Source organism: Canis lupus, chromosome 5 (assembly GCF_048164855.1).
Source record: "Canis lupus baileyi chromosome 5, mCanLup2.hap1, whole genome shotgun sequence".
Classification (NCBI taxonomy): Eukaryota; Metazoa; Chordata; class Mammalia; order Carnivora; family Canidae; genus Canis; species Canis lupus.
This window is the reverse complement of record NC_132842.1, coordinates 30,885,247-30,955,222: the sequence shown is the minus strand read 5'-3', so window position 1 is coordinate 30,955,222 and position 69,976 is coordinate 30,885,247. Positions and strand designations below refer to the sequence as shown.

The 69,976-nt window shown below is 51.2% G+C and overlaps 1 protein-coding gene, 2 long non-coding RNA genes and 1 pseudogene across 5 annotated transcripts; 3 read left to right on the top strand and 1 right to left on the bottom strand.

Annotated features, from left to right (window-relative positions):
* The first annotated feature begins 869 nt into the window (after positions 1–869).
* On the top strand, positions 870–3,072 carry LOC140632918 (uncharacterized). The gene is made up of 3 exons (XR_012030565.1): positions 870–1,617; positions 2,380–2,674; positions 2,816–3,072. It is a non-coding gene; the product is annotated as an uncharacterized lncRNA (long non-coding RNA).
* Positions 2,014–2,110, top strand: LOC140634525 (U6 spliceosomal RNA; annotated as a pseudogene).
* Positions 3,073–24,327: 21,255 nt separating the features above from the next.
* LOC140633428 (uncharacterized) lies at positions 24,328–34,936 on the top strand. 2 transcript variants are annotated; one of them, XR_012031041.1, is made up of 3 exons: positions 24,328–24,531; positions 24,734–25,023; positions 34,406–34,936. It is a non-coding gene; the product is annotated as an uncharacterized lncRNA (long non-coding RNA). The 2 variants fall into 2 exon arrangements; XR_012031040.1 differs by lacking the exon at positions 24,328–24,531 and having other exon boundaries at positions 24,561–25,023.
* Positions 34,937–37,894: 2,958 nt separating this feature from the next.
* On the bottom strand, positions 37,895–58,953 carry ASB13 (ankyrin repeat and SOCS box containing 13). Of its 2 annotated transcripts, none has more exons than XM_072825927.1 (6): positions 58,801–58,953; positions 50,856–51,043; positions 49,999–50,149; positions 47,581–47,751; positions 41,886–42,077; positions 37,895–40,651 (listed from the first exon to the last, which is right to left on the bottom strand). In XM_072825927.1, the coding sequence occupies exons 1-6, from the start codon at positions 58,841–58,843 to the stop codon at positions 40,524–40,526; spliced, it is 873 nt and encodes a 290-aa protein (XP_072682028.1). In that variant the 5' UTR covers positions 58,844–58,953; the 3' UTR covers positions 37,895–40,523. The 2 variants fall into 2 exon arrangements, with proteins under 2 accessions (XP_072682028.1, XP_072682030.1); XM_072825929.1 differs by having other exon boundaries at positions 47,617–47,751.
* Positions 58,954–69,976: the final 11,023 nt, after the last annotated feature.

Here is a 69,976-nt window from a genome sequence, read left to right as displayed (position 1 = left end):
CAGACTGGAAAATTAATGCGGGGACGCTAGCTAATTGCCCTCACACATGACTTAAGCAGCCTAATTAAATGGCATCTTCTTAAGCAGCTCCATGAGGCGTGAGGCTGAGGCCAGGGATTTCAGACCCTGCTGGCGCGGAGATCGGGGGTAAATCGTGCCCTCTCGCTCCTCTCCTTCTGCGCCTGTGACTGGGCCCCGGATAGTGCCATCTGGACCGACGGGGCCAAGGAGAAAAGGAGAAAACCCTCGGGGATGGAAGAAGAAAGCCTCCTGGGTCAGCCACTGGCCGGCCCAGCCCCCCCATCCACCCCACCCCCCCACCCCCTGGCCCCCCCATTCTCGACATCGGGGAGCAGGGGCTGCACCCTCCTGCCTGGAAGGGCCCCGCTCACTCTCCTTGCAGCCCACGCCAGGCCTTTCTGCTCCGTTTGGTGTGATGCCCGCTTGTCCCTATGACTTCTCACATGCTTCTCCGGATCCGGTGACCCAGCCCCCTGCTGAACTGCCCCCCCCCAACTCCACAGTTTATTCCCAGTCTCCCGGGTCCCCGCGATTCTGTGTCTCTTCATGCTCACTGCCTGCCTGCCTGCCCACCCCCCACCAAAACACCACCAAAAAAGGAGGTGGGGGGGAAGCAACAGGCCCCACGGACCAGGGGTGAAGGTCTGAGCCAGGAGAGCAGAGGGAGGAGGGAGGTGGCCCTCCGCCCGCCCCCACCCCGGGAGGAGTGAGACCACACTGCCGGCCCAGGCTGCAGGCCTTCTCGCCCCCATCCCTCCCCATCTCCCTCCCGCCTGCTGCTCGGGCCTTTTCCTGCCATATTTGGGAAGCTTCATTCAGGACGCCTTAAAGATCTCATCTCACAGTTTCTGAGGTTTGGGAGGATGCTATCAGTGGGGCTCGAACACAATTGCCTTTTGCATCTCTTCCCCGGTGCTTTACACAGATATATAAAGTACCCAACTAAGCCGTTAGAAATAACTCAAGAGGACCGTGACAGTTACCAACCTCGAGTGGCCCGCCTGAAGTCTGGGGGGGCGAGCTGCCCTGCGGGGTGATGTGGGGCTAGGCCTGGAATGTACTCTCTGACCCGCAGCCATCAGGGGCTGCTGGCACCTGCGCCTGCATTTCACACACCTCCCAAGGGGCCCCAAGGCCCAGACGTGAGGAACTTGCAAGGGCTGGGTCTGGGCCGAGGCCTTTCCGGGTCACGGTGGCTGGGAGAACGGGCCTCCCGGCATGAAACGCGCTAAGCTGGAGGTCTGTGCGGCCGCGGAGGGGGTGGCGGCGGGGTGGCAGGCGTAGCTAAAGGCTTCCTGGGAACAACGAGCCGGCCTGCTTTCACCTGTTGTCCTCTGGCCTGACAGCTGCGGGAGATGAATGAGCGGGGCCAGCGGCGAAGGGGAGGCCGGCTCCAGCCCCTGTGTGGCCTGAGCAGGCCCACGCCGTTGCAGACAGATCCTCGGAGGTGGCCAAGCCTCGGGCTGCTGCGTCCTGGTGCAGGACTCACAGCCTCCAAACCCCTGATGCCCCCAAGGCCTGGCAGCGTCTGCTGACTCGCCCCCGAGCTCCCTCTGGTCATACCTCGAGGAAGACGCCTCCCATTCTCATCCTCATGTAAGTGGATCTCTAGGGGCCAGGTCTGCCCCAGGAGCCCCTCCCGGGCACACGGGTGACAACTGCCACTGGGCCACCCAGGAGTTGCCCAGCTGACCCGTGGCAAACAAGCCTCTTTGGCCTTTGCCTGCATATCTTAAGCCGCTCACACTCACGGGGTCTCACCCCTGATGTTGGGAGCTCTTCTTCTTTGTCACAATTGCCCAACTTCAGCTGGGACATCTTGTCTCATAGAGTCTCAGAACTCAGGTAGGATGATCTTGATGCAGCTCCAAAGTGACGGCACTCTGCCTTTATTTCTTGATGCTTGAAGATATATATATATACTCTTGTATTATTATTATTATTAATTGTATTATTATATTATATTGCTATATAGCCAAGCTAGGCCATTAGAAATTATTTAAGTGCTAAAATCCTAACAGTCCAGACAAGATTAGCTTGGCCCCTACATGAGGATGACACACAAATTCATGAAGGGTTCCATAGTTTTGGATGTGCTAACTAATCTTATTGTGGTAATCATTTTGCAATAGATACACATATTTTGCAATATATATATATATACATTGCAATATAATATAATAATACAATTATATTGCTATATATACATATATATACACATCTATAAATCTCTACTTTGTGCACCTTAAATTTACACAATATTATTCGACAGTTATGTCTCCAGAAAGCTGGGGGTGGAGGGGAAAACAGAGAAAGAGAAAGGACTCAAGAGGTAAATGACAAAATTGCCCCTTTCAGGTGGCTTGCTTGAGGCTTTGGAGAGGCGAGCTGGTGAACGGAGCTGACCTGTGGCAGGGCAGCACCAGGACAAGGTAGCGTGCAGTGGCCACAGAGCTGCAGAAGTGAGGAGCAAGGAGGGAGAAGTCACCCAGCCCGGGCTCAGGGCAGTCAGAGTGTCACATGGATGCGATCACATCATTCCAGGGTAGGTGCTGATATCAGGGCCAGAAACCAAGAGGTAGGAGTCTTGCTTTGGAAGAGGAGCGAGTTGGCCTGCCCAAATCCCCACAGGAGGGAGGAAGAACCAGCACAGGTCTGTCTCTGGGGGCGATGGGAAGCCCCTCTTGAGAAACTCCCGTCTGGCTCTATCTCGCATAAATTATCCATTAAATGGGATTACGATTTTTTTCTCATTCCCAAAATAATTTGTGTGTATCTGTGGTTGAAAATTTAGCATCTACAGGGCAGCCCTGGTGGCTCAGTGGTTTAGCGCCGCCTACAGCCCAGGATGTGATCCTGGAGACCCGGGATGGAGTCCCACGTTGGGCTCCCTGCATGGAGCCTGCTTCTCCCCCTGCCTGTGTCTCTGCCTCTCTCTCTCTCTCTCTCCTCTCTGTGTATTCTAATGAATAAATAAATAAAATCTTTAAAAAAAGAAAAGAAAATTTAGCATCTACAAACAAGTGAAAGAAAATGTAAATCACGTATATTCTCACCCACCCACTGCAACACTTAGCCCTGCCAGTGTTTTTTCTCTGCAAAAGCATAGTCTTGCCAAATGACCATTTGTTAAATAGAGCACTGATTTAGGGTATGCTTATCTTAGATTACGCTATCGTTGCATGCGTTCCAAGGCGGCTCAGTGACAGGGGAGACCCCTAGAAAGAGCCACCCTTTGGGAGGGATGACGGTCGGTCACTTGTCACACCATCCCTTGGATTTACCATCAACCTGGACGTCTTTGCACAAAGTAAAGGCAAGTCCCTCTGCCTCCCATTTCCCCGCCCCCATACAGGTCACCCACGTTCCCGTCCCATCTCCCCTTCGCTTTCCCTGGTGCACATCTGTGCGGAGGGTGAGGCATATTCAAACTACACCAAGTTCACCTCCCTGGCTCTCCTCTAACCTCTTTGGCCCAAGAATAGTGACCCCAGAGGGGCAGGAAGATGTAGAGAAATAGCCATGTGTACCCAGATGTGGCCCCGACCTTAAGGAAACGCCTGCCATGGGAGGGCCGGGGCGCAGATTAAACACAGACCCAGGTCATGTGATTGAGTGCGCTCCTGGCCTTGCGTAATGGAAGCTGGAGAGGGATTGAGAAAGACTCTGGTCCTTGTCCCCCGGCCACTTCCAAGCCACAGATGAGGAACCTGGTTCCAGAAAGGGACTTAGTCAAAGGCCTCTTGCAAAGCCCCGAGATGTCTGTTTCCGAGCCTCGTAGGATTTCTTGGTGGCCTTTGTGCCTCTGGTTGAGTACAGACGCATCAGGCACGTTCTTGGTGAGTTCGTGGTAAATCACAGTGACTCACAGCACCTTCCTCCAAAAGGCGACATCGCCCGGAGCCTGTTAGAGGAGCCAGGACCTTCTCTCACCCCAAAGGGTTAAGTGGGGGCCAGTGATGTAAGTGCCAATCCCACCGGCTTTGGACAGGAAAAGAACGCTGGGGCTGTTTTTCTTCTCTGAAAGCCAATCCCAGTGGAGTCGCTGGGGTTTTTAAAACCAAATGTCTTTACAGCTTGAAATGAATAACCATGACCTCAGCCGTCACACACGCAGTCCCCTGCTGCTATACATTTAGCATCGCCTCGCTCCGGGCGTCCTGCAAATAACCCACGTCTGTGGAGCACATGTGGGCAGGACGAGCCGCCGTCAGGAACGGTTTGGGTTGGGAGGCCCGAGACGTAGCCCTGGGAACGTTACCGTCATCTGCTAGCCATTTCCCACTCCCATTAAAGCCAGACGCTAGATCCGCCAGCGCTGTTGCAGACTGTCACGAGGGATTCCTTTTTATTGCTTCGACGCGGGGCTCTGAACCACATCAATTACAACCCTTGTGTTACCCGTGGGGGGGTGTGAAATGAAATGATGACAGTCTCGTTGTGGTGCAACGGTCCCCAGATCGGATGGAGACTGAGTCCCACGTTCCCTGAGAACAGAGGAGGGAGAGATCTGGATTCTGGGCTCCGGAGACACATCGAGCCCCCCCAGGCACGCAGGACTGAGCTGCACCAGCAGCTCCCCGCATCAGGAGGCTGCGGTCACACATGACTCAATGGGGACGGGCTTGGCACTCCGCGTCCCGAACCTAACGCAGCATTCCCACAGTCACAGAAGCAACATGCTGTTGTTTATTATTATTCTTCATGGCGTATGAAAAGCGTAGCTGTATTAACTTAGCCTCGTGGAGACTGGGAGACACCCAGTGGGCCAACCACAGAGGTTCCTCCCTGAATTTGCTCTGTGACCTTGGTGGTGGCTCCATGACCTTGGTGTTGCAGGCATTGAATCTCAGTTTCCTCGGTTGTCGGTTGTCGGATTAAGGGTTTAGATGATCCGGATGTCCTCCCCCCACCCCACGCCCATCTCTAACTCTGTAGGACTCTAAGCACCTTTATGAGAGGCGGGAATAAAATTATCAGGCTGTAAAGTCGCTGGTGACTTGAGAGATTGTCATAGGGTCAGCAGCAGCAAGCAGGGTGGACCACACGCCACCCAGAGCGTCTGGGACAGTCCACCCAGACCGCTGCAGCTGCAGGGACAAGAATCCAGACGCAGGGTGGAAATTAGATCCCAAACCACAGATTCTTCCAAACGAAGGCCTCCAAAGAGCTGCCTTAGGGTGCAATATGGTCTCTAGCCTTTGCGGGAACGCCTCCTCCCACCCCCACACCCCTCCAGGACAAGAGGAGAGGTTGGGCCTTGGAAGAGGAACCTTGAACAGTGCACGGACAAAAGCTTTGTCCGCAGGGAACTTCTCCAGCTCACAGTAGGGGCCTGACTCAGGGAGGTGGGTGGGGCGTTGACACTCTCCACCCCACCCCCCGGGAGGCTCACCAGCCCTGACAGTCCCATCAAATCCCGGGGAAAAAAAGGAAGTGTGTAGCCAGGAGCTTGCAAACTGTCTTCTGTCTTGCTCTCTTTTGTTTTCTGAGCACAAGTGATGGATGCCCTGCGAGGAAGGTCAGTCCGATAAGTCATTTCCTCCTCTGGAGGCACTTGACTCACCTCTGATTCACCTCACACGAGTCTGCTCAGAACCAGACAGCGCGGGCTTTTTCCTGAGCTGTAATCTGGCGAGTGCTTGACTGGAGCCCCCACACATCGCATAGCGTGTGCAGGAGGCCTGGGGCTGGGGGCTGGGGGCTGGGGGCTCCGTCCTCATCCTGCTTCTCTGCTCCCACTTTGGGGCAGTGGGCGGGGGGCAGGGGCTGAGAGGGTACACCCGGAATGAATCCCCCTCATCTTCAGTTTCCACTCCAAGGGACAGGAGGGTGAGGCAGCCCAGCTGCCCAGGAGTGTGGTGTCAGCCACAGGGTCCAGTGGAGACCAGACCCCACAGCCTGGCACTATAAGTTCAACAGCGGCTCTCATCGGGGCTTGCCACGCACCCAGCCATGAACAGCACAGCCTGAGAAAAATGCAAAGGGGGGCACCTGGGTGGCTCAGCAGTTGAGCATCTGCGATTGGCTCAGGTCATGACCCCAGGGTCCTGGGATCGAGTCCCGCATCGGGCTCCCTGCATGGAGCCTGGTTCTCCCTCTGCCTCTCTGTGTGTGTGTGTGTGTGTGTGTGTGTGTGTGTGTGTGTGTGTCTAATGAATAAATAAATAAAAATAAAATAAAATAAAGAAAGAAAGAAAGAAAGAAAGAAAGAAAGAAAGAAAGAAAGAAAAGAAAAGAAAAGAAAGAAAGATGGATGCAAAAGGCATCCCACTTAAAAATATATGAATTGTCCACCAACCACATTTCTTCCAGACTTACCTCCGAGGCTTGGTGGAGGGAATTGCAGCTGCAGCCTAGAAGAGACAAAGAAGACTCTCGATCCCGTGCCTTTTTCCTCTGCTGTCCGGTTGTGGACACGCGTGTCTCTCTCCCACACGGGCAACGAGCAGTGACCGTGCTGAGCAGCCCATCAGGCTGGGCCACTGGCGTGAGGACTCAGCTAGGGGAGCAGGTGGTGACTCCACCAGCATCCCACAGGGGACGCTGTCCTTCCACACGGATGCCAACGACAGCTCTATCCATTCCCACGGCGGGGGGGGGGGGGGCGTGAATAATGACTGAGGGTCTACAGAATGGACCCGCGGCGGCGGGGGTTGGGGGGGCCTGCCCACAGCATGGCCTGAACGGGCCCACAGCTCCATCCCACTGCCAGGGGGCTGCTTTCCTGGACACGCTGAACTCACGGCTAATGCCACGGGGAAGTCTTGGCAGATGGGTACCTGGAGGACTGAAGTGCCGGAGAGGAACCGTTGGGGAGGGCGGGGGTCTCTGCAGATTTGCCCATCTCTGATGGGCCCCGGCAGGGCTGTGTTGGGGGGACCCAGGGACCGCGCAGAAGCACCTGGGCACTGAGGACAACCCAGGAGCAGACTTCTCTGTACGTATATCTGTGGCGTGATCCAAGGGGAAGGAGTGGCTGGGGGCGCGGTGGGAAGGGGACCTGGGGGCGCCTCTCAGCCTTCCACTTTGCATCGAGAGACCCCTGAGGCAGCTGGGGAAGAGGGGCCGTGTGCATGTGTAAACTCTAGAGGGCTTCCCTTCCTGAATTTTCCCCTTTCCCCATTCGAACTTTGTGCCTCAGTATCCCTGGGGGAGAGTAGCACGACTATGACTAGCTCCCTAAGTCTATCACATCAGGATGTCGCACACCGTAGCGTACACAATGTTACGTAGCAATTAGACCTCAATAAAGCCGGAAAAAAATTTTCAAAGAATATTAATAGCAACATTTATTGGGCACTTAGGGTGTGCAGGCACATTTATTGTTAACCTACTTAACCCAAGGGAGAGGCACAAATCAGAAATACCCTGCACGATGCTCTGGCTTTTGTTGGGAGTTTCAGAGAACATCTTGAGAAACGTGCAGGAAGGATTTGCCCTCGACAGAGGGCTCATCTGGCCTGGAAGGAAGGAAGCAAGGGGGAGAGAGTGAGAATGAGGAAGAAGAGCTGTGGTTTTGGGGCGGGAGAGGGGGGTACTACGCCCAAGGTCTTGGCTCTTCTGAGGGAGAGAGGTAGATGGAAACAGGCAAGAATCCTCCTGCCCCTGGGGGCGCCTGGGGGGCTTCATGGTTGAGCATCTGCCTTTGGCTCAGGGCGTGATCCTGGGGTCCTGGGATCGAGTCCCGCATCGGGCTTCCTGCAGGGAGCCTGCTTCTCCCTCTGCCTGTGTCTCTGCCTCTCTCTGTGTGTCTCTCATGAATAAGTAAATAAAATCATTTAAAAAAAAAAGAAAAAGAAAAAGAATCCCCCTGCCCCGAGCCTGCCATGGAAGCCCGGAGCTAGAGCAGTTATTGGGTTGGACAGTGCGTGTCTAAGCTGCATCCATGTAGACTGAGCCTCAAGGGCCCCCGCACGGCCCCCCAAAGCTTTGTGCGCTGCACGAGACCCCAAGAACATGCCACAGTCTTTGGACGGGGGAGGCCCAGGAAGGGCTGAGGTTGTTTCCCAGCATTCTGGCAGAGGGTGGGACTGAACTCAGATAATAGGCTGGTAAGAAAAATAAAAATTGATTCTGTTTCGTTTGTAACCAAGTGTTTGGACGGAGATCACAGGTGATGCATTTGTCTTTAAATTCCCAGCTGCACACCTGCTAGTTCTTCAGGGGATGTTCTTGGAATGAGTGAACGAGCCACGTTAAAACCAAGTGTTATAGATGAGGCAAATACACTATGGCATAGATTGCTGGTTCTCGGTCGTGTACACAGACCCCTGTGGGTGTCCCGGATATTTTCATAATAATCCAAAGACATGAATGAAGTTGCCCTTTTCAGTCTCATCCTCTCATAGTGGGGGATTCTGGACGCAGCGTGATAGGTGATATGGCAACTGATCAAATGTAGAAGCAGATCCAACAATCTCACTGTCCTGCTAAGCCAGACATTAAAAACCATTTGCAAAAAAGGGCATAACACCAGCCTTTTTTTTTTTTAAGATTTTTATTTATTTATTCATGAGAGATACAGAGAGAGAGGCAGAGACACAGGCAGAGGGAGAAGCAGGCTCCATGCAGGGAGCCCGACATGGGACTCGATCCCGGGACTCCAAGATCAGGCCCTGAGCCAAAGGCAGGCGCTAAACTGCTGAGCCACCCAGGGACCCCCTAATGCCAGCCTTTTTGTTTAATTTTCTAGTTTTGGAAAATATAGCCATTCATCATTATTTTATGTTAACACACAACGGGTTCATTAACGTACTTTTAATGAATAAATCCTATTTTTACGATTACTCAGCTTTCATTTTTACCACGGGATATGTATCAGACACAACACATCTAAACAAAAGCTCCCGGGGATCCCCAATAATTTCTGAGAGCACAACGGGTCTGGAGAACAAATTGTTTGGGAACCGCCGTAACAGACGAAGAGCAGGAGGCAGGTCGGCGGGGAAGGAGGGCACACGTTCAGCCTCTGCAGACCCTTCTACCGAATGAAGACGCGGGACTAACGGGCGCCAGGGCTCCGTCCCTAACCATCTGTAACATCGCAAGCAGGGGTAGAGATGGAAACTCGATAAATTCAAGAGGGCCCTCGCTGAAATTCCGGCTCCTTTGAGTGCACCATGAGAATGCCACAGGAAGGGTTTTCTGGCTAAAAATAGTTGCCCTAAGCCCTGGGGGGTCAGAGGGTTCCTCCCAGAGCCAGGCCGGGGATGATGTCAGGGCCCGGGGTCCGCGGATGACTGTTCAGGAATCCACCATCCTTTTGTTCCTCCAGAAATGTCGCCTCTAATCTCTGCCCGAGCCCAGAGCTCGGGGGCGTGTGTGTGTGCCCAAACTCCATCAAAAGTTACAAGTAATCCGATTTAGGCTCTGACGTCCTTTCAGGGGAGCCTCCGAGGAGAAACAAAGTCCAGGCAACAACCCCCGCCCCCCCACCTGCGTCCCCCACTCCAGGCTGTGGCCTCAGCAAGCAGGAGGCGGGCGGTGGTTCTGCATCCTTCCCTCTCCCCCACCCCCCACCCCCGCACCCCACACCCCGCCAGGGCTGGAGTCCACGCTTCTTTGTGGGGTTATTGGAAACCTGTTCTGAAGCTCTGTTATAAATACCCAATAATAAATAAACATGAGTTATTTCTGAAACGTACCCAGGAATAGCCAACCACCCAAATAGCCAAGGGTGTCCTTCGGATCCTGGGAAAAACAGAAACGTGGGTATGGTTTATTTTTCCATTGCCCAAAGCAGAACCATTGGTCGCATATGCCTAATTTTAGTTTTCTCCTTCCATTTTTTCAAAATCTTATCTTGTAGCCCGAGGGAAGAGGGAAGGTGGGGGGGGTGGGACAGCGCAAGTGCAGGGCCCCTGCAGAGTGGGGGGGGGGACCTGTTCTTCCTCTACAGCAATCTGCATGGCACGCAGACAGGCCACCCGGTCTAGGCTTTCCTGGCCCCTTGGCGCCGGTAGAGCCAAATGAGAAATAGCCAAGATACTGGGTGAGCCACAGAGGAACGTTGTGAACTCCCAAATCCCAAAAGAACCAGGGAAACAAAACAAAAACCAAGAGAAAGCTGGAAAGAAAGAAAGGAACCACTGAAGTCTGGAGAAACTCGAGACACCAGGGAAGGAGTTTGGGGCGAGCAAGGGGCCTGGGGTTACAAGAGCCTGGGGCCCTTGGAAATGGTCCTCGGCTGCACGGGCGAGCTGAACCCCACAAATATTGCTCGCATGCCCCTGTGTTCTCCCCACAAGGAGCAGCCAGCCAGCACCTTCTCTCCCTTGGCTGCAAGACTCAGTAACTCAGCTGGCTCACGAGTCATCTCTGGGATGCCAGGCAGCGTCTGCGCGCAGTGAGCGAGCTCTCCATCGCCTCCAGAAAAGTCTAGCAGAACAGGACGACGCCCCACGCAGCTGCAGCTCCTCCTGGGCCACGGCCTGGGCTGCCGGTACAAGGACCCCGAGTCCGGCCCAGCCACCTGCTCAGGAAGTGGAGCCTCAGAGCTGCCACGGGGCCATCCGAAGGCCACCTCTCTCCTCATCTGTGCTCGCTCCAGACCCCGTCCGACCTCGCCCAGCGTGGAGCACCTGGGCCTGTCTTCCTAACTTCAGCTGGGCTTTGGCTTCCCGGTGTCAGTGTTCCCCGAAGGACCTCACTGGGCTGGATCTTCATTTCTCTGCACACTGCGGATCCCACCTGAAGCGAAGCAGCTCCCAAACCACCCCCGCCTCTGAAGGAAAGGAGTTCTCGTACGTCAGTTCTGTGCTCTAAGCTCCCACCGTGCTACCACTGCCTCACCCACTGCACAGGTCAAGCATCTAGGGGTTGACACATGAGTCGCTCACAGGAAGTCCCCTCCCCGCCCAGCTGCTCCTAGCACTGGGGCTTAGACATAGAGACTTTGAGTCTTCCGGAAAAGAAATGAGACTCAAAGAGAGAAAGCATTCTATGTCTCGCCGAACACCTTTCTCCAGAGCTGCTGTCACGAATGACTCAATCCTGCACGGCAGCTAACCCGAAGGCCGCAGCAACAGCGTCCTCCCCACGGGCTTGGAGTGTGGGGTCAGGCAGGCTAAGCCTTGCAATAGATTATAATGATGATGAGATTGGATTCCCAAAAAAGGCACTGAAGCTGGGTGGAAAAGACAGAGGCTCCAGCTCAGGGTGTGACCCCAGGGTCCCAGGATCGAGTCCCACATCGGGCTCCCTGCATGGAGCCTGCTTCTCCCTCTGCCTGTGTCTCTGCCTCTCTCTGTGTGTCTCTCATGAATAAATCAATAAAAATCTTTAAAAAAAAAAAAAAAAAGAAAGATTCTTTGGGGATCCCTGGGTGGCTCAGCGGTTTAGCGCCTGCCTTTGGCCCAGGCCACGATCCTGGAGTTCCAGGATCGATTTCTGCGTCGGGCCCCCAGCATAGAGCCTGCTTCTCTCTCCTCCTGTGTCTCTGCCTCTCTCTCTCTCTCTCTCTCTCTCTCTCTCTATGTCTATCATAAATAAATAAATAAATAAATAAATAAATAAATAAATAAATAAATAAATCTATCTTTAAAAAAAATAAAATAAATAAAAATAAAAGATTCTTTGATTCTTTGATGTGTCCAAGCTACAGGAATGGCCCTGGCTGACATTAGTGTGGACATCAAGATGCTATTTTAATCACAGCGACAGGTCTGTTTTAAGGGTATCACATTCCCGTCTCATTAATCTTAAACCGAGGACACATTTGCTAGGACTGTATGCTCGTGCCCCCCCAGAATTCACATGTTGGAACCCTGCTCCCGATATAAGGGTATTTGAAGGTGAGCCCTCCTCTGGGAGGTGATTGATTAGTAATAGGTGAGGTCATGAGGGCGAAGCCTCGCGAGTGGGACCAGTGCCCCTATGAGCCTCCCGAGAGGGCGGGCCTCCTCTCTCTGCTCTCAGGCATGAGAAGGTGGCAGCCTGCAGACCCGGGCGCACCCTGCCGCGCCAGCACCCTGATGCAGGACTTCCAGCACCCGGAACTGTGAGAGATTCAGGTCTGCCGTTAGTAAGTCTACGGTACTTTGTGAAAGCAGGACGAACGGATGGATGGAAATCAAATGTACAAAAAGTCTGAGAGTTTTGGGCACAGTCAGTGGTTAATGAGCACAATTAAACCAGCAGACCACAAAGAGTATCCAAGCCATGATGTTTGCTTACGAGCCCTCGGGCACCATATTCCTGCCCCCCTGGTCCCTCAGCGAGCCACACAGAGGAGCTGGGTGTGTGCTACGTGCACCTTCTCCTGCTTCTAAGCTCCAATGAGTTTGATGAGAAGAAACATCCCACCACTTGTTAACACGGCTTCTGCCTGTTTGATTTAAAAACATTATCTACACGTTATAGCTCAGGTTTCTCTGCCAGTCATTGTAGGGCAGCTATCCAAGGGAGGTGAGACAGAACGATTTTAACACAGATACAACCTCAAGACCTTAGAGGGAGACATTTTGGAGGAGCTCAGAGAAAAGGCTCGAACACTGACATTTGAAAACCCTTCCCACAATGACATGAGGCGGTTTTCTCCCTTCATTGGGCTGGGGTTTTTTGTTTTGTTTTGTTTTGTTTTTTTACATTTTTTAAAATTTAAATTCAATTTGCCAACATATAGTATAACCCCCAGTGCTCATCTCCTCAAGTGCCCTCCTCAGGGCCCATCACCCAGTCACCCCATCCTCCCACCCACCTCCCCTTACACAGCCCTTTGTGTTTCCCAGAGTTAGGAGTGTCTCGTGGTTTGTCTCTCTCTCTTTCTCTCTCTCTAATTTTTCCCACTCAGTTCCCCTCCTTTCACTATTACTATTCCTTCATTGGGTTTTATTTTGTACAGATCACCTTTCAAGGACCCAAGCTTGCAGGAGAGCTGCTTCTATTGCTGATACCTAGAATTTAAAAGCAAAGGCACCGGTGGATGGATGGGGAAAATGCACCCATGGCTGCCCCCTGGCCACCCCCCAGACGCCCACAACTGCCTTACACTTCTCATGGCCCGAGTGAGTTCTCATCTTCTGCCCAACACAAGCCTCCCCAGCCCCCGGACTCTGAAAATGGTGGCAATTCTCATGCATTTCCCCGAGTCCCCTCCCCACACCCAGGAGTCATGGTCGACATCTGCTGTTCCCTCGTCCTTGGTTGACTTTAGCTCCTAATTTACTCCAGATCTGGTCTTCCTCCCCATCCACACGGCCACTGCCATGTTTCCGCCCTACAGCTAGGTCAGTTGCAGTAACAAACAATCCCAAAGTCCCATTGACTTAAACGACAAAGATCTGTTTTTTGCTTGTGATACAAGTCCAGTATGGGCTTGAGGGAGGACTGTGCTCACGGAAGGCCCCAGACGCACTGAGATTCCTCCATATTATGTTGCCAACACCTCAATCAGGACTTGGAGGTTTGTCATGGCCGGGGGTAGGGGTGTTGAGTACTAATAATTCAGTGCTTTAGTCTGGAGGTAACACATTGTGATGGTTAGTTGTATGTGCCCAGATACTTGAGCAGGAGGGATTTCTTTTTTTTTTTTTTTTTTAAGATTTTATTTATTTATTCATGAGAGACACAGAGAGAGAGAGAGGCAGAGACACAGGCAGAGGGAGAAGCAGGCTCCATGCAGGGAGCCTGATGTGGGACTCGATCCCGGGACTCCAGGATCATGCCCTGGGCCGAAGGCAGGCGCTAAACCGCTGAGCCACCCAGGGATCCCCCCAGGAGGGAATTCTACAGCAGAAGCGCTTTGCACTAGAACAGCAGCATCGTCTTTTCCCTGGGTCTCCAATCTGCTAGCACAGCCTGCAGTCTGGACTTGCTGGACTCCATAATCACGGGAGCCAATTCCTTCAAACACATTTCGCTCTATGTATATACACATCCCACTGGCTCTGTTTCTCTGGAGAACATGACTAAGACCCACATGGAGCTTCCACTCTTGTGTCATGGCCAGAACCGAGTTGCCCAGGCCAGCCTGCCTTCAAGCAGTCAGATCCACCTCAGTGCGCCAGGAAGTGGAAGTTTCTCCATCTGCTCCCAGGTCTGCTTCTTCCAACCCAAACCTACTGCCCTCAGAACGATTTATTTTTAAAATGTGAATTTAGGGGCATTTGGGTAGCTCCGTTGGTTGAGTGTCTGTCTGCCTTTGGCTCAAGTCCTGATCCCAGGGCCCTGGGATCAAGCCCCATGTCGGGCTCCCTGCTCAGCAGGGAATCTGCTTCTCCCCCTGTTCATGCTTTCTTTCTCACTATCTCTTTCTCTCTCAAATAAATAAATAAAACCTTTTAAAAAATGAAAATGCGAATCTATGTCATTTGTCTATGTACACCTATTCCCAATCACCACTGGGGTAAAATTCTAAATCTTTAGACTCTGCTGGTTTGGCCCATGGGGACCTTTCCTACTGCCTTTCCTGTACTTGTAGATCTAACCATCAGTGGGAGGCTAGCCCCAGAGACGCCAGGCCCCGACTCCCTTGATGCGCGTCTTGCAGGGAAGGCCCCTGGTCTGTTTGTTGGTTGACCAGCTCCTGCTCGGTTGTCACAGGTGGCCCCTCCTCAACAGGGTGTCTCATGAGGACGAGAGGGCACGAGGTGGTGTCCCTGCTCATGCGCCCATTGAGCCTTGCACGTTTCCCTGTCCTAACACACCACTTTTTAGGTATCAGTCCCAGTCATAATCAGAATTCAAAACAATACAAATAAGAGTATCAGATCTCACATTATAATACTTTAGGTAATATATCTATATTTTTACATATTTAACGTAATATAACATAATCAGTGCTTGTGATCAAACTGGACTCTTACACGCACTGTCTCATTCAATCACCGAAAAGCTTTTTCTCATTTTGCAGATGAAAACACCAAGGCTCAGAGCAGTGAAACCCTGAGCTGATGGCCCCTCTGCGTTCACGTAGCCTGGGTGATGTCTCTCTCCACGGCTTGGCCGCGTAGCCCACGCCTCAGTTGCCTGCCCTTCCAGTCTGTCACCCCCTGGACAGCAGGGCCTGGAGGTCAGGGGCCAGGTGTCCATCCTCGTCCAGGCCCCAGCCTTTCACCCACTGCCAACTCACCAACCACCAGCACCCAGCACACTCCAGCCAATTAGGCCCCGGGGTGAGCACAAATCACTGTTGCCTAGGAGGAGGTGTAGACGAGAGGAACAGAGGCTTGAACCGGGTTGTGAGTTATCATTGTAAGCTGGGCGGACTACAGCTTCGTGGCCGTGAGTGTTCAGGCAGCGGTGAATCTGTTCCTGCTCTCACTGGGGGAGAGGCAGGGGACTGGGGAGTCGGAGGACGCTGCCGTCAGACAACACACACACTTGTACACATTCCCACTGGACGAGGCTTCTGATACGTGGTTCCAGCTGTCTGGGGAAGCCCGGAGGAGATCCTTGGAGCCTCTGGTGGGTCGAGGTGTTTCCAGCAGGAGGAGGGACCGGCTTGGCCCCAGGAGGAAATAGGCCCCGACACACTGGGCACCAAGTGACAGAAGGATGGGCTGTCACTTGTCCCCTGTCCATGGGGCCTGCACTCATGCCTCCAAAGGGAAGCCCAGTGTTCTGCCCAACCCGACCTCGTTCTCTGTTCCACGTGTCAAGTAGGGTGAAAGGTACAAATCTCCCTTTTGGGGGCTCCTGGGCAGCTCAGTCAGTGTGGCGTCCTGCTCTTGATCTCAGGGTCGTGAGTTCAAGCCCTGCATTGGGGGCACAGACCCGGGTAAGCCCCCTGGCCAAGACCCTCCCTGCCTGTCTCAGAAGGAGGCTCAGATCCTTGTCCTCAAGGATCTCCATGTGCTTCATCATGAGATTCTTCCAAGGAAGACCTGGATTATGAGGTGCAAACTGAGGCACGAGGGGGCCTGCCGGAACCCGTGTGGCGTCCCAGCAGCATTCCTCCGGCAGCTTGATGCCCAGAATGCGGGCGACCAGACCACATTAATTCCCAGCACAAGCATCAGCCAAGCTGAGTCCCATTCCTCATAAAACCTATTATGTAATATCCATCTCTGCCTGAAACTGCATAGACTCTGGCTTCAAAGCAAGTGCACGGGGTTACATAGGCAGAGGGAGCAGGGACTGTGAAGGACAAAGCCCTCGCTCCCAAAAACACGAGTCATGCCGACGAGCCAGAGCGGATCTTGTCCGGAGTTCCCTGTAAAGATCTCCTTGCTCTCCGCCGGGGCCTCGGTGTCCACCGCGTCCCCAGGCTCGATGCTCAGGACTCCAGGATGCCTCCGGCAATGGCTCATCGAGTCTCGCTAAAGCCTTCATCATGCTTTCTCGAAGCATCTTAGGGCAAGATTCCCCCCAAGACACAGGCTGGGCAGTGGCTCCCAAGCCTGTGAGCTGCCTCCCTGAAGGCCGGCGTGACCCCCGCCTGCCCGTGTGAGCTGAGCATCCGTCCTGAGTTGGGAGGGGAGGCCCAGGGACAGCCAAGTGACCACATTCTCCGGGCTGCCTTTGCCTCTGCCTTTAGGTCCTCCAAAGAGTCGAGAGCTTCTGATATCCGAGCCATAAATTCTTTAAAACAGGGGATCTCTGGGTGGCTCAGTGGTTTCACGCCTGCCTTTGGCCCAGGGCGTGATCCTGGAGTCCTGGGATCGAGTCCCACGTCGGGCTCCCAGCATGAAGCCTGCTTCTCCCTCTGCCTGTGTCTCTGCCCCCTCCCTCTCTCTCTATGTCTATCATAAATAAATTAAATCTTTTTTTAAAAAAATTCTTTAAAACATTACATGTATCCAGGTACATGATGCCTTTGTGATCACAAGCCCGGGGATGGAGATCAGGAGGCAATGGGTCCAGGTTCAAGTTCTAAATCCATCCCTTTCTAGCCTTTAATTTGGGGGTAAATCTTGTCCGCTCCCTAGGCCTCAATATCCTTCTATATTAGCTCAAAGGAGGGAATCCGATGACCTCGAGGGTCCCTCCTAGGTCACCAGGGTCTCATCAGGTCCTCCTGGATTATCCTGTTTTGGCTTCCAGCCCCCCTTTAGCAAGGTGTCCTCAGGGGTCCGATAGCCAGCCCCAAGCCCGGGGTCAGCCGGGTCCCACCAGCAGGTGTAACGGGTGGGAGACTTGAGGCCCACAGAACCAGTGCCTTGCAGGGGCCGCTCTGTGACCCCCAGGTCACCCACTGAAAGCAGCCACCAGTGCGCAGCCCCGGGGCTCGGCGAGAACCGGGGGCACCTTCCCCTCACTGCACGGATTAATGTGTTTTCCAGCAGAGGAAACGGTGTGCGCCTGCACGCGGAGCAAAGCAAAGTGCCGCCTGTGGTTTCCTGCCTCCAGGAAGCAGAGAATGGAGAGGTCACATGTCATCACCAACTGGGTGGGCAGGGGCCTTTCCGGACTTTCTGCCATAAAAGAAACAGAAAGCGTGATACCCAGTTCTGAGGAAATATGCAATCAGCTGGGTCTGCGAGGGGAGGGCTCGTAACCAGCAGCCTCTCTCACGGCTTCCTGCTGACTCACCTCTGCTTCTTGCCTGGGGAAACCGAGGCACACAGGAGTTTTTCACCGCCCCTGTGGCTGCAGAGAACGGGGTCTCCAGTGTTATGCAAAAGGCTAATTTTAAACTGCCATCGAGCCAAGAAGGAGGTAGAGGTGTGTGCAAGGTGGAGATGAATGATCCCAATCCTGCAGGCCAGACACGCCGGACCTCGCTAGGCAGGCTCTCCCAGGACAGGTGTGTGTGCAGAAGGGGACCTGCTTCCTGTATCCCTCTCCTTTTTTTTCCCTCCATACACAAGACATAATCTCAGGAACTCAAGCCAAACTCCAGGAGGAGATCCTTCTAGAACCACCATTTCCCCTTTGCAAACAAAGAGTAAGTGGTTTTTTGTTTTTTGTTTTTTGTTTTTCAGAGAAGGGCCCCCTGCCTGCTATTTCTCAAATGCCAGCCCTCTTGCTAGAGCCAATGCTTTCATGCCCAGAAGCCCAGCATCTGGAGGCTAGGCAGGAGGTGGGGCTTCAGCATCCCCACGCTCACACGGCATCCCCATCCACGCTCCCCACACAAGCCACTCCTTGGCCTTGTTGATCTTCCACGCAGTTTTCTGTCTTACACCAACGTGGACACAGGACCATCCTGCCCGCGTCCAGCGTGTGCATAGGCCGGACACAGCCCCAAGCTCCGGCCGATCTCTCTGGTCACGATGGCTCGGGGGTGGACACAGAGCTCAGTCCGTGTGTCCAGAGTCTCGGTTTTCTTCTGGGCAGCTGTGCGTGCAGCTCTGTGGACGGGCTGAGAAGGGAACATGGCCAGGCTGGCAGGTCCTGTCTAAAGAGGGCAAAATCCAGGGCCCCGAGCAGAAACCCAGTCCAACTTCTTGCCCACGTCCATCCTGGGCGGCGGCAGAGCCTGGCCATAGTCCGTCCATCTGGGTACTGTCTGGATGACCGCGGACCCCAGGTCCAGGCCACTCACAGTTCTGGAGAGCCTCCCAATGGCAGGATGCACCCCTGCTCTGCATTTCGAGCCTGGCTCGGTCTCCTCCTCTGTCCACACAGACCCCTGGGCCCGAGACCCCTGCCAGGGCGGAGTGAGGGCTCTACCGGCAAAGGGGCGCCCCATCCTCTGAGTGGTGACCCAGATTCACCCCGAAGTGCTTGCACGTGATCGGAAAGGAGCAGGAAAGAACAAGGCTGCTTGAGCCCCTGGGTCCTCGGGCTGTGCTCGGTCTCCACAGGGCACACGCCTGATGCAAAGGTCCGTGGACTCACGTGTTCTCCATGTGTGCTCTGCAGGGGCGCCTGGGGGCTCAGCGGTGGAGCGTCTGCCTTCGGCTCAGGGCGTGACCCTGGAGACCCGGGATCGAGTCCTGCATCGAGCTCCCTGCGTGGAGCCTGCTTCTCCCTCTGCCTGGGTCTCTGCCTCTCTCTCTGTGTGTCTCATGAATAAATAAAAAACAAACAAACAAACAAAACCCAATCCATGTGTGCTCCACAGAGAAGGAGCCACCAAGTGGCCAGAGTCTTGGCGCCCCAGTCCCCTGGGCCCCACAAAGACTGGAGGCGTCTCGGCAGGCCCGGCCCCCCATCTGGCTCTGCTGCGCCAGGGAGCAAAAGGAGCAGTGGACAGGCATGGCCTGTGGTAGCCGCTGTCTTGCTGGCACGCCCAGTCCACACGCGTGTGTGACGTGTACGCACCGTGTACGTGTCTCTGGGTGCGTGTCCGATGACACTTCCTAGAAGGAGGCAGCGAAGGTGTGAGGCACGAGCGACTCCGTGTCCCCAGCCGCCCCCCGAGCGCATGGGCCCGTCTGGACCTGCTCGGCGCTACCTTTTGTGCTTTGGGCCCACAGACACCAGGACAGATAAGGCCACACCCTTGCTCCTAAGGGACAAACTGAGGCCAGCCAGCAGTAAGGCCTGTGTCAGGTCGCCTCAAGTGTCCGTCAAGGCAAAAAGGAAAAGCCGAATCCTTGACGACTTTGTGCAGGTGAACGGTTCCACGAGGAAAGTCTTCTGTGCTTCGGGTCTTGCCCGGAAACCTGACGGCAAGGCTGCGCACGAGGCGTCGGCAATGCCCAACAGACGTGCCCTGTGACCGTCGGGTCTGTGGCTCCTTTCCCCGACCCCATACCACCCGTCCTCGGAGGCCTAAGAGCCTCTGTGTGGTTGGTCCTACACAACCAGACCTCAAGGTGGGGAAACTGAGCCAGGGTTAGCCTGGAAAGATCCGCCGCCTTCGTGTAGAAAATGTAGAAGCAATGAGGTGACGCCTGGAGGAGCTTCTGAACCCAGGCCTACTTAGTCCTGGCATTTCTGTCAGCTCCTCATCGAAGCTCACCAGCCCAACCACGCCGTGGGATGACAGGTATAATCGGGAAGCAGAGAGAAGACCCTTGAATCCGGTGGCTTCTCCGTTCCTCCAGACAGACTTTCCCCAAGCAGGAAGGTCTGGGCAGTTGGAAGGGTTTTTGTTTGCTTTGTTTGATGGGAGGGGATGGTGGGGACATCTTAGAAGTGACAGGGAATGTCTGTTGACCCTTTGCCCACTTAGGGTCCTAAAGGCCCACAGCTCAACCTGTGTGACCAGGTGATTAGGGGGCCTGGTCAGCCAAGCACGGGGAAGGTGCTTCTTTAGGACTGGGACGCGGCCTGACACCTGCAGCCACCCTGTCACCTCCCTGCAGGCAGAAGGACACAAGAGGCACGTTTCCAAGGACGGGTTGACAGCACCAGCCCAGGAGAGTGCGACCTCGGGTTCTCTCCGCCCTCAGACCAGCTGAGCTCCAGGCTCCGGGAGGCTTTGCAGCCAGATGATGGCTGCGCAGCTCCAGCCGATCAGATCAGATCGGAGAGCTCGGTGGGGTCCCCCCGGGGCTGGAGCTGGGGTCACCGGGTGCTTGGGCTCACAAGCCCGGGAGCCCAAGTGGGGCTGGCGAGGCAGATGGAAACCTCCCGTGGCCTCGTTGACCGCGTGCCAATCCACCAGCCTCCAAGCTGCTGCTTGTGCTTATGGGGGAGGGCGGGGACACCTGATGAGGGCCCTTTAGCTAAAGCTGTGGGATCGTTTTGTGGAATAATTCTCAGGAAATCCTTGTCTGCCAGGAACTAGGAATCCGGGTGTGTTCAGTTCTGCACACGACCCCTGACGGGCCTGGAACGGTCCCGAGTCCACCATGCCCGGCCCACCCCCAGCTCAGTATTCTGGGCAGGCTCGTTTTGCAGCCTCTCCTCACTAAGCCTGTGGTTTTCAGATGCCTCCCCCACGCCACCCCCCTACCCCCTCCCCACCCCCGGCCTCGCTCCGTGAGGTTCCTCTCTCCCCAGGAGGGCCTGCTGCCCGGAGCCAAAATAAACCCTGGGCTTGGAAAAGGGGGCTGAGAGCCCCGGCCCCTCCTCTCCATGGGGTACGCGCCACCTCCACCTGCACTGCAGCCGCAGGCCCTGGGCAGCTGAAGGGGTCCCCATGGCCCCCACTGCTCATAGGGCTCCTTGAGTGCCTTTAGGTCAGCAGCAAAGGGAAACGGGAGGCCGCCACACTGGAAAAGATCAACGGTCCCAAATGTGGGTATCCCTGCCCTCTCGCTCGTGGCCTGCCCGGGGAGCAAGGACAGGCCACTACGGACACTCTGCGTGGGACGTGGTCCACCCAGCAGGGCTCCAGGACGGCCTCTGGTTGCCTCGGGTCAGCCTTCCGCTTTCCTCACACCCTATAGGATGAACTGCTGGGATCTCACAGCCAGGGCTCAGATTCTATCTGTCCTCTCCTACAATAACCCAACATAAGATGCAGGATCTTTTCTTTTTTCTTTTTTTCACAGATTTTATTTATTTATTCATGAGAAACACAGAGAGAGAGGCAGAGACACAGGCAGAGGGAGAAGCAGGTTCCCTGTAGGAAGCCTGATGCGGGGCCCGATGCGGGATTCGATCCCAGGACCCCAGGGTCATGCCTCAACCACTGAGCCCCCCAGGTGCCCCAAGATGCAGAATCTTAATGAAGCTGACAATTTTTTTTAGACTTTAGCCCTAATATCCTTATTATTTTTCCAACTGTTTCGATAAGTTGAGTCCCTAAAAGTCTGTGCTCACTTATCCCAGTGCGGTTCAGGGAGGCACACGCAGCGCGTCTGTCTACCCAGGCTCCAGTGTAAACCCCGTCGGCAACCTAAATAGGCCTGACTTCTCTCAAAAACATGAATGTCTTCGCTAAAAAGCCTTAGGTAGGATCCCTTCTGGACCTGAGGAGACTTTGTAACCTACACTCAGGTTGTAGGAAGAGGAAGCATCAGAGAAAGGGGCATGAGCAGTATCCCAGGAGATGAAGCAAGAGTTGAAGCCTCTCCCGGACCCAGCATTGAATAATTCATGATCTTTTTTTTAATTCATATGATTTAATTCGAGTGATTTCTCCAGGCCAGTCCTGTGCTAAGCACGTGTATATATATATTTCTTCATTTCCTCCTCCCAGAAGCCTCCGTCACATCTATTGTTATCTCAATCCTGGAGTCAGTACCTGCAGAGTCCGAGGTGACACCAAGGTAGCCAGGTCCAGGCTGGGCCGTCCTTCCAGGCTCCTAACCCCCGGGGCCCTGGGGCCTAGCTCTGATCCCTATGTTCCTACACTCAGCAAACAGCAATAAATTGCTTTTCTTCGATGGCTTCGATCTCAACTGACCTTTTTACAATGAACATCACTGTCAACCATTCAATTCAAGAACCTCGTGGAAAGTGCTCAGTAATGCGGGACTCAAAGGCAAAAGAAAAAAATTAAATGTCCTTACTCCTTACAGCGCACTCACGTGTCCTTGCAGGGTGACCTTCCTGTAGGGACTCAGCTGCCTGGATGTCCATCCTTTGCTGAGGACAACAGGCAATCCTCATTTAACATTATCCTGACCTCCGGGACCCTGTGAGTCTTCTTTAACTTATGAAAATCCCTTTGGGAACTTCCTGGATCTCTACCCCCCAAGGTATATGTTAGCAATTATCTCCCAAGCACATGGCCCGCTGATCACATCTGAAGGTCTCATGACTCAGGTCTTACTCGACGGTAATAAATGGCTTTTCCTAACAGCAGCTGGAAACCTTGCTTCCAAATCCCTCAGAGACTTACGCTCTCCTGACCCCCCCTCAAACCTCAAAGTCTCTAATGGGCCCCTCCTCGTGGCCCCGGTGCTGCTCTCTCTGCCCGCGTGGGTCCTGTCCTCGTGCTTTAATAAAACCAGCTCTTTAGCACTGCAGACGTCTCTAAGATTCTTTCTGGACTGTTCGCTCTGAACCCCAACATTTCCTCCATCCCCTGGCCCTGTGCTAAGTGTTGGGAATGGGGTGGGCTTCCAAGCTCCCCGACAGAGGGCCCCTCGAGGCCTTGCTGGAGCGCCCACCACCAAACATCTCTCCTTGACACACCGTGTGACGCTCGTTTAGCACTCCCCACGGTGCAGGTCTGCTCCCCACCACGACGCAGCATCTGCACCCCCCCCTCCCCCCCGCCTGGAAGGCCTGGCTCTGGCTCACCCTTGTATCCCCCAGCATCTAGCAAAGCGCTCACGGCCCCAGAACGTTCTCTACCCACAGCACAGGGCTGCGCATCTCCCTCCACACTGCTGGCGATGGTGGATTTTGGGCCAACTCAACTGGACTGAGGGAGCTGGGGAAAGGTTCTTTTTTGGTGTGTCTGTGAGGGCAGCTCTGGAAGAGATTAGCTTCTGAGTGGATACCCAGGAGAGGAGCCCTCCCCAGTGTGAGGCGTCGGGGGGCATCGTCCGACCTTGAGGGTATGAATGGAGCAAAAGGTCCTCAGGGAGAATGTCTCAGGGAGACATCCTCAGGAATGTCTCTGAGCTGAGACATCCACCTAGTCCTGCCTTCAGACGTTGCTTCCCTACTTCTCCAGCCTTTGGACTTGAACTGGAACGGAACCATCTGCTCTCCTGGGCCTCTGGCTTGCAGCCGGCAGATACTGGGATTTCTCAGCTTCCATAGTGGCAAGAGCCAGTTCTTCATAATCTCTCTCTTTTTTTTTTTTTTTATTTTAAAGATTTTATTTATTTATTTATTTATTTATTTATTTATTTATTTATTTATTCATGAGAGAGAGAGAGAGAGAGGCAGAGACACAGACAGAGGGAGAAGCAGGCTCCATGCAAAGAGCCCAATGTGGGATTCGATCCAGGGACTCCAGGATCATGCCCCAGGCCGAAGGCAGGTGCTAAACCTCTGAGCCACCCAGGGATCCCCATAATCTCTTTCTGTAAATCCCTGTACATCCTAGTGGCTCTGTCTCTGCTGAGAACCCCCACCTAATGTGCTGGGTCCTGTTCTCTCTTCTCCCTCCAAAGCAGGTTGAGACGGTCTACCCCCCTTGGCACAGAATCAGACAATTCTCTTCTTTAAATAACTGCTTCCCCCCCCACCCCAGATTTTTTTTTTTTTTTTGTCCTGAGAGATTTCCAGGGTTTTCAAGGACTCGTGAAGCTTGAGGAGACTTCTGCTATATCAGCGGCCTGGGGAATTCTGTGGTCCCTCTGCTGTGGGTGAGCAAATCTTGGATCCAGGCCTCTTTTGGGAAGTGGGTGGTTTGAGTTTTCTTTGGACTTGGAACTGGGCAGAGACCCCCAGGTACCCCCGGAGGCCGGGGCAGGAGGGTGCAATGAGATCATGTCTGCAGAGGCCCGCAGCCCCTTGGAAGGAGATCCCTCTGTAATTTCTTGGAAAAGGCTTCTCCTTCCAACGATGTCTGCTCACACCCTCTCGGCTTTCCTTGTCTGGCTGCCGCCACAAATAGCAGGCTGCGTACTCTTGCCAAGTTTCCATTTGCTTGCCCTCTGCTCTTCTCATGGTTGGGTTTCTCCCCTCGGGACCAGGTGTGTGTCTGAACACATGAGCCAGGGGTTAAAATTGTGTGGTCTCCCCCGGTTACTTAATCCTTCAGATAACTCGAGTAAAGGGTGTCTGGGGATTTGGGGGACTTGTTTCTTTTTTTTTTTTTTTTCATTTTTATGCATTCCCTCACTCGATCTGGATATAGGATCCTGGGGAGGCGGGGAAAAGGTAGGTTTTTTTGGTAGGAGATGCTTGCCTGCTGGGAGTACGGCCATTTGGGATCTGGGGACCCTTGGTCAGCTGTCTGTGGGCTCCTTCCCGGTGCACTGGTGTGGACACAGGGAAAGAGGCCCTCCCACCCCCTAAACAGCTCCACCCAGGACACCATGGGACTGGGCTCCAGTCTGTATTCTTGTGTCGATTTTCTTAGGGTTTGATGGAAAATCCCTTTGCATCTTTCACGTTGGATCCTCTCGCCTGCAAGACGGTTGGTGCTGTCGGCTTTCCAATTTCCCACGCACACGTGAAGATGCTCAAGTGCAAGTTGCCACCCGAAGGAGGCTCCTGGGGCAGAGGGAGTGCGAGCTCTCAAGCGGGTGGAGGGCCAGGCCCTGCCACTGAAGAGCTGGGCTGGCTGGGGACACAGCCAGGGAAGATTCCTAGTGCTGGCTTTGCCGGGCAGGATGGCAGCGGATGGCCGGGAAGGGAAAGCCTGGACAGGTAGGTAAGTCGGGGCAGGTGGCAGGACCTTGAATACCATGCTAAGGAGATTGGGCTTTGCTCTCAGGACCAAGGGTTCTGATTCCTGGCAGAGTGTCAAGGGAGCCTCAGAAGGTGCAGCCAACTCATGGGGGCCAGAGTGGCCCTCAGATACATGTCGTAAGAAGACCCAGTGACTCTGAGACCTTAAGGCAAGAAGGAGCCTTGACATCTCAGGACAGGGCTGGAGCCAAAAGGAACACTTATGAAAGTAGCAAGTGTGCCATTGCCATGCTCCAGTGCAAGATCCTCATCCCACTGCGGGGCAGTTGCCAGCAGTCCTTCTGCAACTGTAGCAGCACAGTGACCTCACCTCACCACCCAAAGGCTGGGGCAGGACTCAGCATTCTGCTTGGAGGGTGAAGCCAAGGTGCTCTAAAAGCAGGGGGCTCGGAGGTTCTTGCGCACTGGAAGCAATGGTCACAGTGTGGGTTCTTGGGTCGTACCGCCGTGTACGGTATTAGATTTCAAGTACATGTCAGTAAGGCTGGGGGGGGGATGGAGAGTCTGAGTTCTGCTGTCCAACATCCAGGTTGGAATCCCAAATCTACCTGCAGCAGGTAACATGAGTTTGCGTGCTCGATCCTTAATTTCTCTGGGCCCCTGTTCCCTCATTAGCAAGCAAGGAGTCATAGTAACACCTCCCCCATAAAGATAGTCTAAGGATTTCGCAAGAAAGGACCTGGAACCCACCCCTGGTATATTCTAAGACGACAAGAAAATGAAAATTGATTAATAGTGAGCCTTACGGGAACCATGGGGGTAAGAACGACAATTACACTCATGTTCCCAATGAGGACCGGGTCCTGGGAGGTTCAGGTGCAGCAGGGCAGGGCTGCCCCAGGGGCAACGCTCAGTGAGGCTGGTCCCCCTTCTCATCTCAGAGGCAGGGAGCAGCGAGGTGCTGGCCTGAGCCTCCCCGAGTGTCTAGTGCTCAAAAGCGGGCGGGAGATAAAAACCGTGGGTGGCAGTGTCCTGCAGGCTGAGTTCCCAGGGGGCCGGGGAGCAGAATTAGAGGACTCAGGGCTGGCTCCAGCAGACACGCACAGCTGCTCTTCTCCGCAGCTTGCGGGAGGCATTCACGCTTCCCCTCGGGAGCAAGGCCACAGCTGACAGCGATGGTCACAGCTGCAGGCTGGCTAAGGCCACAGCTGCGGGCTGGCTCGGGGTCTTGCGGCCCCAGAGGTGGAGCTTGGAGCTGATGCCAGCGCTGGAGCACCGAGCCCGTGTCTTTCCAGCCCTTTGTCTGCACCTGCCAATGTAAGAAAGAGCCTAGAACAGAGGAGGTGCTCCTGAAATGCTCAAACGCTGAATGCGTGAGTGAATGAACCCTTCCCGCTCTTCCGTGCAAAGGTCCTGCAGCACGCAGCCAGGGCCCCGTCTGCTAGGCTCCAGCTCCGGCGGAAGAAGGGGCCTGCAGCGTCTGGGTCCCACTGCCCAGGGCTCCGAGCCTGTGGTCGGCTGGTGGCCCAGCTCCCTTCTCCCACCAGGACCACTCAGCCCCATGTGCGCGCGAGCCAGCCACTCTGCCTCCTGGAAAGGTGGGCGACAGCAGGGGTGCTCGGGTCAGAAGGAGGGGAGACTGAGGGGCTGGACCGGGCCGGGGTGCCACAGCTCCCGCACCTGGGGAGGCAGCCCCGCGGACCCCCGGCTCATCATCCCCCTGGGAACCGTCCCTCCAAGGCGTGCATCCCGGTGGGGTCCCCTCTCACCCTGGCCCTGCGGGACCCCGGCCCGTGCAGCACTGCTGCAAGAGTGCTGCAAGAGTGAACCCCATTCTGGGCTTTGAGGCCGAGGTATGTTTTTTTACCTTTCCCCCCTTTGTTCTGTGATGTTGTTAGGGCTGGTGCAGGTCCCGGCGTCAGGCGAGCAGGTGCACCTGCAGGGGTGGGGGCGGCGGGCCAGAGGGGTGCAGCATCCCAGTGCCCCGAGAGCGGTGTGGGCTCGGCCAGGTGAGCGGGTCGATGCACGGGCCAGGGTGTCCCTCCCCGCGCGTACTCAGGCCTGTGTTCTGGAGCATCCCCGGCCGGAGGTAGCTGACAGGCAGGACGCAGGCCTCCCCATCCGATGGGGTGGCGCGGGGTCGCCACCAGCACCCCAGGCCCCAACCCGGCCCCAGACTAAACAGGAGACAGCAAAGGCTGGCTCTGAAAAAGGCCATTTTTACATCCTCCTTGCCAGGATTCCAAGGCGCTGAGACACGATTTAAAAACAAAAACAGGGATCCCTGGGTGGCGCAGCGGTTTGGCGCCTGCCTTTGGCCCGGGGCGCGATCCTGGAGACCCGGGATCGAATCCCACATCAGGCTCCCGGTGCATGGAGCCTGCTTCTCCCTCTGCCTGTGTCTCTGCCCCTCTCTCTCTGTGTGTGACTATCATAAATAAAAATTAAAAAAAAAAAAAAAAGTCACCTGACTTCTCAGAGCCCCAGTTTCTTTATCTGTAAAATGGGAATAATGAGGACAATCGAGCTTTCCTGTCTGCTGAGAGAAGTCTCAGGAGAGAGTGTTAAAACAAAACAAAACAAAACAAAACAAAACAAAAAAAAGAAAGGGTAGAAGAAAAGTGCCCCCGCAGATGAAAATTGCTCTTCCTACATTTCTGTGGCGTTATCCCCCCCAGCCAGCGGTGAGGAGCTGGGTGGTTTCCAGGTGCCCCCCCTTCGGCCCTGTGACGTCAGGCTCAGCAGCAGGGCCTGGGACTCGGGATTCTTAACGAGCACCCCGGCTGATTCTTCTGCACCACTCACTGCAGCAGCGGGGAGGGAGGTGCCGGAGACACGGGGATGTTAGGACACAAGAGAGTTGCCAGCGCAGCAGGGGCACTTCAGTTAGAAAGCCATGCCCGGTCTTACTCATCAGGATGGGCTCCGAGCAAAGCTAAGAGAGAGCTCTTGCTGGAAGATGGGTCGTCGGATGGGACCGTGGAATTTGTCACCAGGGCTTGGCTCTGGACCCCCAAACCCGGGCAGCAGGAAGGTGGAAGGTTCTAGTTTCCAGCCTCACATGGCCTGCATCCAGCCAGCCCCGTTCCTCTGAGCCGCACCAGCCAGCCCTGTCTTAGCCACCCTCTGGGCAGGAGGCAGGAGAAGGCCAAGGCCGCGTGGGCTCCAGGACACACCACTGAAAGGCCTCTCTCTTACAGAGGAGGCGAGTGAGAAGCACAGAGGAAAAGTGACTTGCCTAAGGTCGCCCTTCTAAGATAACGGCCAAGTAGCAACAGGAAACCCACTCGCTGGCTCCCTGTGGTGTGCGAAGCAGCCGCTCCGGCCCTGCTGTGCTTCCGGGAGAATCACAATCTGAGAGCAGAAGTGGCCTCGGATCCTTCTAGTCCACTCTGAGGGTTTCAGTAAGGAGCCCGAGGAGCCAGGGAGGTGACATCCCTTCCCCAGACCCCAACAGTGACAGGGGAGGTGGCCATCCACTCTACCTCTCTATCAGTGTTTTCCTGGAACTGAGTCGCCTTCAGTGTCTCCAGAGTCCTGGAGGTTACTGAGGGTGACAGGGGGAGGGCCCTGCTGTGGGCCAGGCCTCGGGCAGCTGGGCAAACCCCCCCAAGGCCTCTGGGGCCAGACAGACTCCCTGAGACTCAGATTCCCCGGGCACCACTCTGCCTGGGCAAAGGGGGCAGCAGGCCAGCTCATTGGTGCCCCCATGTGGCCAAATGCTAAGACGCCAGGCTGGGGACCCAGGCTGCAAGTGCCACTTGGCTGTCACCATCCAGCAACCCTTCACCCCGTGGGGCACTGGCCAGTGAAGCTAGTGGACGAGGATGAGCCTCAAGAGATAAACGTGTGCCCTACCAGTGGCTGACCAGTATTTTGGGGTGAACCCTTGGCTCATTTATGAAAGCTGAAGTCATGTGTAGGACCCCAAGCTTACAGGAGCATATTGGTGACGTTAGATCTCCAGGACCTCCCCTTTGATTCTGTCCTCAGCACTTACTGAACCCCAGAACTGCCACCTCCCCCAGAGCAGCTCCTCAGCCACCCATCCCAGTGATTAAATTCCTGCTCGTTATCAAGGGTGAAGACGTTCAGGGCCACCTTGTCTCTAGGCACAGTGGGGACAGTGCCTCAGGGCCCACAATACATTTAATTTAAGATCTTTAGAAATGAGAAGGAAATATGAATATATAATAATGAATCCTGCCTGGATTAAATTCACCTTTGTACCAATACAGTGGTTAAAAAGTGGTTTTTTAGATTTCTCTTCATGGAGGGGGAGACCATGAGAGCAAAAGTGTGTAGGGCTCACAGCGGGCATGATGTGCATGGGCCTGATGGCCTCATGCCTCCAGAAAGCTCTTATTAAGGTAAAATGCTATTTCCAGAGATGAGGAACATGAGTAGCCCATTCTCATTCATTGGCAACAAATTGACTGGTTCATTTGTTCTCTGAGACAAAGGACACAACCGAGGGAACGTGGTCGGACCAGAAAGGTGAAGTCCTTGGACACAGAGGTGAGGGGCAGGGAGACGTTTAGCCTTTAGAGAAGAAAACTCAGAGACAGGCAGATGGACTGTGGGACACCCAAGGCGTCTCCATAAGTGACAAAGCAGTAAGAAGAGACTAGAAGCCATATACATCCGGGTCCGTCTCCACATGTCATCTCTTCCCTAGAACATAATCTCAGGAAAACGGTTTACCCTCTCAGAACCTTGTCTCTGCTGATAGAGCTTTTAGGACACATAGTACGGGCTCAAGAAATGAGAGCTTAAAGAGACAAAAATCAATATACCAAAATGTGTTGCATTTCTGTGCGCTACTAATGAAGCAGCAGAAAGAGAAATTAAGAAAACAATCACATTGACAATTGTACCAAAAATAATAAAATGCCCAGGAGCAAATCAAGAAAGTAAAAGACCTGTACCCTGAAAACTATAAAACAATGATCAAAGAAGTCAAAAAAGATACAAATGGAAAGATACTCTATGCTCATGGTTTGGGAGAACGAGTATCGTTAAAATGTCCCTACTACCCAAAGCAATCTGCATATTTAATGCCATCCCCGGGGATCCCTGGGTGGCTCAGGAGTTTGGCGCCTGCCTTTGGCCCAGGGCGCAATCCTGGAGTCCCGGGATCGAGTCCCGCATCGGGCTCCCAGCATGGAGCCTGCTTCTCCCTCCTCCTGTGTCTCTGCCTCTCTCTCTCTCTATGTCTATCATAAATAAATAAATCTTTTAAAAAATGCCATCCCCATCAAAATACCAGCAGCATTTTTCACAGAACTAGAGCAAATAATGCAAAAATGTGTATGGAACCAGAAAAGGTCCTGAATAGCCAAAGGAGTCCTGAAAAAGAATAAACCTGGAGACATCACAATCCCGGATTTCAAGATATATGACTAAGCTATAGTCATGGAAACAGTATGGTCTGGCACAAAAATAGACATAGACACATCAATAGAATAGAGAGTCCAGAAATAAGTAAATGTCCTCAACAAAGGCGTTGGGAAAACTGGACAGCCACATGCCAAAAAATGAAACTGGACCACTTTCTTACACTGTGCACAAAAATAAAATGGATTAAGGACCTAAATGTGAGGCCTGAAACCATAAAATTCATAGAAGAGAACACAGGCAGTCATTTCTTTGACATTAGCCACAAAAGAGTTTTTTGAGGTATGTCTTCTATGGCAAACAAAATTCACAAAACAAAACAAAAGCAAAATTAAACTATTAGGATTATACCAGAATAAAAAGCTTCTGCACAGCGAAGAAAACCATCAACAAAACCAAAAGACAACTTACCAAATGGGAGAAGATATTTGCAAATGACACATCTGATAAGGAGTTAATACCCAAAATATATAAAGAACTTACACAACTCAACATCAAAAAAAACAAATAATCCAATTTAAAAATGGGCAGAAGACACGAACAAACATTTCTCCAGAGAAGACACACAGATGGCCAACAGACATGTGAAAAGATGCTCCACATCACTCATCATCAGGGAAATGCATGCACATCACAACTATAGTGAAATATCACCTCACACCTACCAGAATGATCAGAATTAAAAAAAAAGAAAAGGAAAGAAAGAAAAAAAAGAAAGAAAGAAAGAAAGAAAGAAAGAAAGAAAGAAAGAGAAAGAAAAAGAAAAGAAAGAGAAAGAAAGAAAGAAAGAAAGAAAGAAGAAAGAAAGAAAGAAAGAAAGAAAGAAAGAAAGAAAGAAAGAAGAAAGAAAGAAAGAAAGAAAGAAAGAAAGAAAGAAAGAAAGAAAGAAAGAAAGAAAGAAGCAACAACTGTTGGTAAAGATGCAGAGAAAAAGGAACCCTTGGGTTGGTGGGAATGCAAACTGGTGCAGCCACTGTGGAAGACAAAATTAATTCAAAAAGTTAAAAGTAGAATTACTGTATGATCCAGTAATTCCACTACTGAGTATTGACCCAAAGAAAACAAAAATACTAATTTTAAAAGATACATGCACCCCTGTTTACTGGGGCAATATTTAAAATGGCCAAATTAGGGAAGCAGCCCAAATGCCCACCAGTAAATAAATGCATTAAGATGCAGTACCTAAAAAAATAAATAAATAAAGATGTGGTACCTATACACCACGGAATATTACTCAGCCATGAAAAAGAACAAGATCTTTCCATTAGCAGCAACATGGATGGATCTAGGGGGTGTTATGCTAAGTGAAATAAGCCAGTCAAAGACAAAAACTGTATGATTTTACTCCGATACGGAATTTAGGAAAGAAAACAAAGAAAAAAGTAAAAAAAAAAAATCAGACTCTTAACTACAGAAAACTCACTGCTGGTCACCAGAGGGGAGGCGGGTCGGGGGACGGGGCAAATAGGCCAAGGGCGGTACCAATACACGGACCGTGAAGAGCACTGAGTTACGTGCAGGATTGTTGACTCAATGTATTATACACCCGGAACTAATACAGCACTGCGCGTTCACTATACTGGAATTTTGAGAATAAATAATTTCTAAGAGGTTAAAGGTTCCAGAAAAATCATGAGACGGCCTACTCTGTGGTCCTCTGGGGGCGGCCCATCATTGGCCACCCAGCGTGGTCCCTGCTGCCCAAGCAACCCTGCCCTGTCTCTGGTTTCTGCTGACTGTGGCTCGCGGACAAGGCTCTGCAGGCGGGTCATAGGCCAGGACATCCTGGACACTAACGGCTCGAAGGTCAGAAAGCCAAAGGTACCTGCGGCAGCCAAGCTGGTGTGGACCAACCTGTGGGCCGGAAGGGTATTTACGTCCAGCAGGTTCCGGAGATCCTCATGGACGGCCTACTCCCTGTCCAGTGGACAAGCCCAGGGCAGGGACTCCTCCAGCTGTCCCCCCCAGGCTTGCAACTAAAATCCACACCCCAGATTCCCAGTGCTGCTGTGAGGCAGCCCCCTGTGTTGCCCTAGCGGGGCCCCCAGAACCGCCGTATTGGAGCGGCTGCCATCCTGCTGCTCAGGGCTCACGGCCGCCTGCACAGGAGAGCGGGGAGCGGCCCAGACGCCCAGGCTCCTCGCTTGGGGCCAGGCTCACAGCTGGACCGCCTCGCTCCCAGTGCCCTGGCGCCCCGGCGAGGACACACAGCCCCGACGGCACAGCTGGCTCCCTGAGCCCAGCCAGGTGCAGGACGACAGGAGGGAGGGTGGGACCTGGTGGCCGTCCTCGGGCTTAGGAGGCATCACAAGCTCATCAGGAAATTCCAAGAGGGGCGCAGAGAGGGGCACAGGGTCCGCAGTGGGTGGGGGGGCATTATAGTGAGATGCACCTTCCAGTCCAGGAGTCCCCTCCCGTGTTAACCAGGGTGTCTGCGGGGGAGGGGGTGCCCATTACAGCGAGATGCACATTCGAGGCCCAGAGCCACAGATATCCAGCAAGAATCAGCTCCTTCCAGAACCACCTGCTGCAGGGCAGCGTCTCAGCTCGGGTGGCTCTGACAGGACACCGCAGACGGGGGCGTCTGCAACACACGCAGCATGCACCCCGGGGTCTCACCATGTGGCTCTGGAAGCTGAAAAGTCCGAGGGCCTGGGCTCGAGGCAAGAGCTCTGTTCCTGTGGGCAGACGCTGTGTCCTCCTCACCTGGTCCCTCCTTCCTCTCTCTCTCTCTCTCTCTCTCTCTTTTAAATATTTTATTTATTTATTCATGAGAGACAGAGAAGCAGAGACCCAGGCAGAGGGAGAAGCAGGCTCTCTGCAGGGGGACCGATGCAGGACTCGATCCCAGGACCCCGGGGTCACGGCCTGGACCGAAGGCAGGTGCTCCACCGCTGAGCCCCCGGGTGCCCCTGCCCCCTGAGTTACTGCGATGGTAACTCAGCTGTGCTGGGCCAGATTTCCAACATCCTGTTGCTTCTCATCTGACTTTTGCCCAATAGCTCTAGAAACTTTTTAAAATCTCTCTTACTCTCCCCCATTGTCAGCTCATACTGGCCTTTCTGGTGACGCACAGTAGCTCCAGAGGCACACCTAGGATGGGGAGGAGGAAAACCGCCCCAGGTTACAAACTTCTAAAACCCTTCCAAGTCCCCAGGGTGCCTTCCTCTCACCTCCTCTGCCTCTTCCTGCTTAGTCTCGCATTCGGTAGAGATCAAGAGATCAACAGCCTAGCTTGGAAATCATATTTTGTTGTTTAGGCTTGAGTAGACGCAGTCCTGTTTCTTGACCATCCACCCTTTGGACTCCGTTGTACTTCCAAGCGGGACGTGGCCACTCGTCCCCGAGTATTCTTGGCAGCCCCAAGCAGAGCCCTGTGTTTGCAGTCAGCTGGCTGCCTTACTCTGGGTTTCATTCCATGACCTGGACAGAGTCCCGCAGAATGTCCTGACCATCATACGCAATCAAGGAGATCAAGGAAAGGTTTCTAGAATGAGAAGGAATACATGGTTGTAGGCTGCTCACCTAGGAACCTGTACTATTTGTTTCTGAATAAATGTGCTCAAAATAAGAACCAGGGACACCTCGGTGGCTCAGCGGTTGAGCATCTGCCTTCGGCTCAGGGCGTGATCCCGGGGTCCTGGGATCGAATCCCACATCGGGCTCCCCGCGGGAAGCCTGCTTCTCCCTCTGCCTGGGTCTCTGCCTCTCTGTGTCTCTTATGAATAAATAAAATAAATAAATAAAAAGAACCAAAGGCCCCCGTCTTGGGTCACGGTTTCCTTGTTATCAGAGATGACATTTGGCTTTATTGAGTCTTCGCCGCTAAGCTGCCTGCTGTAGGGCCATACGGAGTTCTCCGTGGGCAAGGTCTGACCCTCCGCAACTCCCAGGTCTGCTGGTTGGTGGAAGAGCCGAGTGGGAAGAAACAGATGTGGGGACTGGGGTTTGATGGCAGCCGGACAGGTGGCATGGCTCTGACCAGTGCCATCTTCCTCAACAGCTGCACCGACCATCAGCCTGTTCTGAGTGGAAAGCCCCATCCCTAGAGAGCTCCGGCTGCCTCCCCGTAGATGACCCACCAGGGCAGCTGACGAACTTGGCGATCCCGACCAGCGTGGCCCAGTGTCCCCACCAGCTGCTCGCCGGCCCTCTCTGTTCCCTCGCCTTCCACTGGGCCTCACCCCTTCGTTCTCCTGTCACTACCCTTCTATTTCCAGTTGTCTCCTATATGGGACTAAAGCATATATTTGCTATGTTCCTCGAATGTAATTTTATACTTTTTTTTTAAAGAAGCAAGGGACTGGGCAGCCCTGGTGGCTCAGCGGTTTAGCGCCACCTTCAGTCCGGGGCCAGATCCCTGCAGACCCAGGATGGAGTCCCACATCGGGCTCCCTGCATGGAGCCTGCCTCTCCCTCTGCCTGTGTCTTTGCCTCTCTCTCTCTCTGTCTCTTGTGAATAAATAAAATCTTTAAAAAAAATAAAGAAGCAAGGGACCCCTCTGACCCCCACCCCAAAAGAAAAAAAAAGAAACTAATGATTAGACACTTTGAAAGTAGCTTGCAATGGATTTCTCTTTTATGCTTCAGTTTATTATTTTTTTAAAAGACCCATAACGTGTTCTGCAAGGTGTAGATTCCCACAGGCTCCCTTGCGTGCCCGGTCTGGCCTTCTAGAAAAGTCTTGCCCAGGTCTTGGAAACCATAAACACAAGAAGGGATAATAGTAAACTCTCTACTCATGTAAAATTCCGCAGGATTGATCTTCATTCTCTGGTTTCTGTGCTTGGGAGAAAAGGCACAACACAAATGAATCTCTCACTCCAGAAAAATACTGCCAATTATGAACATTTTATAAAGCTTTGTAGGAGTGTCTGGGTGGTTCAGTTAAGCATCTGCCTTCAGCTCAGGTCATGATCACAGGGTCCTGGGATTGAGCGACACATTGGGCTCCCTGCTCAAAGGGAGGCCTGCTTCTCCCTCTCCCTCTGCTCCCCTACCCATTTTCAATCTCTCTCTCTAATCAATAAATAAAATCTTAAAAAGATAAAGCTTTGTAAACTACACAGCACCAGGAATATAAAAATGAATGCAATTGCATTTATTAACCCAAGACCTGAGAACCGAGTCCGGGGCATCTCTCTTCTCCCCTCTGCCAAGAGCAGAGTTAGCTCTTCTGTCCTGTTTGGGGCACACGCCCTAACCACTACATTTCTAGGCACAGCACCTGGTCTTGTGTCTGCTCCCTGAGAAATGGTCTTTGAAATCCTTCAGGGCCAAGGTTGGTCTTCAAGGACCTTTGTTTAATCCTTAGTGACCAGCAGAGAACTTCAAATAGAATAACTGTTTTAAAATTAATAAACAGGGACGCCTGGGTGGCTCAGCGGTTGAGCACCTGCCTTTGGCCCAGGGCGTGATCCTGGAGACCCTGGATCGAGTCCCACATCGGGCTCCCTGCATGGAGCCTGCTTCTCCTTCTGCCTGTGTCTCTACCTCTCTCTCTCTCTCTCTTTCTGTGTGTGTGTGTGTATGTTTCTCATGAATAAATAAAATCTTAAAAAAAAGTAAAATTAAATTAAATTAATAAACAAAAAGGAAAAAAGGGTGAAGGTATGGGTGGAGGAAGGGATGGCTGGTTCGCTGGGTAGATGGGTTGTTGTAAAGAAGGAGGGGGGATGGATGCATGGAGGGAAGTAGGAAGGGAGGGAAACGGAGAGGGAGGGATGGATGGATGCATGGATGGAGAGAGGGATGAGAGAGGGAGGGAGGGATGCATGGAGGGAAGTAGTGAGGGAGGAATGGAGGGATGGATGGATGCATGGAGGGAGGGAGGGATGGCTGGATGGATGGGTAGGCAGGTGGAGAGGAGGGATAGATGCATGGAGGAAAGTAGAGAGGGAGGGATGGAGAGAGGGAAGGAGTCCTGGATGGATGGATAGAGGGAGGGTGGGCTGGCGGGTGGGTGGGCAGGCTGCAGGGATGGATGGGGAAAGTGGACCCAGGTTTGATGTTCCTGGATCATCCAGTGGATCCACTGGATGTTCCTGCCTCTTGTCCCATCTAGCACTGTCTCTAACACAGCAGAGCGTGTGTCAGGATTTGGATTAACAACAAGCGAGTTTTCTTTACCGGTCACGCAGAAGGCAGAGAGCGAGCTCACTGCACCCCCAGCTCGGAGTTCAGCCACAACCTCTCTGCTCTGAGGTCCGCTGCCCAAACAAGCACACACACACCTGGAGGCCAGCTGCTGGAATGGAAAAAGTGACATAAAGAAGTTAAGTGTGTGCAGAGGGGGGCGGGAGACTTATCGTTGAGTCTTCTCTCTCTTTACTTATGGTTTTGAGACATCAGGGCTTTTAGGAGGCACCTTGTTTAGATTGGACCAACTTGAGACACATTTTCATTCAGATCTCCGGAGATCACAAGGCGTTCACGCCAGCGAAGTGGGGCTCAGCTGTCAATGCCATGTGGTACCAACACTGGGAGAAGACAAAAAGCAAAGACTCCAGGGTCTGGAAGTATTTTCCAGGCCATGACAGGGAGAACAGCACATGCTAGAGCTGCCTGGGGGGGGGGGGCGGGGGGAGCAGCCAGCCTGCTCGCACCGCCGTGATCCCTCCTGACGTCCGTAGCACAGCCGCTCACAACATGAGCAAGCGGCCGAGCTCTGTGTGCAGAGCCAGTTGCACGCTCATTTTCTTGAACAAAGGAACTCAACTGCTAAGAAGTCAGGGTGGTGGGCGGTTGCCCCCCACACACACACTGGAAAGGAAGCATGCCCGGGTTCGAGCGGAGCAACCCCGGGGAGGGAATGGACGTGCAAAGGCATTTGTTTTGTCCCAAACAACTTGAAAGCTTTGTGCAGACTCATCCAGCAGTACGGATGGGTCACACGGGCGGCACTTCTGGGCGTGCATGCGTCAGTAAGGGAGGGAGGGAAGGAGGAGACTCCACTTCCTTCCCTGGCATGGGGCGGGGGGGGGACCCAGAGAGGGGCAGCAGAGGGAGGGTGCTAGGAGACCCCTTCTTCCCTGTGCCTCCCCATCTGACCTGTTGTGGGGGGAGACAGCAGCCCAGAGCCCAACGATGGGTCTTCTTAAACCAGTTCCTCAGGCTCCCATCTCTCCCAAGGGTAGGATTTGAGGCTGGGAGCTCTGCCCAGAGCCGCATCTAGAAGGTTCACAATTACCTAGGGATGAGCCATCCCAGAACAGGCAAGGCTACCGGGTGGAGGGGGTTTTACCCAACGCTGCCCTTCGGACAAGAGCCAGGCAGGTCGCGGAGGCCACCCAGCACACTCAGGACTCTCAGAATCTAGTTTACCTAAGAAAGTAGCTGCGGCCTCTTTCCTTGACCCAAAAATGAGGATGGTGGGGGGGGGGGGAAGCATCGGGTCCTCTTGCACAATACAAGGTCTCATAACCAGAACAGGACCTCAGAGCCGACGGGAGGCTGAAAGGCGTTCTTAAACAGAATCCACTTTATTAACAGCTACACGGATCTCTTCGTCTTTATTTACTTATTTTTTAAAGATATTATTTATGCATGAATGATGCAGAGAAGCAGAGACACAGGCAGAGGGAGAAGAGGGCTCCCCTGGGGAGCCCGATGCAGACTCGATCCCAGGATCCCGGGGTCACACCCTGAACGGAAGGGAGACGCTCAACCGCTGCGCCCCCCTAGGCGGCCCTACCGGGTGAGTTCTAACACGTCAACTGAGAGGTCGTCCCACCTGTGACTCCTGAGATAAGTGGAACTGTCCCAAAGTCTGAAGTCATTTACACAGCTCTAACGTCGGCAGACATCCACAAACCCACAACACACGCGTATCCATGTAACTTTTATGTCTGGGGAGCACTTTATACTTTTCAAGGCATGTTTTAATCACCCAACTTCAGCCTCCCCAAACCACAGGCTATCGGGGCCTCCTGTTCTCATTGGTAAGATTCGGGAGTTGATCATCAATGTCCTTTTATTTTTTATTTTTATTTTTTTATTTATTTTTAATCAATGTCCTTTTAACGATCCAAGTCTGACCTTATGTCCCTCCCCGGCGGCTGGGAAGATCTGGGCTCAGAGGAGCAAATTGGTCTCTGGTCGACTTGGACTCAGGGTAGATCGCAGTAAGGCTGTGGGGAGGAAAGCCACGGGAGTCCCCGAAGTCTTGGACATCTGGTCCCTCGGGCAGTAGCTCTGTCCACGAGGGCAGCAGCGACATCAGGAGGGGACAGAGAGGTGGGGAGATGGGACTCTGGGACATGGGCCGGGCCCCATCCCTTGAAGATGACAGCCCAACCCCCCCCCCCCCCACCAACACAATGATCAGTGTCTCTGCTCCCAACAGAAGGGCCTTGTGCGGAGCCTGAGGACGGGCTCTACCGGACAAGTTTCATCGAGCCGTGAGCGTGAGACTCTGCACTCAGTGCTCCATGGGAGGAAGAAGCGTCAGCAGCTTCACGGCCCGGGGCCAGTTTCTGTAACAAACTGGATGAACGAAAAAAAAAAAAAAAACATGGGTGGACGGAGCCCAGGGACTTTGTTGTCGCCATCACCATCAGCACACGGCAAAAACACCCATTTACCCCGAACTTGGGTCTCAGCCGGTCCTGGATGGGAGTGACCCATTCCCAGCGCCCAGCCAGACACCACTGTGCCAAAGGCATCAATGTCATTTCTGAGACAGAAAACGCCCGTGGCGGCGGCCACTGTGGAACTCTCCCCGGATCCAGGGCCCCACCAAGTAACTGCGACACCCCCCGACGTGCAGCACCGTTGGCTTCCCCAATCCAGGCTCATTCTACTCCGCACGCTCCCCTGGGGGCACCTGGGGACGTTTGCCAGCGTCGGGCACGGGCGCTGCCTTCCCCGTTTCCTCGGAAGCCAAACAGCCCTGAACCAACTATGCCAAAGTCCTCTAGTTTTAACCGCCTGGTTCCTGTTTGTGTTTTTAAGTTAGGATACAGAGGCTAACACAAATGCAACCTGGATGAACTGCTGCACATGCCCGTGGCTGAGAGTGAGGATTAATTGTTTCTATTACTACAGGAACGGGCTGTTAAACGGCTTCTTCCCCTGCCTTGGGCAAAGAGTCTCGTTCCTACGCGGCTCAGAGCACTCAGACAACTCCTGAAACGTAACAGATGCTCCGTACGTATCCGCAAAACGCACGCGTCGGGTGGTGGTTAATACCGGGCACTGGCAACCTCTTCTACCAGTTGCAGAGCTTCGAGGAGTGAGCAAAATTTAGGGTAAGAAGAGAATCTGGTAACTGCAGAAACAGGTAAACGATCGTCCCTACGGAGCATCCTGACAGTCCTTTACGTTGGAAACAACCACCCCCAGCATCCAAGAGGATACACCTTCACATTACCTGTTTGACAGACTCATTAACAAAACCTACGTGCTACAGCCTATGTTTGCTCTAAAAGAGAGTGTCCCCTACGTACTTTTTAAGAGCAGAGGCCTGAAAAGCTCCTAAGAAACACTGTGCTAGTGTGGGGAACAAGTAGCCTCAGCCTCCCCCAACTCAGACCCGTGCAAAGCCCCCTGAGTGATGGGCACAGGTGGGCCTTGGAATGGGCCAACCACAGCTCCAGAAAAGCAGCATCCAAGTAGTCGGATGTTCCCAAAGCAGCTGTCCCAGGCCACATGGTCAGGAGCCCACCTCTGCAGCACAGGGGGTCCCTTCGGACACCCGAGCCACCGTAGTGCTGATGGACTCGGCGACAGTGCCAGGAGCCCCGACCTCCCAGGCAGCAGGGTCCTGGACCCCCAGCCCCACCTGGCCTTCCCCTGTGCTCCCAGAGGAGTCCTTCCTGAGAGTCCCTGCAAAGCAGGTCAGTGACAGGAGGACACAGGAGCGAAGTTCCAGGAGAGCCAGCACAGGGCCACGGCCCCGCAGATGCTGAGGCTGGGCCTCCCCGAAGCCTCAGGAATATTCTCCAGGAGTCTGCAGAGAAGACAAGACAGGACAGCCGACGGGGACTCAGGGAACGTCATTCTATCTCTAGTCGTCGGGCAGCTGCAGCGGCTGAACCTGGGCTGGCCGCTGGGCACGGGGAGGCCGGCAGCACAGTGTCCCCCCTGCACCTGCCCCTCCACCTCCAGCTGGGGCCTGCGGCTCAGTTATAGGAAAGGTAATCGATGAGCCGGGGAGGGATGTTCAACTTGCTGATTTTCTCCAGTCCTCTGACGCCAGTGGCTTTCCTCAAGCTCACCCTGCAGAGCTGCGACAGGCTCAGAGGTGTTTCTGGAAACAGAGAACAGGAATCACACATGGTCAGCTTAAGGAAGTAGCATAACATCCTTCGACTTAATAAACACCCAGGTGGAACTAGAATCGCTTCCCTTTCCCTGGAAATGGCAGGTGGCCTGCAGGCCCCCTCTGGAAGGCTACCAGGCAGGATGGCCAGGACCCGGGGAAGGAAGATCAGGAAATGGAATTTGGGTGGTGACCACTGGGATCTCATTCTGTGGGACTTGGAGAAGGGTTTTTTTTTTTTTCCTTTTCCATAATATCATAACTTCGTGCACAGATTTGTCAGCAAGGGACTAATTAATCTATGGCTAGCACGTTCATTTCTCAAACCTCCAGACACATGGGGGACAGGGCGAGGGTTAGTGGAGGGCAGGTGCCAGCAGCAGCTCCTGTGGTTCCAGGCCACAGGCCCTGCTCTCACCACCACACACCACATGGCACAAGGCGACCCAGGTGGGGGGACTGACACCACAGAACAGCAGCATGCAGCTCACAGGTGCACCTCGTAGTGCCCAGGCTCAGGACCTCAGGACTAACGATGAAGCCTGCAGCTATGGCTCGGGAGGGCGAGCAAACCACAGCCAATGACGGGAGGTCCCTGGGGACCCCTGGCAGCTGAGCTCAGGAGCAAAGGCTGCCTTTTACAATGACTTGATTCTTTAAAAACCCATGTATGATGCAAATACCTACCTGATAAAAATATAAATTTACCAAAATATACCAAACCCAGCATTCTCAACTTATGAAGATTTATGAAATACAAAAACCTTTGAGAGAGGGGAAAAAAAAAACAAAGAAATCCTGGAGACACTCATTTTCCCGTGGTACTTCATACCCCAAATTATTTGGGATGCAGGAAAAGAAATATCTGCCGGGAAACGTGTGACAGGTACAGATGGCATCTGCCTCTAAGGTCATATGGATTTTGGTTGGGTAGGGCGGGCAAAAATTTGAATAAATCGGGTTTTTTCCCTTCAACCGAGAGGCACCTGAAAGCCTCTTGTGGTTGTAAGGCTTTGCAAACTCATTTAAAAATTTGTCCCCAAGGAAGTCTCATCCTCAGCTAGACCATTGGCCCCCTGTCTCCTGAAGGGGCAGAGTTGCTCAGGGGAACTCGAGATCCTTGAGTCATTGGTCAGACTGTCGGAGCGGAGCTTCTTGCAAGCTCTCGTGCCATTCTGAACACACCAACAACATTCAAGCAACAAGGAGAGTGCGGCCTCACTTTCGTAGAACTCCAGGCACTTGGCAGGCGCGCTGCTGCTCCAGGTGTAGTCGGATGGCTTCTTCCCCCGGTTGTCCCTGGCGTAGATGTTGCCTCCGAACTCAACGAGCATCTCAATGAGGTCAACGTTCTTCACCTTGGCTGCGTGGTGCAGGGCGGTCTCGTGAAGCTTCGCCGCGTTCACATTGGCCCCTGCGAGTCCAGAATGGGGAAGAAGTATCACCAAGGAGAGGACCTGCAGCCGCCAGAAGCATCGGCTGGTACGTTCCCGTTGAGCACAGTTTACGAGAGCAATCCTCCATCCAGGAAAGAAAGTCAGGGCAGGTCCTGTTACTGCTACAGCCTTTTCAAAATCTTTTTCAAGATCCCAAAGCAGTAATCACTTATTTTTCTTATGGCAAGAGAGCTAAAGACAAGTAGCTATAGGAAAGTGATATAACTGGAAACAGAACCAAAAAGGAGAAAAATAAAACCAAAAAAGAGAAAAATAAAACCAAAAACTTCCCTGGGAGTTAAGAGGCAGTTCCAAGACCCGACACAGTGCGTTCCCATGGGTCCTGAGGCTCTGGACTCAGGCTCAGCTACTAAAGCTCTCCTGCCTGTTCCTGCACACGTGCTCATGATGGGCACGAGGCAGGGGCTGCAGGTATGAATGGGTGGTCCTTAAATATAAATATTCTTGGGTATCTCAGTGCCTCAGTTATTGAGCGTCTGCCTTCGGCTCAGGTTGTGATCTTGGGGTCCTGGGATCGAGTCCTGCATCGGGCCCCCTGCAGGGAGCCTGCTTCTGCCTATGTCTCTCATGAATAAATAAATAAAAATTCATATATATATATGATTTTATTTATTTCTTTTATTTATTTCTTTTTTACATATTTGGGGAATGTTGCCTGTGTGTGTGTGTGTGTGTGTGTGTGTGTGTGTGTGTGTGTATATATATATATACACACACACACATATATATATGTAGGAGATCCACAGTTTAGGTAAGAGATGAGGTGTCTTACTTGTGAATTCAGCTCTGCTATCCACCTGTTTTCAGGATAACAACAGACAGAAAGAGGCAAAGAAGTAGTATTTAATTACAGTATTTTAAGATGCATGAAAAAATTAAGATTTTGATAAAAATAGGATTTGTGTAAAACGTCCTTCATGGCCATCACCAATTCTATGCAATTGGATCTCCTGGACCCTCAGGATTTTTTTTTTTTTTTAAAGAAAATACCAACTTCTTTGAAGTCTGCTCCTAATGGATAAGGAGGTTATAAGAGAAAGGGGATAGGGGATAAGGTTTTTAAAGAAGCCAAGCAAATACTCCAGCATTAATGAAGTTATTTCCCTCCAAGTAGATTCAAATCACAGTCCTAAAATATCAGCAAAGTGGGGTTAAAAGAAATCAGATTACAACATATCTCCACGTAATGATAAGTTTAGAAGAAATAAGGGGTGTAAGGCTATTAGATTTCCTGTCCCAGTGCTCAAAAATATTTGGAAATTCTGCTTTCTGACTTAAAATAGTTCATTTTTAAAAAAAAAATTTTTAAGATTTTATTTATTTATTCATGAGAGACACAGAAGAGAGAGAAGCAGAGACACAGGCAGAGGGAGAAGCAGGCTCCGGGTAGGGAGCCCGACGTGGGACTCGATCCCGAGTCTCCAGGATCATGCCCTGAGCTGAAGGCAGATGCTTAACCACTAAGCCACCAGGTGACTCAAAATAGTTTTGTTTTTTGTTTTTTTTTTTTAAAGATTTATTTGAGAGAGAGCAAAAGCCAAGATGGGAGAAAGGGACAAGCAGGCTCCCTGCTGAGCCCAGGACATGATCTGAGCCAAAGTCAGATGCTTAACCCATGGAGCTCCCCAGGCGCCCCTGACCTAAAATAGCTTCAATCCCCTAGTATAACATAAAAACTGTGTCCATAACGGGGGTCACTGTCCGATCCTGAGAACACAGCGAGCACCCCAACAAGGTAACACAAGCGCAGGAAAGTTCTCTCCACTGCCCGCAGCCAAAACTCACAAGTCAGGTCAGGGGAAAAAAATCCCTCAGGAAGAAGGCTCCATTACCTAAGTATTTAATTTAGCAGATGTGCATTGCAAAAATAATACTAAGAGGCAATAAAGAAAAGACCTCCCCCATCTAACGGCCCCAGCACATCAGGGGTGCTCTTCCCATAGCGGCCCCGATGAATCAAGAATCTTATCATCGCAGTCATAGAACGAAGGGGAGGGTGAATGCTAGACGCACACTGGTGATGAGAAATAAACCGTAACGTGCACAGAATCTAAGGTGCAGGTCGCGGTCTCGAAGGTCATTAATTGTGGCAATAATCTTGCCAAGTGGGAAGGAAAGGGACTGTCTCTATTTAGCAAGAGAGAAGCGGGCACCTCAAGGGGAAACCTCTGGGTAGGAACAGCTCTCAGGCTCACACCTCCCTTCCACCCCCTTCACTAGGGCTTCTGGAGACACAGGCAGGTGACTCTTCCCAGGAGGGGGCATCCCAGGGTACCAAACATGCTCTTGGCTCCTCTGAACTGGGTGTGACCCAGACGGAGACCAGGAGGGGCCCTAGCAGCTCTGCAGCTGGGGGAGCCACAGACCTGAGTACACGGGGTACAGGGGTACATGGGGGGGACCTGAAAATACAGGGCAGGGCGGAAAACCAGCAACCAGGGCAAAGTCTGTGACGTGACACCGTGGCTGTCAATTAAAAGTACAGGCCCTGACCTGGCAGGTGAATCTTAGAAAATGCAGACAGATGAAGGGCACATATGCACATTAAAACAGGGAGCTGGGGGGGGGGGGGACACCTGGGCGGCTCAGCGGTTGAGCGTCTGCCTTCAGCTCAGGGCGCGACCCTGGAGTCCTGGGATCAAGTCCTACCTGGGGCTCCCTGCAGGGAGCCTGCTTCTCCCTCTGCCTGGGTCTCTGCCTCTCTCTGTGTGTCTCTCATGAATGAATAGATAAATAAAATCTTTAAAAATAAATAAATAAAACAGGGAGCTGGGGGGGACGGGGACAGAGGAAGAGGGGAGAAGGTGGGGGCTGAGGATGATAATGTGCCTTGACCTGGGGCAGGGGCGCAGAAAGAGGGATGAGAGAGGGAGGGGGAAGGAGAGAGGGAGGGGAGAGGAGGGAGGGGGAGTGAAGAGAGCAGGGCGGGGGAGGGGGAGAGACGAAGCCAGCAAAACAACTGAAGGAAGGCATCTGGGCATTAAAAATTCTCAACCTCATGCTTCAGAGAAAAACGGGTCAAAGTTGGATTTCAAAGCATCACAGGATCCAAGTGGACGCAATGTGCCGACAAGGGCCACCCCGTGGGAAGACCCCCCCCCACTCCTCCCCCCACTGCCCGAACCCTGCCCTCCTGCCCTCCTGCTCGACTGCAGGACCCCCTGCCCACACTCTGCCCCCCACCGCCTCCTTGCCAGACCCCACCCTACCCCCATCCCCTCCCCACCCACTGCACGATCCCCCCACCCCATCCCAGCCACCCCACCCCATCCCCACCACCTGGGGAACCCAGGCTGAGAGTCAGCACTGTACACCCTCCGACTGCTACAGTCACTGACCTTGGGGGATTGCCCCCCACCTTTCCTGCTCCAGCCCCTCCCCCGCCCCCCACGGGGCCTGGGACACCCCAAGCCCACCCAGGGGGGCCACCAGCTGGGCCCCATGCTGGGGGGGCTGCTTTCCAGGGCTCCCCGGGTTTCCCACAGGGTCTGCGGCACACCCCCAGCTCTGAAGAATCACACGTTGAGCCCAGGCACTGCCCTCCTCTCTACTCTTCAGTATGTGCAAGACGTTTCCTTTGACAAGAGTCCCTGTCATCTAGGAAGGAGGCGCTGTCCGAGGCCTGGTGGTGGGGTCACCACTGATGCAGGGTGCAGAGAGGGGCAGGGGCCCTCCCCTGGGGACTTGAGTCATCCCTCATCCTAGCCCCCAGGTGTATGAAAGGCCCCCACACTCTGACCAGCCTGCCCCCCTGAGCCCAGAGCTTGCAATGGGGCAATGGGGAAGGGCTGGGGGGAAGGGGTGGCTTGGCCTCCAGCCCCGGGAAGGGGCCCTGGTTGGACAATCCCTGCCCACCCCCAACTCCCCAGTAATTGGTTCAAGTAACTGGACCTAGCCAATCGGATGTGGCCGAGCCTGGACAAAGGGACTGGATTAGGTTTGACCCCAGGACCCAGTCTGGGGCCCTTCAGTGTACTGGACACAGCTGGACAAGTGGTTTCCCCCTCTTCGGAGAAGACACCCAAAACCTCGGAAAGAAGAGTTTGGATGTGAGCCCCACCCTGATGCAGCCACTTGAAGCAGGTTAGGGGCACCAGGCATAGGATCAAGCGAGCGCTGTGGACACCAGACCTACAAACCCCAGGGACAGTGATGGCTTGACGATGCTCTTGAACCCTCAGGGCAAACGGACCCTGACACCTGCCTCCTTCCAATCCTTCCAGTCACCGAACCAAGAAGTCCCCTCGGCCCTGCAGTGGGGTGCCACAAATCCTAATCGAAGCAGAAAGGATGTTGGGGTTCAAGCAAGCCCCTGATTCGGTCCTTTCCCCTAACAGCTTCAACCAGAGAACTTAAAAAAAAAAAAGGGCACGAGGTGTCGGAGCACATGGACAGCAGCACTGTGGGGACAGTTGGTGGCTGGAAAACTGCCATTTCAGAAGCTCAGCAGTCGGGCAGCTAGATAACCCCCGGCTGACAGGAACGCTGACCGGCTGGAAGGCCTTCGATGGCTCCTCATCTAGACGTTTTATCGCTGCGCCCAAAATAAAACTACCCCAGTGACTAACCGGACACAAAAGGAATCTCTTTCACAGAAAAGACATCAAAGTGGCTTATGAAAGCGAACGAGGCTTCCGAATATAAGAGTACATATAACTGACGCTCAAACGAGCGTGGTCAGGAGCGAGCTCGTCATCCTTCTATTCTCGGCCAGTTTTATTTTTTATCCTGAGCTGCACCCAGAACTGCTGAGCTAAGATTTTCCAACAAAATATTTACATTGGGTTGAAAGCTCCTTGCCAACACCCACTTTGGCTCCATTTTAAAACTTCTGTGGTAGACAGGTCCTGAAGCCAACCTGCACTGGACTGGGTTGTTTTTTATTTTGCTTTTATGTTTTGTTTTGTTTTCTGCCTTAGGACCCTCCCTATCCTGAGCCTTTTCAGAACACCTGACAAGCACCTGGATTCCAAATGCTGCTGGCTCCTTTCCCAAGGACCCCCACCTCTTCCTGATTCGGATGCCAATGAAATTACGCAGGTGCTGTGCATGGTCCTCGTGGCCACTGAAAATAATGATTAGTGTTCACTGAGCATCAGGTCCTGCGAAAATGTGATCATGAATCCTTCCAACAACCCTGCAAAACAGGATTTATTTTCCCCACTTTTGTAGATATAGAAAGGAGGCCCGAGGTCTCAGCTGGCAGGTGGGAGAGCCAGCTTCGAACCTGGTCTGTCCAATTCCACCGCCCAGCTCATGGCCAGCACACAGTGCAGGTAAACAAAACACCTGCATTGAGCCAGGCAGGTAGGAACACCAATATACCTGCACTGAGAAGCGCAGGTAGAAACAGGACACACCTGCATTGAGGAGAGCGGGTATAAATACACCTGCCCTGAACAGCTCGGGCATAAAGGCAACACGCCTGCGCTCGGCAGCATGGGTATAAACACGACGCACCTGCCCTGAGCAGCACAGCAGCAAATGCCAACGCACCTGCGTTCAGCAGCACTTTGACGCAGTCCAGGTGCTCCCGGGCGCAGGCGACATGAAGAGGGGTCCCAAAGTGGCAGTCATGTGCTTCCAGGTTGGCCCCAACGTCAATCAGAAGCCTCACACATTCAGAACTTCCTTAAAACAAGCGGAAAAGGATGGGAACCATGAATGAACATGTGCATCTGAACAAGACCTGAGAGGAGTGGCAGCTGAACAGGTAAGCCCCAGGCCCAAAGGGGAGCCGGAGCTGCGTCCCAACTAAAGGCGGTTGACGATCCCATGTGGCCCTAGGGAGCCAGAGAAGGTTGTCGCTTCTGAGCCTGCAGGGTTCAAGCCTGCCTGGAGGTGGGGGGCGGGGAGTGGCACAGCTGCCCCTCTTGGCGGAGAGCATAAAGGTTTGGGGACACCACCTCTAAGAGCCGGACTCTGCTCCCTGCTGCTCCGGCTCTGGGGCAGGAAGGAAGGTGCTCCCGCTCGGGGTTGTCTCCTAAGCTGTGTCAGGAACGCCAAGCCTGGAGGGGATCTTGTAAGGCTGCTGGCAGCCCGAGTCCAAGGCTCCTGGATGAACTTCCCTAAGCTTATCCTAGACCCCTGCCCTTGTCCCCGGCATCTTGAACGCGGTTTGAGTGGAGCTTCATTCTGTCCCGGGCTGCATCCTCCCTCCTCACTTAATCGTGCTTCGTCATTGGAAGCTGCCAAGCTTCCACCTCTAGCCCTGAAATCCACCCCCTGCCTACAGCCCTCCGCAGGCTGTGCCCTTGGGAATGTCTCGACCATGGTCCTCCTTCCCCTCCCCGGGGACACCTGTTCCTAGCAAACCCGTCTCCATTGGTGGCGTCACTCCTGAGTCCGTTTTGACCCCGTGCTCTCCTCTCCTTCATGCTGAATCCTGCCCATCCTTTGCCCAAAGCTTTCTAAATGAATCCATCCCACTTAGCATCACTGCAATGGCCCCAGCCCCTCTCCACATCATACCACCCCTTGCACCCCTCTATCCAAGAGAAGCAGACTACGCCACCCCCCAAATAGGCTACTTTAGCTTAAGGGTTATTTTGAGCTTACGGCAATTAAGCAGATACAAGAAAAGCTCTCCCCTCGCCCCACCCCTCCACCCTCGCGGCTATTGGCCTAAGAGCAGGACATACATTTCCAAAGGTGTCCCTACCGCCCTCCACAAGGAAGGACAAACTAATGACCAGAGACTTCCAGACACTTAGCAGCCCAGAGAGAGCACCAGAGGACTGTATATTAGCAGGGTGGAGCGTGTAACATCTCAGCAGATCACTCCGGTCCTAGTCCTCCATCTGCACAGGTGGGATTTCAGGCAGAGAAGAACCGATGCAGAGACGCAGGTGAGAAAGGGCAGGAGCACTGAGCAGCTACAGGTGGGACTGGAGGCGGGTCTCTGTGGGGCCAGGGGTGGGAGAGGGCGAGGAGAGCTCCCCGGAGCAAGGCCCAGGTCACTGCCCCTTACGTGCCATCCCAAAGACCGTGGCCTCCACCCTCAGGCCATGGGGATCACCCACCCAAGGATTCTGAGGAGTGTGTGGATCAGCCACACGATCATACATAGGGTCCTGGATTTCATAAAGCGTCCTTGGAATCGTACGATGTGCATTTGACCTGGATGGAGGTGGCGTGGTCTCCGCACTAGATCCGGGTAACAGAAGATGACCTCCCTGGGAAGTGGGGTGGGAGGCAGCAGAGAGCAGAGGCCCTGAGGGGAGCCGGGGAAGAGCATATGCACCCACACCCCCACAACCAGGACCAGCACGGTGACTGCCAATCAAAATACTGACCACAAGCTTGCAACCTTTGCTCTAAGGAGTAGAATCCAAGCTCCTTAGTCCCTCATTCAAAGATTTCCCACCTGCCGGTCTTGCCCTAAATTTCTGGCCTTACCTGCTGCCCCTCCACTGGGAACTTCTGGTCCAGCGAGCCTGGACAGGTCACTTTCTCTGTGCATGCAGGACCTTCCTCTTACCCTCCCACCATCTGAAACCTACCCATTCTTGCGGGGCAGTTGAAATCCCACCTATTCCAAGCCTCCTGGATGAGCGCTTCCTCCCGAGAGCACCTGTCCTCGGGCACATGTTGGGTCCCCTCTCCCAACTAGAACAGGGGCCCACAGGGCACAAGACCGTGAAGGCTGAGGGAACCGCGGCAGGGTAGAGGGACTTAGTATCTGAGGGCTCTGGAGGACGCAGCTGAGAAACAGATCCTATCCTAGAAACCATGGCACCCTACTCCTGGGTGAAAAGCATCTTCAGAAGGAAAAGCTGAGGACCACACGGCAGGTGAGCAAGAGCCAGAAGCAGACAGGGAGCGCTCCTTAGCCGGCCCATGGCTTCCCGTCTACACTGCTTGCTTGCACGGACTCACCGCTCATGCAGGCCTCGTGCAGCGGGGATGCCGTGTACAGGGGTGGGTTGACCTTGGCCCCGTAGGAGAGCAACAGCTTCACACACTCGATGCTGCCAGAGGCGCAGGCATCACACAGGGGTGTGCTGCCGTCGATGTTGCGGGCATCCACCTGGTGGGGAGGAAGGAACGAGCGTCAGGACGGAGGGGGAGCCCACGCCACGCGCTTTCTCCCCCGATCCACATTCATCTTTGCAAAGGCTCTTAGAAGCACCAGTTTGAGAGTAGGTGCCGGGGTGCCAGGCTGGGCCAGGGCTGGGAGTGCCCGCTAGCCCGAAAGCTGCGGGAGGGGGCTGGGCGGAGCTCTTCTCTCGGGACGGGGTCAACTCGGCTTCACTCTTGCCACCTGCCCCGGCCCCCAGATACACCCAGACTGCAGGAAAGCATGTTCCAGCTCTTCCGGGCCACTGTCCCGGGCAAGCCTTTGAGGGTAGGTGGTGCAGTGTGGACAGTGCAGCCCCGGGTGGACACTGGTTCCAGCTGAGCCCTCGGGCTGCGGGTGTCAGGCCAGCTCCCCACGGCCAGAACTGCTTGGGGCCCCCACGTCCACCCTGGCGGGCACACTTACACCAAGGAAAAGGCACCAGAGTCTTGTGCTCTGTGTGACCGCCCCCACCCTCCCTGGCCGAGCGCTGGTTTCCCAGCATCCCACTTAGCTGCTGGATGCAAGCAGCACCCCCCACGGCCTGCCCGATGCGCACGGCACCCCCTCAGCCCCTCCTTCCCTCCCTCGCCAGAACTGCCACCAGTGCCCCTCAGGAGCCGAGCCATAACCACGCTGGTCCTCGCTGTGCAGGGGACCCCGAGATGGCACCCACCTGGGCCCCGGCAGCCAGCAGCAGCTGCACACACTGCGCCTGGCCCTGCAGACTGGCTGCGTGCAGGGGCGTGATGGAGTCCACGGTGACCTGGTTGACACAGGCGCCGCTCTCGATCAGCCGCTGCAGCTGCAGGGCCTCGCCGCGCTGGGCGGCCTCGTGCACCGGGGTGCGCTCCACCCAGAAACCTGGAAAAGAAGGCAGACCCAGTGCTGGGGCCACGCCGCTGCCCTCCGGGCCAAGGGAACGTCATAGGTTTCCGGGGACCCTTTCTGAAGCCTGGGGCACCACATATGCTCACGGAGTTGGTCCAGACACTCCTCAAAACCCCAGGGTGATGGGAGCCTGGATGGCTCCATTGGCTGGGCGTCTGGCTCTCGGTTTCGGCTACCATAACCTCAGCGATGCTTCCAGCTGTGAGTCTCCCACAGGTGGCCTTTGTCGGGGGGGCGGGGGGGAAGCTCACCTCCCTTTCTAGCTGAGGTTTTTTTTTTTTTTAAAATCACAAGGTGGTGCTGGGTTTTTGTTAGACACTTCTGTGTCCATTGCAATGATCGCGCCAGCTTTCCTTAATTCTGTGGAAATATATTACATTAACGGACTTCCAGGTGTTAAACCAACCATGCATTTCCAGGATAAACCCTCTTGGTCATGGTATGTTTAGTTTGCTAGTGTTTTGAGGACTTTTGTGTCTATATTCCTAAGTTATTTGTCTTATGCTTCATGTTTTTGTCTGGTTTTAGCATCAAGATACTACCTGCTTCCTAGAAGGAGCTGGGAAATTATTCTTTTAATCTTTGGAAGGGTTTACAAAGAATTGGTATGGAATCTTTATTTTTTTTTAAGGATTTTATTTATTTTTATTTATTCCTGAGAGACACAGAGAGAAAGGGAGAGACATGGGCAGAGGGAGCAGCAGGCTCCCTGCGGGGAGCCCGATGCAGAACTCGATCCCAGGACTCTGGGATCACACCCTGAGCCAAAGGCAGATGCTCAACCACTGGGCCGCCCAGATATCTGATCTTTAAATGATGGCTCAAATTCACCTGTGAAGACCTCTGGGTCTGGGCTTCCTTTGCTGCTATACACTTTAATTACTAATTCCATCTCTTTGTTATAGGTCTACTCAGAGTTCCTATTTTTTGAGTCAATTGGTGGTTTGTATGTATATAGGAATTTGTTTGCTTTATGTACATCATCTAATCCGTTGGCCTAAAACTTATTATGGACTGAGCTGTGCCCCCAAAACTCCTAACAGAAGCCCTAACTCTAGAACCTCAGAATGTGGCTGTATTTGGGGACTGTGCCTCTTCATAAGTAATTTAGGTAAGGCCATTGGTGTAGGCTCTAATCCCATCTAACTGGGGTCTTTATAAGAGATTAAAACACAGGGGTCCCTGGGTGGCTGAGTGGGTGAAGCGTCTGCTTAGGGCTCAGGTCATGATCTCAGGGACCTGGGATCGAGTCCCATGTCAGGCTCCCTGCTCAGCGGGGAGTCTGCTCCCTCTGCACCTCACCCCACTCGTGTGTAAAATCTTTAAAAGATCAGGACACACACCTGGAGTGTGTGTGACCAGAGGCAAGCCCACGTGAGGTCACAGTGAGAAGGTGGCCATCTGTAAGCTAAGGGGAGGAGAAGCCTCAGGAGAAAGCAACCCTGCTGACCCCCTGATCTTGGACTTTTCCAGCCTCCAGAGCTGTGAGAAAGCTAGTGTGCGTGGTACAGGCTGCCCAGTGTGCGCCGTCTTGTCACCGCAGCCCCGGCAGGCTGAGACCCCACTGTTCAAAGCGTCCCTTTGTGGTCCTCCTTTCTATAAGGACCAGAGTCACGACCCTCTTTCATTCTTGATTTTTCATAATTTGCATCTTCTTCCTTGATTAGTTTAGCCTAAAGGTTTGTCAATTTTGTTGACCTTTCCAAAGAACCAACTTTTGGTTTTGTTTTTTTTTTTTTTTCCTATGTTGTTTTTCTATTCTCTATTTCATGGATTTCCTGTCTATATTATTTCTTCCCTTCTGCTTTCTCTGGCTTTAGTTTTCTTTTTGCGGTATCTGAAGCAAGATGTTCATTTGAGCTATTTCTTCATACGGACATTTACAGCTATAGATTTTCTCTTAGTACTTAGAGCTCTCATGAGTTTGGTAAATGGCTTTCTTTTCCTTCATCTCAAATTGACTATAACTTTTTGCAATCAACCTCAAAGGACCCATTCAACAAATTTGTGATTAGTAAAGGCACTACTCTGATCCCAATAGGAAGTAAAATTCTCTCTCACACACTAGCTCACCGCTTCCCATCACTCTTCAGCTCTAGAAATGAGGTACATAAAAGTGGCGCTCTGGCCTCCCCATACCTTTAACCAGTGGCACTCACGCCGGGGCAGCAACAGCGGGGGGAGGGCCTGAGAACAGATGGCTGAGCCCTACCCCAGCATCCAGAGTCAACAGGTCTTGGTCCTGAGAATGTGAATTCCCTAATAGGTTCCCATGTGATGCTGATGGTCTGGGGACCACACTTTGAGAGCCACTGGCCGAGACAGTACTTCTCCCTGTGAATAAAGCCCCCTCTCCCCCTCAAACTCCTCACCCCATTCCTACCTCTTCTCACTCACCCTACATAAATTCTAGTTGTATCTTTCCACACTGCAATCCAAAGATGGCTCTCTCCAGGAGGACTTGCCCCACCTCTGCCCCTATCTGGGTCAGCATCTTGTCTGTGCTCCCATGGCCCACCCGCCTGCTTGTGTGTTCCCACCAGACCGTGGTCATCACCTGTTTGCCTGCTACCTGCCACACTGGAGAACAGACTAATGGCCACATAGGTCGGTTCCCAGAAGCATCTGTTCCACGCCCAGAGGAGTGCTCTAAGTTAATCACAGTAATCCTCACTCCTGTCAGGACACCTGACCCAACTGTAGTTCCCAAGAAAGGAAGGCGAGCGTGTGAGTGGTTTCACAGCTTCAAAACTCCCCTCTGTCCCAAGGACTTCCAGGAGAAGACCATCTCCCTGCTTCGCCTGGATACTGCCTAGACATGATCACAGAATTGCTTAGCCCTCCAGCCACCTGCCTGAGCTTGGAGCCTACAAGAACGGCGGGGCTGAGCACCAAAGCCTTGAATGTAGTGAGCCCAAGGTCACGTGGGGCCTGGTGCCCAGCTTCCGGTTGGGCCCCCTACTATGTGAGGAGGGTTCTTGTCTGGGTCAAATGGAGACAAAAGCACACAAACTAGCCCGAGACTGACCTACCTGAATGCACACACTACAGCTATGTTTTCTCAGTGTCCATTACCTAAGATACAGTGGCATCTTCCAGGCACTAGGCTTAAAAAAAAAAAGTCCTAAATGGCAATGCTGGGTTAATACTGACCCACCCTTATTATCACGCCCCCTACTTCAAAGGCAAGATCCCATTCCTCTTCATAATAGCACTTGTCTTTTATCACATTACACGTCTTATTACATTCCCCTAGAAAACCACCTAACCCACCAGTCCATCCACAAATCTTGCCGGAGCACTCCTACAGACCCCAAGTGGGGTGACTTGCTCTCCTCCGCCAAGGGAGAACTTCCTCATTTACGTGCTGATGGCCGTCTACGAAGCTGGCCCAGTGCCTCCACCGTGGGGCAGGAAAGTACGGGGGCCGAGAGCTCTCTGCTGCTGCATCTGAAACTTGGCCACTCATTAGCTTCTGCAGGACTTTGCCCCCCCCGCCCCGAGTGTTTCTTCACCTACAAATCGGGTTGTTGATAATTTTCATAATCCACCACTGAATAAACTGTAAAGTGAGCTAAAGTAAGCAAAAGCACTTAGTGTGAGGCCTGGCACAAAGTGCTCGCCAAATGGTGGCTCTTAGTAAACAGGGACCTGATCATATGTGGGGTGGGAGGGAGGGGTAGAGGCAAAAGGAGAGCTGAAACTCAGGAAGATTCAATTCTCACAAAATATAAGAGCCGAGCTTGTGGGGCTTTCTATATACTGCCTTGGGAAGGGGACTTGCAAAAAAAAAAAAAAAAAAAAAAAGGAAGGGGACTTGCTTCCCCAGTAGTAATCACCTGTCCCTGGCATGCCTGTCTTGGGGGTTAGTGAACAGTGGCCTTCACTGTAAATTTGGTCCGAAAGAAGGAAAACCCAATGGAGTAGTGTGAAGGGTTGCAACCCTACAAAGAGGAAAACAGGGTGTGAGGCCCTGAATCTTGCAGCAAAAAGGGAGAGGCAGCTCAGGAAGGCCAGGGAGCCTTCGATGTCTTACACTTTGCAGATAATTTGTTTTTTGGGGTTTTTTGCCTTTTTTTTTTTTTTTTTTTTTTTTTTTTTTTTTTTTTTTTTTTTTACGAGTTGAAGGCCTGTGGCAATTCTGTGTTGCAATTTTTCCAACAGTGTTTGCTTCACTTTGTGTCTGTCATGCTTTGGTAATTCTTGCAATATTCCCAACTATTACATCTGTTCCAGTGATCGATCAATCACCTCAGATGGTCTCCGTCTGCAGGTGCCACAAACTACACCCACATAAGATGGTGAACTGAATCGGCAAATGTGTGTGTTCTGATTTCACCAACCCGCTGTTACCCAGTCTCCCTCTCTTCGGGCCTCCCCATTCCCTAAGCCCACAACATTGAAATTAAGACCAGTTAATAGCCCCATGATGGCCTCTATGTGTTCAAGCGAAAGGAAGAGTCCCCCCCCCCCCCAATCTCTCACTTCAAATCAAAAGCTAGAAATGAAACTCTGGGAAACGAACAAGGGGCAGTGGAAGGGGAGGTGGGCGAGGGGTCGGGGTAACTGGGTGACGGGCACTGAGGGGGGGCACCTGATGGGATGAGCACTGGGTGTTACACCATATGTTGGCAAATCGAACTCCAATAAAAAAATACCAAAAAGGGATCCCTGGGTGGCGCAGCGGTTTGGCGCCTGCCTTTGGCCCAGGGTGCGATCCTGGAGACCCGGGATCGAATCCCATGTCAGGCTCCCGGTGCATGGAGCCTGCTTCTCCCTCTGCCTGTGTCTCTGCCTCTCTCTCTCTGTGTGACTATCATAAATAAATAAAAATTAAAAAAAAAAAAAAAACTAGAAATGAGGGGCGCCTGGGTGGCTCAGTCAGTTCAGCATCCGACTCTTGATACCAGTGAAGGTCACGACCTCAGAGTTGTGAGATCAGCCCCACTGCAGGCTCCCTGCTCAGCACCAAGTCTGCTTGAGATTCTCTCTCCTTCTCACCTACCCTTCTGCAGCCTCCTCCACTCACATAGATTCACTCTAAAATCTTTAAAAAAAAAAAAAAAAAAAAAACTAGAAATGATTAAGCTCGGAAAGGAAGGCATGTGGAAAGCTAACACCAGCTGAAAGCTAGGCCTCTTGCACCAAACAGCCAAGTTGTGAATGCAAAGAAAGTTCCTGAAGGAAATTAAAAGTGCTACTCCAGTGAACACATTCATAAGATGAAACAGCCTTACTGCTGATATGGAGAAAGTTTAGGTGGTCTGGAGAGAAGATCAAACCAGCCACAACACTGCCTTAAGCCAAAGCCCGATCTAGGGTAAGGCCCTAACTCTCTTCCATTCCATGAAAGGTGAGGAAGCTGTAGAAGAAAAACTGGAAGCCAGCAGAGGTTGGATTGTGAGGTTTAAGGAAAGGAGCCACCTCCAAAACAAAGGTGCAAGGGGAAGCAGCAGGCGGTCCAGAAGATCTAGCTAAGAAAATTAATGGTGGCTACACCAAACATTATCAGTGTGGATGAAACAGCCTTCTATGGGAAGAAGATGCCATCTAGGACTTTCACAGCTAGAGAGAAGTCAAAGCCTGGCTTCAGGGGACAGACAGGCTCTCTCGTGAGCTGTTAAGCTGGAGACTTTAAGTTGAAGCCAATGGTCACTGAACATTTCAAAAATCCTAAGGCCCTTAAGAATTATGCTAAATCTACTCTTCCTGTGTTCATAAGTGAACAACAAAGCCTAGGTGAGCACGCGAATGTTTCCAACACAGTTTACTGAATATTTTAAGCCCACTCTTGAGACTTAACTGCTCAGAGAAAACACTCAACCTTACCAACTGATTAGAGATTAATGTATTTTATGGGAAGGGCGTGAGCCTTTTAGCGTCAAACAAGCAACCCAGAAAAAAATCCACCTGGGTTTAAACCTCAGCCTTGCTTCTTTCTAGTTGCATGAACTCAATAAGGACTGTCCATAGCTGCCCCAGGGTTCGCGGCTAGTGCTGGCATATAACCTAGCAGCTCCAGGCTCTTACGGTGGTCCCAGAAACACTCTCCTTTCTCTTTCCATCTCACCCTCTGAATACCCCAGACAGTAGTGGGCTGTGTTTGGAGTTCCTGGCCAAGGATGACTGAAGAAAACTGGCTCACCTGGCTTAGAGCACCCTAGTCCTCAAGGTACCCTTTGTCGTCTTCTGCTAGCCTCTCAGGTACAACTCTTGGGTCCAGATCCTAAATGTGGGATCACGTTTTCAACTGTGCAAATGGGCACTTACCTTGGGTCCGCTACAACCTGTATTACATTTGCTGAGTTACGAATTCTGGATTCACTTAGGAGGTGACTTGCCCTAAATTGTCTGCAGAGCCTTACAATATGGCCTTAATAAGCACACTCTTTACCTCTGTGAGGTGTTCTATTGAAAAAATGGAAAATCTAATGCTTTGAAATATACCATGCATCTAGACTTTCAGATCTGAATGTTAAAATGGGTTACCAGTTCCTACAGTGGGCCTCTGCTTCTGCTGGGATAGCAGGCTTCCAGGTTCAATACATTCAGCGGATTCATTAGTGTTGAAAAGCATCGGGACATATTTTTTTAGAGGAAATAAAAGAATGAGTGTCAAAAACATCCACGAGCCTCAGAAGCTGTAAATCCATTGATGGAGCGTGCTTTTCTCTTCAAGATTCCCTAAACCAGGCGAAAACAAAAACGCTCAGAAGTAAATGCTGTGTTATTAAGCATTGTGTGTGAACAAAAATAAGGAAACTGTGCCTAGGCCACCCTGGTTAGCTGTTCATCACTTATTTAACTGAACCAAACGCAGATCGTGCTGAGGTCCAAGTCTTGTGCGTGCCCAGGGTGGAAGGCCAGCTAACACCAGACACTTATTCAACGCCTTTGATCTTGTTGACGGTGGCTGTTTTGCAAGATCAACTCAAATACCTGCCTTGCTAAGACAGTAATCCCTCTCAGACCAAACGTACTCCTAAGACTCCTCAGCGTTATTGGCACTGCTGTTTTTAACCAGTGTAAAAGTACTTTAGATTTTTTTTTTTTCTTCCAGGTTTTCAAAGTGCGTTCTGGGCACGTGTCGTCTGTAGTATTAGTTCATGGGCAGGGATGTTTGCTTCCCCCAGAGAATGTCCCTTTGCCCTCGAATTTATTTTATTCTTCCGTAGCCAGAATATTAGAAGCAAGATGCAGGGAAGAACCTAGATGGACTTTTTTTTTTTTTTTTTCTTAAACACACAGGGTGACCTGTCACAAGGGCACCCCCTCCTCCCGGAGCGCATGCCTTGGGTCCTGGCCGGGTGTACCTGTAGGATGCTAGTGACGGTGCGCTCCGACCCCGCAGGCCGCTGGAAGACGTTGCGGCTCCCTCACCGAGCACCTCTGGGCGCTGAGCCTGGCCGCGACCTGCCCGGCCCTCCCCAAGGTGCTTGGTGCGCAGGTGCGTCTGCGGCTGGGATGTCCCGCGCCTGGCGCGCCACCACCGCGACGAGCCCTGCAACGCGCCGGCCGGGGGCTGGGAGCCCGAGATGCTCGCGGGCACCCGGCGGGTCCCCGACCTCCGCCCGCCCCGACGCCCCCGCCCGCGCCCTGGGGCAGCGCGTCCCCGCGGCCGCGCGCGTGTCCTCAGACGCACCTGCCCGCCCGGGGGCAGCGCGGCCCCCGCTCCCGCCACCACCCCCCCCCGCTCCCGGCGCCCCCGCGCCCCCCGCGCCCGCACCTACCCACGTCGCCCAGGAAACAGCCGTCCGCGGTGCGGGGCTCCATGCCGCCCTCCCGCTGCTGCCGCGCGCCCGCACACCCCGAGACTCGGGCGCCCGCGACCTGGGCGGGGCTCCGCGGGCGGGGGGCGGGGCGGGCGCCCGAGGGCACCCGGGAGTTGTAGTTCCGCCGCGCCGGGGCCCGGAGCCGTGCGCACTGCGAGCCACGTTGGAGCTCCCGACCCGGCCGGGCGCTGTGGGCTGGAGGGTGGGGGCGGGAGGGCGCCGGCGCGGTGCACGGACAGGCGGGGTCCCGCTGCAGCCCCGGGCTGGGGGTGGGGGGGCGCCGCGGAGCACGGCCAGGCGGGGTCCCGCTGCAGCTCCGGGCCGGGCCGGGGGTGGGGGTGGGGGGGTCGCCGCGGAGCTGCTGGGCGCGGTGCACGGCCAGGCGGGGTCCCGCTGCAGCCCCGGGCTGGGGGTGGGGGGGCGCCGCGGAGCACGGCCAGGCGGGGTCCCGCTGCAGCTCCGGGCCGGGCCGGGGGTGGGGGGGGCGGTCGCCGCGGAGCTGCTGGGCGCGGTGCACGGACAGGCGGGGTCCCGCTGCAGCCCCGGGCTGGGCCGGGGGTGGGGGGGGGGGGTCGCCGCGGAGCTGCTGGGCGCGGTGCACGGACAGGCGGGGTCCCGTGGTGCTCGAGCTCCCCGCCCCCTTCCCCCGGGTCCCCTGTGTCGGGCGGAGCCGGCGCTCCCTCCCCCCCCGAGGCCCGCCCCGGGACTGAAGCACCGCCTTCCGATTAAGTCCGGGGCTGGGCGGGGCGGGGGAGCCACCGAGTAAGTGAGGTGTAGCCTGTTTTGCTTTTGAAAAGCCGGTCGCCCGGCTTGGAAGGCTGAAGTCTGTCGAAGTTGCTGGTGGCCTGGTCACCGGGTTTCTCGGGCCGCCCTGACCCGGAGACTCCACGCAGAAGTTAGTTTGCGCTGCCCTAAGGGGCATCAGCGGGATTTACCTGGGGCGGATATACCTGAGGACCAGTAGGGCGCAGAAGGATTGACCTCCCTCCCCTGGACGACTCGGATCTTTTCCTCCGGTCTAGACCGCGGGCACTGCATCCAGCGGGAGTTTGAACTCCCTCTGACCAAAGTGCCTGGGGAGTCCCAACCCCAGGCCTGAAATGACACTTCAAGCCGCTTAGCAGTGTGGGTTCGCACCCTCATTGCCACTTGTTGACCAAAATGAGGCTCTTGCATTTTTCTTGCAAGTTTCTTGCATTCTGTATTAAATGCACATTTTAAAAATCTGGTTGCTGTGGGGTGTTATTTTTTCCTATGACAATGCTGGTGTCCTACCTTCGTATTTTCTTTGATTTTTCTTCCTTGACAAAGTTTCATCTGGATCTCAGTATAGAATGTACGTTTGTATACACCCTATATTTTTATAAACCACATATTTATAAATGTATTTATGTCTATATATAGACATGTGTGTATTTCTCAAACATGAGAGAGCAGATATTTCCTAATTAGCTTATTTGGTAAGGTTTTCTCCATTCCGTTGTTTGATCTCAATATTCAGAAGAGTTTTAAGTTCTTATATATTCAGAAATACATACTCCGAGAGTGTTTCCTCACTCTCAGATAGTCAGGATGTATTTCTCCACCAAAAGCCAGAACATACTCTTTTTTTTGTTCTGTTCTGCTGTTGAGACTTTAAGTCTGGAACTTGTAATCTATAGGATCTAAGTTCATTTTCCACCAAGTTGCAATAAAGTTCTGAAAATGTCTAAATAGTAAAAATGTTTCTGCATTAATTCTCTTTTATTGCATTTCACTTTATTGCACTTTGCAGATTTTTTTTTTCTTAACAAATTGAAGATTTGTGCCTTAATCAAGCCTATCGGTGCCATTTTTCCAAGAGCATTTGCTCACTTTGTGTCTTGGCGTCCTCCTTGGTAATTTTTGCAGCATTTCACATCATTTCCAGTGTTAGTAATGGTGTGACCTGTGATCAATAATCTTTGATGTTACCGTTCTAATTGTTTGGGTGCGCCATAAACCACAGCCACCTAAGACCTCAAACTTACTTGATAAATGTGTGTGTTCATCACTCTCCCTCTCCTCAGGCCTCTCTATTCCCTGAGATACAATAATATTGAAATCAGGCCAATCAATAACCCTATAATGGCCTCTATGTGTACAAGTGAAAGGAAGAGTCCCCCACATCTCACTTTAAATCAAAAGCTAGGGGTGCCCCGGTGGCTGAGTAGGTTTAGGGTCTGCTTTCAGCTCAGGCCATGATCTTAGGGTCCTGGGGGCTCCTAGCTCAGCAGGAAGTCTGTCTCTCCCTCTGCACACACGCCCCCACTTGTGCTCAAGCTCTCAAATAAAATGAATTTTAAAAAACCAAAACACCTAGGCCTCTTGTACAAAACAATTAGCCAAGTTGTGAATGCAGAGGAAAAGTTCTTGAAGGAAACTGAAAGTGCTACCCCAGCAAACACACACATGATAAGAAAGCAAACAGCCTTTATTGTTGATAATAAGGTTGCAGAGGTCTAGATGGAAAAGCAAACCAGCCACAATATTCCCGTAAGCCAAAGCCTCATCCAGAGCAAGGCCTGAACTCTCTTCAACTCCACGAAGGCTGGACGTGAGGACGCTGCAGAAGAAAACCCAGCAGAGGTTGGTTGATACGGTTTCAGGAAAGAACCCACCTCCCAAATGTAGGTGTGCCAGGTGAAGCGACAAGTGCTGATGTAGCAAGTGCTAACCCAGGTTACCCATGTAGATGGAACCGCCTTATATTGGAAGAAAATACCCCATCATGAGTTAGGGTTTTCACGTCCTTTGTATAAATGCCCAGAAATGGAATTGCTGGATCATACGGTAAATCTATTTTTTATGTTTTGAGGAACCTCCGTACTGTTTTCCAGAGTGACTGATCCAACAGCGCACAGGGTTCCCTTTCTCCACATCTGCACCAATGCTTGTGTTTTCCTGTCTTTAATAACACTTATTTTAACAGGCTTGAAGTGGTATCACATAGGGGTTTTGATTTGTGTTTCCCTGATGGCTAATGACGTCAAGAACCTTTTCATGTACCTGTATGTCGTCACTGGAAAAAGGACTATTCAGAGCCTCTGCCCAGTTTTTAATCAGCTTGTTTGTTTGTAATTGAATTATAGGAGCTCTTTATGCATTTTGGATATTAACCCCTTGTCAGATCTATGATTTGCAGATATTTTTCTTCCATCCAATACGTTGCCTTTTTACTTGGCTGTTTCCTTTGCTGTGCAGAAGCTTTTTATTTTGGAGTAGTTCCAATTGTTTATATTTGCTTTTGTTACTTTTGCTTTTGGTGTCAACACATCCCCTCCTCCCCTGCCCAAGGAACTTACTGTCTTCGTTTTCCTCTTGCAATTTTATGACTTCAGGTCTTATGCTCAAGTCTTTAATCCACTTATGAGTTGATTTTTGTGTATTTTATAAGAGTGGTCCAGTTTCCCCAGCACCATTTGTTGGAGAGACTGTCCATTCCCCATGGTATATTCCTGGCTCATTTGTAAATTAATTGATTGTACATGCACGGGCTTATTTCTGGGAATGCTATTTTGTTCCATCGATTTATTCATCTGGTTTGGGTTTGCTTTTTATTCAACTCCAGTATAGTTGACAGACAGGTATAGAACATAGGGATTCAGCAGTTCAGGTATAGAACATAGGGATTCAGCAGTTCTACATATTACTCAGCGCTCATCAAGATAGGTGTACCCTTAATCCCCTTTACTTATTTCCCCCATTCCCCCACCCACCTCCTCTCAGGTAACCATCTGCTCTCTATAGTTAAGACAAATCTTGTTTCTTGATTTGTCTTGTTTTTTTTTTTTTTTTCCTGTGTTCATTTGTTTCTTAAATACCACATGAGTGAAATAATATATTTGCCTTTCTCTGGCTTATTTCACTTACCATTATACTATCTAGTTCCATCCGGGTTGTTGCAAATGGCAAGATTTCATTCATTTTATGGCTGAATAATATTCCATTGTATGATATACATATATATACCACATCTTTATCAATTCACCTATCTATGGACACTTGGGCTGCTTCCATAACTTGGCTATTGTAAATAATGCTGCAATAAACACAGGGTGCATATATCCCTTTGAATTAGTGTGTTTGTATTTTCTGGGTAAATACCCAGTAGTGTGATTGCTGGACTGTAGGTTAGCTCTATTTTTAACTTTTGGAGGAATCTCCCTCCATACTGTCTTTCACAGTGGCTGTTCCAGCTTGCACTCCTGCCAACGGTGTGTGAGGGTTCCCCTTCCTCCACATCCTCACCAACACTTTTTGTGTTTTCTATTTTTTCTTTTAGCCATTCTGACAGGTGTGAGGTGCTGTCTCATTGTGGCTTTTTGCATTTCCCCGATGATGAGTGATGTTGAGCATCTTTTCATGTACCTGTTGGCCATCTGTATGTCTTCTTTGGAAAAATGTATGTTCATGTCTTCTGCCCATCTTGTAATTGTTTTCTGGGCTTTTTGCTGTATTGGTTCTTTATAGATTTGGGGTACTAACTCTTTATCAGATATGTCATTTGCAAATATCTTCTCCCATTCCATAGGTTGCCTTTTAGTTTTATTGTTTCCTTGGCTGTACAGAAGTTTTCTGTTTTCATATAGTCCCAATAGTTTATTTTTGCTTTTATTTCCCTTGCCTCAGAAGACATATCTAGAAAGATGCTGCTATGGCTGATGTCAGAGAAATGACTGCCTCTGTTTTCTTCTAGGATTTTTATGGTTTCAAGTCTCACATTTAGGTCTTTCATCCATTTTGAATTTGTTTTTGCGTGTAGTGTAAAAAAATGGTCCAGATTCATCCTTCTGTATGTAGCTGACCAGTTATCCCAGCCCATTGCATATTCTTTTCTGCTTTGTCAAAGATTAATTGATCATATAGTTGTGGGTTTATTTCTGAGTTTTCTGTTCTGTTCTGATCTATGTATCTATTTTTACTATAGCTTTGTAATTGAACTTGAAGTCTGGAATTGTGATACACCCAGATTTGCTTTTTCTTTTTCAGGATTACTTTGGCTATTCAGGGTCTTCTTTGGCTCCATACAAATTTTAGGATTGTTTGTTCTAGTTCTGTGAAAAATTCTGCTATTTTACTGAAGGGATTGCATTAAATCTATAGATTGCTTTGAGTAGTAGGGACATTTTGACAATGTTTGCTAAAATATTGTTTGTCCAATTCATGAGCATTGAATGCCATTCCATTTCTTTGTGCCATCTTCATCAATTTTTGTAGTTTTCATCTCATCAATTTTTGTAGATCTTTCACCTCATTGATTAAGTTTATTTCTGGATGTTTTATTATTTTTGATGCAATTGTAAATGGATCTTTTTCTTAATTTTTCTTTCTGTAGCTTCATTATTTAGTATACAGAAATGCAACAGATTTCTGTACATTGATTTTTGTCTCCTAAGACTTTACTGAATTCATCGATTAGTTCTGATAATTCTAGTAATTATTTTGGTGGAGTATTTCAGGTTTTCTCTCTGCAAATAGTGCAAATTTTCCTTTTCCCATATCATTTTGGATGCCTTTTATTCATTTTTCTTGTCTAATTGCCATGGGTAGGACTTCCAGTACTATGGTAAATAAGTGTCAAGAGGGCAGCATCCTTCTAGAATTCACCTGTAAAGCCATCAGTTTCTGGAAATTGTTGGGAGTTTTTTAAATTACTAATTCAATTTCCTTGCTAGTAGTTAGTCTGTTCCAGTTTTCTATTTTTTCCTGTTTCAGTTTTTGTGGGATATATGTTTTTAGGGATTTATCGATTTCTTCTAGGTTGTACAATTTGTTGGCATATAATTTTTCATAATATTCTCTTATAATTCTTTGTAATTCTGCAGGATTGGTTATTACTTCTACTCTCTCGTTTGTGAGTTTGTTTATTTGAGCCCTCTTTTTTTTCTTGATGAATCTTGCTATAGGTTTATCAATCTTGTTGATTTTTTTTTTTTTGAAGAATCATCTCCTGGTTTCATTGATCTGTTAATTTTTTAGTTTCTATTTCATTTATTTCTGTGCTAATCTTTAATATATTTTTCCTTCTGCTGATTTGGGGTTTTGTTATTCTTTTTCTAGCTCCTTTAGGTATAGGGTTAGGTTGTTTGAGATTTTTCTTGCTTCTTGAGGGAGGCCTGTAACAATATAAATTTTCCTCTTAGAAAGACTTGAGCTTCATCCCAAAGATTTTGGATCACTGTGTTTTCATTTTAATTGTTTTTGTGGTTTAATTGTATTCTTTGATTTCTTGGTTGACCCATTCATTATTTAATAGCATATTGTTTAACCTCCGTGTATTTGTGGTCTTTCCAATTTTTTTCTTGTGGTTGATTTCTAGTTTTATAGCATTATGGTCAGAAAAGATGCATGGTATGACTCAATCTTTTTCATTTGGTGAACTTGTGGCCTAATATGTGTTCTATTCTAAGGAATGTTTTATGTGCACTTGAAAAGTATGTATATTCTGTTTTAGAATGAAATGTTCTGAATATATCTGTTAAATCCATCTGATGCAATGTGTCATTCAATCCCTGTTGACTTTCTGTTTGAATGATCTGTACATTGATGTAAAAAGGGTGTTAAAGCCCCCTACTATTAGTATATTACTACCAATTAGTTCCTTTATGTTTCTTATGAACTGTTTTTATGTATTTGAGTGCTGTTATGTTGGATGCATAAATATTTATAATTGTTATATCTTCTTGTTGGATTGTCCCCTTTGTTATTACATAGTATCCTTTTTTGTCTCTCATTACAGTCTTTGTTTTATTTTTTATTTTTTTAAAGATTTTTATTTATTCACGGGCACTGAGGTGGGCACTTGACGGGATGAGAATAACGGGTGTTATTCTATATGTTGGCAAATTGAACACCAATAAAAAATAAATTTATAAAAAAAAAGTGGGCCTGATCTCAATATGTTAAAAACAAATACAAAAAAAAAGATTTTTATTTATTCATTCATGAGAGACACAGAGAGAGAGAGAGAAGCAGAAACACAGGCATAGGGAGAAGCAGGCTCCATGCAGGGAGCCCGATGTGGGACTTGATCCCAGGTCTCCAGGATCACACCCTGGGTCAAAGGCAGGCGCCAAACCGCTGAGCCACCCAGGCTGCCCACAGTCTTTGTTTTAAAGTCTAGTTTGCACTGGGTGTGATTCTGTATGTTGGCAAATTGAACACCAATAAAAAATAAAGTTATTATTTAAAAAAATAAAATAAAGTCTAGTTTGTCCAATGTAAGTGTGGCTATTTTGGCTTTCTTTTGACACCCATTTGCATGATAAATATTTCCCCATCCCCTCACTTTCAATCTGCAGTTGCGTTTAGGTCTGAAATGAATCCCTTATAGGCAGCATATAAATGGATCTTGTGGGGTTTTTTGTTTTTTTTAAAAGATTTTATTTATTTATTGTGAAGAGAGAGAGAGAGAGATAGCATACATGAGCAGGGAAGGAGCAGAGGGAGAGGGAGAGAGAAACAATTTCCAGCAGACTCTGCACTGAGTGCAGAGCCCAATAAAGGCTTGGCCCCACAACCCCAAGATTACAACCTGAGTTGAAACCAAGAGTCAGACACTCAACTGACTGTGTCATACAGGCACCCTGGATCTTGTTTTTTCTTTTTTTCCTTTTAATCTGCTCTGTCACCCTATGTCTTTTGGAGCATTTAGTTCATTTACATTCAAAGTAATTATTGATAGGTACATACTAATTGCTATTTTGTTACCTGTTTTGTGGTCATTTCTATAGCTTTTCTCTGATCCTTCTCTTACTGTCTTTCATGGTTTGCTGTTTTTTTTTTTTAATGATATACTTAAATTCTTTTTATTCTTATATATTACTGGTGTTTTATTTGTAGTTACCATTAGGTTTGTGTAACATATTCTCTGTATACCAGTCTGCATTACGTTGATGATCACTCAAGTTTGAACCCGTTCTTTACTCCTCTCCCCCTCCCCTATGTTTTAGGTGTATTGTGTCATATTTTTGCATCTTTTTATTTTGTTAATCCTTTGACTGATTTTTACAGATACACTTATTTTTCATACTCTCATTTATGGTCTTTCCTTTCTACCCAGAGTCCACTTTTGTATTTCTTGGAGGGCTGGTTTAGTGGTCATCAACTCCTTTAATTTTTGTTTGTCTGAAAAAAAAAATCCCTCCTTCTATTCTGAATGGTAGCTTTGATGGGTAGAGTATTCTTGGCTGCAGGTTTTTCTATTCAGTACTTTGAGTATAACATGCCACCTCTGGCCTGCAAAGTTTCTGCTGAAAAATCCACTCATAGCCTTTGGTGTTTCCCTCGTATGTAACTGTCATCTTCTCTCTCTTGCAGTTTTTAAGATTATTTTTTTCTTTATAACTACTCTTTGCCATTTTAATTACTATGTGTCCTGGTGTGGACCTCCTTGGTTGATGGCAGTGTTGGGGGTCAGGGCATCTCTGCCTCCTAGATCTAGATTTCAGTTCCTTTCCCCAGATTAGAGAAGTTTTCAGCTATTATTTCTTCAAATAAACTTTCTGCCCCCTTTTTTCTCTCTCTTCTTCTGGGATCTTATAACATAAATGTTATTATACTTTTGATGGAGTCACTGAGTTCCCTAAGACTATTCTCAATTTGCATAATTTTTCCCTTTCATTTATTCAGCTTGGTTACTTTCTATTACTCTGCCTTCTAAGTCATTAATTCATTCTGTTTTATCTAGCCCACTACTTATTCCATCAAGTATATATTTAATTTCATTTATTGAGGTCTTCATCTCTGGTTCTTTTTTATCTCTTTATTTAGGGTCTCGTTGATGTCCTCCACTCTTTACTCAAGTCCTTATGATCATCATTTTAAATTCTCTATCAGGTATCTTATGGTCATTTCACTTAGGTTTCTTGCTGTGGTTTGGGATACATTTTTCTGTCTCCTCATTTTGTCTAACTCTTTGTGTCTCTTTCTGTTAGGAAAGTCAGTATGTCTCCTGCTCTTGAAGGTAATGCCCTTATGAAGAAGAGGTCCTGAAGTGCTCTGTAGTGCTGTGTCCCCTGTTCCCCAGGACCTGGACCTTCATGAAGTGACTCCTATGTGTGCCCTGTTGTGTTCTTGCCTCTTTTCAGTTCAGTTGTCTGAAGTGGCCCTCTCTGCCTATTGTGGGCAGTGTTTGGTCCCTGGGGAATGTGGGGTGTTTTGGCAAGGTAGGATCTGATCTGCTTGCTAATTGAGACCTGAAGCCACAGCTGCTATGCCAGCCAGCCTAAGCACATCTGCAAAGGGCATGTGGGTGGATCCCTCACTTTTAACAAGATGTGCTTGAGGCTTCTGAAGCACCTTTCTGTGAGAGCCTGCAAAAAGTGCTGGGGGGAGACACAGTGCTGGTGAGGTTTGCTTTAATCTTCTGGGGGAGGGGCCCACAGTTCTGGAACTGAGGCATATGTGACTGGAAAGGGTGGCTCCACCAAAGTGGGGGAAAGCATCATGCAAGCAAGTGTGGGCTTGCACTAGTTCCCACAGGCGGCCTTGTGTTTATGCTAGGGGGCAGGGAAGGAAAATGGCATCTGACAGCTCCTTTCTTTATGGAGAGGTCTTTCTGAGATCCCTATCACTCTGGGACCCCTCTGTGATGAATAAATCACTCTCTCTCATCTGCCCCTGGCGTTTTTCCAACTTCTAGTGCTGTACTGTATCTGCTCAGGCTGCTTGTCCTGCCCCTCTCTTAAGGTGAGGACTATGCTTCCTAACACCCTCAGAGCTCTCCCAGGGCTGAGCACACTGATTTTAAGAATTCTAGGCTTTAAGTCTTGTTGGTTGTAAGAACTCATGAAACTTGGCCCCTCTTGTTTTCAAAGCCAAATGTTATAGGAGTTTGTCTTCCCTGTTCAGAGTCCCTGGTAGGATCATCTGTTTCTTGCCCTTCACCTCTCTCCCTGCTCCCTCCCATATGCAGACAGCCACAGCTCCTTTAGGTCCTAAATCCTTCCCCATATTTCCTACCTTCTTCCATGTGGCCTCTTCTCTACCTTTGGGTGTGGAGTTCATTCTGCCAGTCTTTGGATCCTTTCTATGTTATTCAAGTTGATATGAGTGTTATCTAGTTGTGTCCATGGGACGAGATGAGCTAGGGAACTCCTACTCTACCACCTTCCTAGCAAGCTCTCTATGCAGATGCTTTTTATTTGATGTAATTTGATGTAGTCCCAATTGTTTTTGTTTTGTTTTGTTTGTTTGTTTGTTTTTGCTTTTGTTTCCCTTGCCATAGGAGACATATCTAGAAAAATGGTACAGCCAATATCAGAGAAATTACTGCCTGTGTGTTCTTCTAGGATTTTTATGGTTTTATGTCTCACATATAGGTTCTTAATCCACTTTGAGTTTATTTTTGTGCATGCTGTTAAGAAAGTGGTCCAGATTCATTCTTCTGCATGTAGTTGTCCAGTTTTCTCAGTACCATTTCTTGAAAAGACTGTATTTTTTCCCATTGCATATTCTTACCTCATTTCTGGGTTTCCTATTCTATTCCATTGATCTGTGTGTCTATTTTTGTGCCAGTCCCGTACTGTTTTGATTATTACAGCTTTGTAGTATGTCTTGAATCTGGAATTGTGATACCTCCACCTTTGTTTTTCTTTTTCAAGATTGTTTTGGCTATTCTAGGTCTTTTGTGGTTCTATACAAACAAATAATTTGTTTTTCTTTCTCTCTCTCTCCCTTCCCCCCCCCCCATTTTTTTTAATGAATCTAGTGAAAGTTTGATCAATTTTGTTGATCTTTTCAAAGAACCAGCTCATGGTTTCATTAATCTGTTCTATTGTCTTTTTAGTTTCCATTTCATTTATTTCAGCTCCAATCCTTATTATTTCCTTCATCCTGCTAGTTTTGCATTTTGTTGCTTTTCTAGCTCCTTTAGGTGTAAGGTTGAGTTGTTTGAGATTTTTCTTGAGATAGGCCTCGTTGGCTATAAACTTCCCTCTTAGAAACACTTTTGATGAATCCTAAAGGTTTTGGACTATTGTGTTTTCATTTTCATTTTTTTCCATGTATTTTTTTATTTCCTCTTTGATTCTTGGTTGACTCATTTGTTGTTTAGTAGCATGGTGTTTAATCTCCATGTCTTTGTGCTCTTTCCAGGTTTCTTTCTTGGGCT

Bases quoted from the DNA above. Each gene is read 5' to 3' on its own strand.
- ASB13 (XM_072825927.1), bottom strand. From the start codon at position 58,843: ATGGAGCCCCGCACCGCGGACGGCTGTTTCCTGGGCGACGTGG. The intron at 51,044-58,800 runs GTAGGTGCGGGC...CTTCTTTTCCAG, and splicing joins CTGTTTCCTGGGCGACGTGG to GTTTCTGGGTGGAGCGCACC. The intron at 40,652-41,885 runs GTGAGGCCGCAC...CTCTGTTTCCAG, and splicing joins GTGCCTGGAGTTCTACGAAA to AAACACCTCTGAGCCTGTCG.